Below are 72,089 nucleotides of genomic sequence, written 5' to 3'. Positions count from 1 at the left end.
CAAGGTACAGCTTGGGCCATGGCTTCAGAGAGTGCAAGTCCCAGGCCTTGGCAGTTTCCACATGGTGTTTGTCCTGTTGGTGTGCAGAAAACAAGAATTAAGGTTTGGTAACCTCCACCTTGATTTCAGAGGATGTATGAAACACCCGAATGTCAAGGCAGAGGTGTGCTCCAGGGGCAGAGCCCTTGTGGAGAACTTCTGCTAGGGCAGTGCAGAAGGGAAATATGTGGTTGGAGCCCCCACACAGAGTCCCGACTGGGCACTGACTGCCTAATAGAGCTGTGAGAAGAGGGCCAACATCCTCCAGACCCCAGAATGGCAGATCCATCAACAGCTTGCACTGTGTGCCTGGAAAAGTCACAGATACTCAAGACCAGCCAGTGAAAGCAGCCAGGGGAACAGTTGTACCCTCCAAAGCCACAGAGGCAGAGCTGCACAAGGTTGTGGGAGCCCACCACTTATATCAGTGTGACCTGGATGTGAGACATGGAGTCAAAGGAGATCGTTTTGGAGCTTTAAGATTTGACTGCCCTGCTGCATTTCAAACTTGCATGGGGCATTTGGCCCCTTTGGCCCCTTTGTTTTGGCCAGTTTCTCCCATTTGAAACATATAATTACCCAATGCCTGTACTCCAGTTGTATCTAGGAAGTAAATTAACTTGCTTTTGATTTTACAGGGTCATAGGGAGAAGGATTTGCCTCGTCTCAAATGAGACTTTGGACTGTGGACTTCTGATTTAATGCTGAAATGAGTTAGGAGTTTGGGGGACTATTGGGAAGGCATGATTGGCTTTGAAGTGTGAGGACATAAGATTTGGGAAGGGTCAGGGGTGGAATGACATGGTTTGGCTGAGTCCTCACCCAAATCTCATCTTGAATTTTAGCTCCCATAAATCACACGTGTCATGGTAGGGAACACATGAGAGGTAATTGAATCATGGGGGTGAGTTTTTCCCATGCTCTTCTCTTGACAGTGAATAAGTCTCATGAGATCTGATGGTTATATAAAGGGCAGTTCCCCTGCACTTGTTCTCTTGCCTCCTACCATGTAAGATATAGCTTTTCTCCTTCACCTTCCACCATGATTGTAAAGCTTCCCCAGCCATGTGGAACTGTGAGTCCATTAAACTTCTTTTTCCTTATAAATTACTGAGTCTTGGGTATTTCTTCAGAGCAGTGTTAAAATGAACTAATACAATAAATATCAACAAAACTTTAGACTAAAAAAGGAAAGGTAAAATAAATAAAACAAGAGATGAAAAATGAGAAATTGTAAATGACACCTAAAACTGACTGAAATTGCATCATAAAGAAATAAAAGAAAGGCTGAGCAGACCAATCGTGAGTAAAAAGATTGAACGGGTAATAAAAAGTCTCCCATCAAAGACACACTCGGGACCTGATGGTTTCACTGCTGTATTCTACCAAACATTGGAAGAAAAATGAATACCAATTCTTTTAAATTAATTTCAAGACATTTTAGAGAAGGGAATTCTTTCAAACTCATTCCACCAGTCCAGCATCACCCTAACAAAACTGGAGAAGACACAAAATGATTAAAAAAACAAAAACCCCCACAAATTTTCAGAACAATATCCATGAAGAAAAAAGTTCCCAAAATCCTCGATTAAATACTCGCAAACAGAATTCAACAGCATATTAAAACGATCTTTTAACAGGATCAAGTAAAATTCATCCCAGTATATGAGAGTGGTAACTAAAGAGAGTCTCTTCAATAAATGGTCCTGAGAAAATTGAATACCCACATGCAGAAGAATGAGACTAGACACCCACCTCTCACCCCATACAAAATTAATTAAAATGGGTTAAAGAGTTAAATGGAAGACTCGAAATGAGAAATCTACTAGAAGAAATCACAAGGGACACACCTCATGACAATTTTCTGGGCAAGGATTTTTTCGATATAAAAGCACAGGCAACAAAAGCAAAAACAGATACATGAGATAACATCAAACTAAAAAGCTTCTGCACAATGAGAGAAACAACAGAATGAAGAGATGACCTACAGAATGGGAAAAAAAGATATGCAAACCATGAATCTGACAGGGGATGAGACATACATACCATAAGGGGTTTATATCCAAAATATGTATGAAACCCAATCAGCTCTATAGAAAAAAAAATAATCTGATATTATTAAGCGCAATAGATGTTATTGATGATGCAGAGGAAACTGAACACTCACGTATTTTTGGTAAGAATGTAAATTATTAAAACCTCTAGTGACTTACACTTGTATATGTACTTCAGAACTATTCATAATAGCAAAAATATGGAGACAATCTAAGTGTCCATAAACAGACGATTGGAAAAAGAAAATGTGAGATATATAGATATCTATCTGTCACATATTTAGGTGATAGCTACATCAGAAGCCCAGACCTTACCATTACACAATATATCCATGTGAGAAAACCTGCACATAGACTTCCTGAATCTATAATTTGGAAAATAAAATTTTAAAAATAAAAGAGATAAGGAACCTGGAAGACTTTTCTTAAAAGAAGACATACAAATGATCAACAGATATATGAAAAAAATGTTCAACATCATTAATAATTAGGGAAATGAACATTACAATTACAATATTACAATAAGATATCAGGTCACACCTGTCAGAATGGCTATTATCAAAAACATAAATAATAACAACTGTTGGCAAGGATGTGGAGAAAAAGGAACCTTTGCATGCTGTTGGTGGGAATTAAATTAATATTGTCATTAAGGAAAACTGTATGGACTTTTTTTCACAAACTATAAAATAGAATTACCATATGATTCCACAATCCCACTTACGGTTTTCACCCAAAATATTTGAAATAATTATGTTGAAGATATATCTGCACTTCCATATTCATTGTATTCGCAATAACCAAATTATAAAATCAATTTAAATGTCCACCCACAGATGAATAGATGAAGAAAATGTGATATGTGGTACATGATAAAATATTATTCAGTCTTAGAAAATGAAGAAATTTTCTTATTGTGACAACATGGATGGAACTGGAGAACATGATGCTACATCAAATAAGCCAGGCACAGATAGACCAATACCATATGTTCTCACTTTATGTGGAATCTAAAACACTCAACTCAAAGCAGCAGAGAGTAGAATGGTGGTTACTAGAGGCTGGAGAGTGGGGAAAATGTGGAAATTGTGGTGAAGAGATACAAAGCCACAATTATATATATATGTGTACACATTTATATATATATACACAATATATATCCATTATATGTACACATATATATTATTTATATATATAACTAGCCAGGAAAAATGTATATATATGGAAGTATATATAATATAATATATATTATGTATATGTACTATATATATTATATAGCCTTTATCCTCATCACTTTCAGCTAATCCAGGTAGAAAGCTAGTTTAAAATCATGGGAGAGAGATCACTATGGCTGCTGCAAACCTGGAAGAAGTGTATATACTCATATATATTACATATATTGCACAGCAAGGTGAATTTAATAAATAATAATGCATTGTACAATTAAAAATCTCTGAGATTAAATTTCAAATTATCTCACCAGAAAAACGATAACTGTTTGAAGTGATGGACATATTAGTTAGCTTGATTTAATTATTCCACATTGTATTCATGAATCATAACATCACTTTGTATCCCATAAATATACAAAGCTATAATTTGTCAATTTACCATTAAAAACATATAACAGCTAATAATGTACAACAAATGTAAATATGTATTAAAATTGAATAGAACTAAATATACATAAATGCAAATGAGTCCATGAAATATAAATATGGTTGATGTTATCAATGTTAATTTCTTGATTGTGATATTGTAATAGAGTTTTTCAGTATGTTACTACTGGGAGAAACTTTGTAAAGTGTACAAAGGATCTCTGTACTAGTTCTTTAACTGCATGTGAATCTTGATTTTCTCTAAATGTGAAGTATTAAAAAATATCCACTTAAAGCTTTCAGTGTACATCTTTATAGTCCAGTTCTCATACCTCTCAATCTTAATGAATTTTCTGAATTGAGTGCTTATAATTTCATATATTTATGCTTCTTCTACATGAGAATGTACATATTAACAATGCATGGTGTTGATTCATATATTTTACAACTTTAATTAAGTGAAAATGCAGTATGATGTAGTCTTCATATTCAATTTTGCTAAGCATGTTTGATATATTTGTGCATTTATATTTGCTATTTAATTATAGATTAATTTATTTATATGTACATTTAATTTACATATTCAGTCTGTTTCTGATTTTTGAAATATTACAAATAATGTTGCAATAAAAAGTTGAGATTTTCTCCATGCAGAGGTCAATTACAGTCAAAGTGTCAATAATTTTATGTGTGAGGTTATAGTTAACTTTCAATAATGCTTATACCTATTTTAGTCTTGGAATTTTCAGTATAGAAGTAATATCTGTCATTATATTTCTTGAGTATTTTTGTATCTACTGTCCTGTGGAACACTGACGTCTTACACGTTTATTCAACAGAAAAGTAGAGACTGGCTCCTGTGTGTACATCTAAAATTGAATTTCATTTCAAGGCATGAAACTGTGATACTTTGATTTCAGAGTCAGCCAGGGTAGTACCAGGACTACTAAATTGCCAGAATTTAATACTGCAGTTGTTAAACCTTCTGTTATAGAAGATCAGATTTAATCATTTTGGGTAAGCCTCGTCTTTCTCAAGAGACTGGCATGCAGGAAATATCAACTCACTCAAGTGAAGAGATAGCGATTGAGGTAAAGTACCTAGAGAACTATTCTTATAAAAGTGCACACTACATTAAGTATAGCTCTGGCTATAAACAATCCAGAAATTAGAAAGCAGATTGAAGAAGGTGCAGGCCTGACTACATTCTCTTGTATTATTAGGTAAGCTGAAGTTGCGTTAATGCCATTTAATACTAATTCTTAATAACCGTACACATAATGTACTGAAAGGGCAGCCTTTATCCTCATCACTTTCAGCTCACCCAGGTAGAAAACTTGTTTAAAATCATGGGAGAGAGATTAGCATTGCTGCTGCAAACCTGACACCGGCTCCAGGGGAAGTGCATGAGTACAGGTATCCTGCTCTCTTTTATTTAAGGGGTGCTTACTTCCTCAAAGGAAGGTACACATTCTCCTGGAATATCAAACTTCTCACTGGATAGGATGGCGAGAGATTATAGTTAAATAAAAGCTCAAATTCAGAATTAGATGTTCAAATTAAATTTAGCTAGAATTTATCTTTATCTTGAAAACCATTAGGATTTCCTTAATGTAGAAATTAATGTAGCTAATAAATTCCTTAATTTCACATTTAGTAGTACCCTCAGATGTTTGAAGGCTCAGGAAAATAACCTACCCAAATATTCATATCTTCATTTAGCATCCAGAAAATAAAGCTCTTTCACATCTAAATAGAACTAAATAAATTTCCTAAACCAGTTTTCATAGAATGTGTAAGAGAATTTAGCCATGTGACTTTGTTAATATACATTTTGGAAATAATGTTGAATTTGGCAGGTTAGGGTTTGATATGCTATCATAACAAACAAACTCTGACACTCAATTGCTTAAATCTACAAGTTTGTTTACTACATATACAAATTTCTCACAGGGTGCAGAATTCCTTTCCGAATCATTAATCAGGCTCTCTTTGTCTTGGCTCCACCTTTTTAATATTTGCCATCCAGGGTCAGACAGAACTGGAGGGATGTGCACAGGATCTTAACTACTGCACTACTTCAGCCTGGAAGTAATGCATGGCATTACAGTCAACAGCTATAGGTTGCAGTTAGTCATGCAGCTTTGCCTCAATGCAAGGGAGAGAAAAGATGTGGTCTTTCCATGTGTCTATGATGGAGAGAAGAGCTGAATATCATAAAGGCAATATGTACCTCAACCATTTCCTGGACGTCAATTATTTTGTTTGCTTTTTCCCCCTACCCAGAGTCAGAGCACACCCTCTTCAAAGAAGACATTACAGAACTTGATCCAATCCATTGTGTCCAATTCATAGTTTAAGATACCCAGGGCCCTTGCTGTGGCCTCCCATCATATCTCAATTAACAACTTCTGCTGTATTCAATTATTAGCTGAAAAGATATGTCCCCTAAATACACACATACAGACATACACATACATATGAATGTTATAAGTGGAACAGATAACAAATTAAGGTCTTTCTTTTGAATTGAAGAAATAAAGAAAACACAAACAGGTGCATGCATGTAAAAGAAAACATAAACAGTTGCGTGCATGTATGAATTTTGCAATCTCATGGAGCAGAGGCTTAGAAGGCTTTCTACCCTGAGGGCGGCTAACCCTGGTTATGATTTACCTTTGAGATTCTTTTAGTCTTACTCTCTTTCCCTTCTGGGAGCATGTTTCCCTCAGGGAGGTTCTATTTCCTTCCCTTTGTTTTCCTTGGCAAAATTTGTTGTGGATGTTGGTGAATCTGATTCTTAGCCACCTTACTTTAGTAAATGGGGTCTAATTTTGTTTTGATTCTTGAGCAAAGTGATATTGAAATTCCTTGGGTAATACATTTCTATCAAATGAATGGTAGTCTTCTTATCTATTTGACTCCATTAAATTCCATGTACAAGTGTATACATAAAATTTATTTTTAGACTAAATTAGCTGTTTATTAGTTTTCTCATCTCATTTCCATTTTTTCATATTTTAGCATTGCCTATTTTGCAACTATATGGAGCAAGAAATGGGAAGAAGATATGTCTTTAATATGAGCTTTGCCCTGAGTCATTTTACCCACCACAGAGGTTCTGATAAACACCATATTCTTCACTTAGCTTTTTGGTTCCATTTCAATCTAATGAAATGTCTTAATTGGGTTTTTAATCACTCAAAGTCTTTAACAACATCCCATCTGTAGTCATTGGGGCCCAGGATGGTCAATGTCAGCATCCTTCACGACTCTGAAATTCTAGTACATGTTGTATACATTACGTACTTTGTACATTTTTTTTAAATGACAGAAAGCTAGATCTGACAGTGGCAATTCATTAGGACACAACAAATCACCAACTACTAGGGATATAATAGAAACCTTTTATCACCATGTGAATGACTGGAATAGGTAAAACTAATGGTCCTAACACAGGGAAATGATCAATGCTTGAGGTGACAGATACTCCAATTATCCTGATTTGATGATTAAACATTGCATACTTATATCAAAATGCCACATGTATCCCATAAACATGTACAGCTATTATGTATCTGTAATAATTAAAAATTTAAAAATAAAGATCCCTTGGAAAGCCAATGTTTGTTATTAGAATACATTTGAATATTTATTTAATAACAAGTTAAATTAAGATTTTAATTTCCCAATGAAATACAAAATACAAAATTATAAATAATCTATTCAAAATTAAACTTGAAATGTATTTCAGGGGTTGACAACAGGTAAAATAAACTCTTCCCCTGAACAAAATTCAACTTCTATTTTTGTAATTATTTGTATTTAAATTGCCTGCAGTACAGGCTTGCATATCATGATAGTGTTGTTTTGTTTCCCTGCACTGACTGGATGCTGCTTGAATTCTGGTAATGGCATTCAAATAGTTCACAGATTGATAATTTTTCTTGTATATATGACAAGCAACAGACAGTGATTTCTGTGAACCGCTTATCAACCTAATATAGAAGAAAAGCTTAACTATGTATATATCCATGTGATTCCTCTGTGCATATTTGAATTTTAAAAATTCAGAATTATTCAAACTATTTTATCTTTGTTAGTATGTGTCATCAGCTACTTAGACCCTTGTGATATGGCCCTGAAGGAAAAATGCTTTCTCGTCGATTTACTCACTCACAGAAACTAACGTCATCTCTAACTCTGTTTACTTGCTATTACTGTAAAAGAAGGTCAATAAACAACATTTGAGATCTTTACTTTCTTTGTTAGTGAGCTGAAATATAATCAGTGCAACCAATACAATTTTCTGTTCCCCAAAATATATAAAAGCTCAAATTGCAAAGAAGTATATTTGTCACTAACAATTGATTTAATAGCTCAAAATATACATACTTTAAACAGAAACCAAGTTGTCTTTTAACAATTGATTTAATAGCTCAAAATATATATACTTTAAACAGAAACCAAGTTGTCAATAGACATTTTTACCTTATATGTGTTTGACGTTCTTATTTTTTTGACCAATTTACCAATAATAGCATTGCAAACTACCATTATTTTTCAACATAAATAAGAATTTTTGCTGAAAAAATTTGTGGATAATATGAAAATTTAAGCAATTCTCAGTAAAATATATTTTTAAAAGGGCTTGAGGACAAATAATTAACTAAGTAATAATCAGTTTGATTTTCCCTAAAAGTTTTAGCAAAAGGAATCACAGTCTCCCTTGGTTTTTCTCCAGCGTATCTTCTCTTAGCAGGTCACACATGTGTGTGCAACAGAGAGCCAGCATATGCGGCTACTGCTTTGAGATCCTCGTCACTAAATAACCTCTCTGTGAAGGACCTCTTCAAGTAGAACTACAAACCACTGCTCAATGAAATAAAAAAGAACACAAACAAATGGAAAAACTTTTCATGCTCATGGATAGGACGAATCAATATCGTGAAAATGGTCATACTGCCCAAAGTAATTTATAGATTCAATGCTATCCCCATCAAGCTACCACGGACTTTCTTCATACAATTGGAAAACACTACTTTAAATTTCATATGGAACCAAAAAAGAGCCCGCATAGCCAAGACTCCTAAGCAAAAAGAACAAAGCTGGAGGCATCATGCTACCTGACTTCAAACTATACTACAAGACTATAGTAACCACAAAAACATGGTACTGGTACCAAAACAGATATATAGACCAATGGAACAGAACAGAAGCCTCAGAAATAACACCACACATCTACAACCATCTGGTCTTTGACAAACCTGACAAAAAACAAGCAATAGGGAAAGGATTCCCTATTTAATAAATGGTGTTAGGAAAACTGGCTAACCATATGCAGCAAGCTAAAACTGGATCCCTTCCTTACACCTTGTACAAAAATTAGCTCAAGATGGATTAAAGACTTAAATGTGAGACCTAAAACGATAACAATTCTAGAAGAAAACCTAGGCAATACCATTCAGGACATAGGCATGGGCAAAGACTTCAAGGCTAAAACACCAAATGCAATGGCAATAAAAGCCAAAATTGACAAATGGGATCTAATTAAACTAAAGAGCTTCTGGACAGCAAAAGAAGCTATCATCAGAGTGAACAGGCAACCTACAGAATGGGAGAAAATGTTTGCAATCTATCCATCTGACAAAAGGCTAATATCCAGAATCTACAATGAACTTAAAACAAATTTACAAGAGAAAAAAAAACCCCATCAAAAAGTGGGTGAAGGATATGAACAGACACTTCTCAAAAGACATTCATGCAGTCAACAAACGTGAAACAATACTCATCATCACTGGTCATTAGAGAAATGCAAATCAAAATCACAGTGAGATACCATCTCACGCCAGTTAGAATGGCAATGATTAAAGTCAGGAAACAACAGATGCTGGAGAGGATGTGGAGAAACAGGAACACTTTCACACTGTTGGTGGGAGTGTAAACTAGTTCAACCATTGTTGAAGACAGTGTGGCGATTCCTCAAGGATCTGGAACTAGAGATACTATTTGACCCAGCAATCCCATTACTGGGTATATACCCAAAGGATTATAAATCCTTCTACTATAAAGACACATGCACACGTATGTTTATTGCGGCACTGTTCACAATAGCAAAGACTTGGAACCAACCCAAACGCCTATCAATGATAGACTGGATAAATGTGGCACATATACACCATGGAATACTATGCAGCCATAAAAAAAGGATGAATTCATGTCCTTTGAAGGGACATGGATGAAGTTGGAAAACCATCATTCTCAGCAAACTAACACAAGAACAGAAAACCAAATAGTCCTTGTTCTCACTCATAAGTGGGACTTGAACAATGAGAACACATGGACACAGGGAGGGGAACATCACACACCGGTACCTGTTGGGGAATAAGGGGTAGGGGAGGGATAGCATTAGGAGAAATACCTAATGTAGATGATGGGTTGATGGGTGCAGCAATCCACCATGGCACGTGTATACCTATGTAACAAACCTGCATGTTCTGCACATGTATCCCAGAATGTAAAGTGTAATAGTCATAATTTTTTTAAAAAAACCTCTCTGTGAAGAAGCTAGAATGAGATTGAAGAAACTATTTGGCAAAGACAAGTTCTAAAAGAGAAGTCCTCCATATACGATTACAATAAATTGAGTTTAATATCTGCATTAAAAGAATTGGTACCATGTACTCAAATCTTCCCCAGTTGATTAGTATGCTGAATTGACATTGATGGGAACCAGATGACTCAACTGAGCAAAGCTTGAGCGGTACTAAAATGTGAAACCCTGGCAATATGACTCTGAGGTTTTGTCCTATGCACGATTTAACGTTTCATCACAATAATAATTTGAGACGCTTTTATAGATTAGTGATTATAATATGATGGAATTTAGCTTACTTTTTCAAACACTGCTTAAAGAGAAAAATCAAAAGGTTTTGTGGATAATTTAATACATTGTCTAATTTTGTTAGAAACTTCAGGTGTGTCATGGAAGGAATTCTGCATCTCCTCAAAGTTCATATGCTGAAGTTTTAAATCCCAGTATTTCAGAGCCTCTGTCTCCTAGTACCTCAGAATGTGACTGTGTTTGGAGAAAAGGCCTTTAAAGAGGTGGGCAGGGTGAAGTGAGATGATAAGAGTTGGGTTCTAATCCAAGAGGACCGGTGTCCTTAGTAAAAGAGAAGAAACACTAGGAATGCCGGTGCACAGAGGAAAGGCCAAGTGAGGACAGAGAGAGAAGGCGGCCATCTGCAAGTCAGGGAGAGAGGCCTCAGGAGAACCCAATCTTGCTGGAACGCTGATCTTGGACTTCCAGTGTGCAGAACTATGACAAAATAAATTACTCTCGTTTAAGTCACCAGTTTGTGATATTTTGTTACGGCAGCCCTAGCAAACCAGTGCAAGAGGACTCACGTTTTCCTTAAACACCTAAAAATTCGCTTTGTTTGTCATTTCATTTACTATATGTAAACATGATTTCAGAATCTCAGACTTCCTCAGAATGTTTAATTCCTTTCTACAAAACATGTGACTCTTTTAATTATAGTATATTTTTCTATACTTACTGAAGCAACCTTTTTTTTTTTATTATTCCCAATTTAGTTTCCACATTTCAAAGCTGGTTATATCCAGCAAGTCATACTTTTATGTATAAAAAATACCTTGCCAGTAACCTTCTCCAAGGTTATCTTCAGGTTTCTTAATGAATGGGAGGATTTCAATTCTTTTCTTTGTTGTGCTTCATAGATTTCAATTAATTGAAATAGTGGCTTTCACAGAAATACTAGCATCTCTTTCTCTCTCTCTCTCTTTTTTTTTTTTTTTTTTTTTTGGTAAAAATGAGTATAATTTTAAAATACATACATGTTAAATATTTTAATGTTTGATCTCTTTGAAATTATCATTATCAGGAACACAATTAAAATGAAGACACCCAAATGTAGAAGTATTTTATATTTTGCATCCCTTACTGGAGAGGATTTAAAGAAAGACAGCACAGTCACAAGGCATTATTTCAGAGAACTGATTTTTTTTTTAAAAGGCTTATATATGATAGGCTACAAATTATCTCCTGGCCAGAAAGTGAAAAGCAGTCAAGGTTGGTTATTATAGTTTTAATCATAAACCCCTCCAATGTTCAATATTTTGAAATTAGTTAAAAGAAGAATTATTATTATTGTCTTTGAAAATAGCTGTTATTGGAAATGTATGTGTATGTATATATATTATAGATATAATTCTGATGTTTCTGTATCCCTTAACCTAATCCTATGCATTTCACTACAAACTCCATATTCGAGCTCCTACTCAAAAGCGTGCTTTCTTTTCTTATGAAATTTCTCAGTGAGGCTATGAAGAACGCTGGGACTTTTTATGATGTTGCTGTTGCTGTTAATACTTGTGTCATTTTATTCCTCTAGAAGACTGCAACTGTGTGCCTGTTGAGAGACTTGACTCTGTAATTTCAGCAATCCCTGAAGAATAAAGTAATCTAAACTTCGAAGTACAAGTTTTGAAATATTTCTGAGGCCAGTTCTTTCTGTATGGAAAGAATAAACACACCAAATATTCTTCCACTTGGTGAGATAAAAGAGAAATTCAGGCTAATCACAGGAATACCACCTTGATATAATAATAGTGATAATTATAATCTTTATCTGGCGTATAGGGAGAAGTATTTTCTTATTGTAAAAATCATTTCAAATAACTTTAATGATTATTCATAGTAAATTCTTAAATAATACTCTGCAATATTGTAGAAATGTAATATATTTTAATTTTTTTGCATTCTTAAAATATTCTTTCATATATTCATATATTTCAGCCACAGATGTTTCACATCTGCATATATAAATGATAGAGCTACATTTTACTATAACTGTATCTTTTGAGCAGAGTTTCACTCTTGTCACCCAGGCTGGAGTGCAGTGGCAAGATCTCCGCTCGCTGCAACCTCTGCCTCCCAGGTTCACGTGATTCTCCTGCCTCAGCCTCCTGAGTAGCTGAGATTACAAGTGTAAGCCGCCATGCCTGGCTAATTTTTGTATTTTCAGTAGAGACAGGGTTTCACCACGTTGGCCAGGTTGGTCTCGAACTCCTGACCTCAGGTGATCTGCCCGCCTTGGCCTCCCAAAGTGCTGGGATTACAGGTGTGAGCTACCATGCTGGGCTGAAAATCACCCCATTTCTAAGAACTACCTTCCTATTTACTTTGATTTAGCTTATTCTTAAAAATGTTTTTATCATATACTCAATAAAATACACACTAGTAAAAATAAAAAATCAACTTTTCAGAAAATAAAAAAGTTAAGTATATTTGATATTCACACTTTTTTCTTTCTAAGTAATTTATCTCTTTTATGAATTTCAAAAATCCTGTGAGATTTATAGTGTTCCCAAATTACCATATAAACAGGATTTTTATCAGTGTTTTGAATATGCCTTAAACATGGTTTATTTCTTTAAGTTTCTAAGTGATAATGTATAAAATGCAAACTAAATCTAAGACAAGAATGATCATATTTCCTAACTGTATGGTTATAAAAATGCAAGAGTTTTATCAAAATCTGATTCATAGGAACCAATCCTAAGAAAAACCTAAGTAAAGCCAATAAGCATTTAGAAATTACCTAGTGGATATCCAGCAGCATGCTGAACTTGCTATTGAATTCAGAAAGAGTGTAGGTGTAGATTCTCCACTTAAACTATTAATAATCTAAGCTATATATCTAATTAATTGTTTAGAAGATATGTAAAATGATATATATCAGCATATAACATACTAAATACGTGCATTTTATATATTAATATATACTCATATTTTATACATTCTTCAGTCTAAAGCAAATGATTTATTGCATTTCTTTACATGTGTCATCAGAGGTAAAAATAATGACTTTTCTGTAAATGCATAAGGAATGAGGTAACTGGAACTGAATAGGTACTTATGAAATAGTTATCACATCTGTAAAACGTTTTTAGTATAATTATGGGTACCCATATCACAACTGAACAACTAAATTGCAAGGGCTGAGATTGTGGGGCTATGTTTTAACATCGTCTTTTGAACCATGCTTTGGTTTTATCAGACATTGACTGTGTTTCAGAGAAGGAATAAAAGACAGGAAAAAAAAAAAAAAAAAGACAAGACAGAAATTGGAAATGAAGGTTGGAAGCAGAGTTCCAGGAAGAAAGGAAGATAATCAAATTGAAGTCTGCCACAGTCAACAAATTAAAACAAAGATGACTGGAATTGAATAGAAATACGGTTGATAAAAAAGTAAAGATAGAAAAGGGGCATGACACTTGATTTGGTTATCCTCTGTCTCTCCATATCTGCACTCCACTTTATATTTCTTTCTCTGCCCTCTACTTTATTCTGGGAGACTGATTCCTACAGACGGTAAGACCTAGGCCTTTATGCTTTCTGGCTTTCAGTTGAGTGGTATCAACGGGGCACAAACAAAAGTAGGAAGGCAAGAAGAGATGTATAACTCCCTGCCTTCCCATTATTTCACTGTGGACTGGAAGAAAGTTTGTTTTCTCACTTATGGCTTTAGCTTTTTTTAGGTAGCTTTACCCCTGGAATTACAACAATTACTGGTTTCCAGTAGCACTGTTCTCTCCCAAATCATCTACAGATCTAGGGTTACTAATGACTCCTTGCTTTTGCTAGTTTCTGGAAGCTGTACCATCCCCTCTTAATTTCCTTAATCTTTTCCATACCTTTGTAAACAGGCCTTTATTATTTTTTAAATTACCCATTTATATGTACCATGTCTTTTTCTACCCAAATTATGTGACAATTAGTACTAGGGTGGCCTTATGAAAAAACCCATGAAACTAGATTATGGAATAAAAATGTTCACCTAATGACTCCTCAAAAAATCTCCACGTTGAAAGAAATGGGATTTAACAAAATATGGCATAGAGTGTTGTGTCACAATCACACACATTATCACTGACGCCGCCATGGGCTTGAATGCAAATGGAGTTAAAGACATTGGGAGATAAGAATAAATGACACTCAATGGTTACGGTAAAAAGATTGGTTATTGATTGTGTTCTGCGCTGAATAATGTTGATCATACTACAATGACACAATCATTGAGCAATGATAGAAAACTTTGAGCAAGGATAGAAAGAGCAATAATAGAAAACTCTGAATTTATATCTCAAGATACAGGTCAACCTGCAGCTGGCTACCTCTTTGGCAAATACAGATTCAGGGCATACATGGCTGAAGATTGATCATAAGAATTGATTGTAAGAGTTGCAGCGTTGGAAGCAAATAAATACTTCATAAAGCACTGGTTGAGAAGAAACGGAGAATCTTTTAGGAACAACACATGTAAGGAAATGAGGAGGCACAACAGACAAAGGGAGAAACTGAAATGTGATACATGGCTACAGATGTTTCAGTTGACCTTATGGGGAACTGTGAAGCTAGGATGATCTTTCAGAGAGTCTTTAATTGACAGAAAGGAACCAGGCTTTCTACCCCTCTATCCACCACCCCGTGGATGTAGGCCTTCCCTGAGAGGGATCATTTCTCAGTTAATATATTACTGGATGAAAAACCATTCCCAAATTTTGAAGCCTAAATAAACAGTAATTATTTTTTCATCATTCTCTGTATTACCTTGTGATTCTTCTCTTGGTCTCTCTTGAAATCACTCACGTGGTTGCACTGAGTTGGTCATTTCACTGTGGCCAGAATTCAGCCACATTTCTGCCATTTTCCTCTTCATGTTTAGGTTGAGCCCTAAACAGATTTTTTTGTTTGTTTGTTTTTAAACTAAAAGGCCACTTAAAGCCTAGTCTTAGAAATCACTGACTCTCTTCTACCACATACTATGGGTCAAAGAAAATCAAAGAGTCAGTTCAGTCCAAGAGGAGAGAAAATACATTTCACTCTTTTACAACAGGAGTAGCAAATTCTCATTGCAAAAGGCAGGCAGGATGGGGAATGCAGTTGTAGCCATCTTTAGAAACAAACCACTGCAGGCTGCAACCTGTGTGAGGCAACTCTCTTTGGTTCATGAGAATTCTTGAAGAGAGACTCATTAGTGAGCCATAGCAGACAGTTTCCTGCATTGAGGTCAGTGAGTACCTCGATCTTGAAAAGATCTAGGCAGTGTACCAGAACTTCCACTACCTTGACTGCACCTCATTTCTTCCAAGTTCTTAACTGGTTGGATCCCAGCAACTCCCAGATGGAAAAGTGCAAAGCATGATCTTCTTGGAAGAGAGTTGACACTCTTACATCTTGACACCATTTTTGGCATAAGTGTGGAGAACATATGGGAATACATTCTTAGGGTGTTAGACCAAAGAAGGCAGAATATAAGATTTAATATTTCTGGATTTATCACTATGAATACACGCATAGTGTTAGAAGGTTGATAAGTTAACTTAAAGGATATTAACAGTCTGCTATGTGATTTAAGTGAAGTCTGTATGCAAGGCTTGTCAAAACATAGATTGCTAGGTCCCACTTTCGGAATTTCTAACTAATACAACATGGGCCAGAACTTTGGGCCTAGCTTAGGTGGATCCTCTGCTCAGTGTGTTCAAGGACTCATCTTTTGAGACGTGGTCCTCATTTTGAACTTGGGATGCTTTTTCAAGTCTGTCCTGGTGATTGAAAGAATTTAACTCTTTGAGGTTGTAACACTGAGACCCTCAGTTACTAGATGCTACCTCTTTATATATGTAGTTTTGAACATCACTGTTTGGTTCTCTTCTTTGAGGCTAGAATGAGAATCTCTTTAATGTTTTAATGTCATTTAAGAGCTCACCTTATTAGGCCAGAATTACCCAGGATAATCTTATTTTATATTAACTTAATGTAAATATATTAATTATTAAACTGAAGCAGCCCTATCCAATACAAGGACATCTACACCAGGGACTGGGAATCTTGACAATCATCTTAGAATTCTGCACATCAGAGATGGAAACTGAATATTTCCATTTCTACAAGGTTCCTCTTTACACTGGTGCTGTAGGCCTGGATGGCATACCTAGGAAAACATCAAACAGAGTAGACGAGTTTTGGATACCGTAACTTCCTTGGCATAATGTATAAGAAGGGGTTTGAAGGTTCAAGGAGGTGAGGCTGTTGGAGAAGGTATGTTGTTTATAGCCTTCTCAACCAATACCTACTCATACTTTAACCCATAATGACCTAGAAGGTTATCTCTTCACCGAAGAATTTAGCAATATTTTTGTAAGAGGGACACTTTGTACTTGAACATTTCTGCTGCGGCTGACTTCTTCACTACAGAGTTCATAGTTGGAGATGCAAGAATTAGACGTGTGGTAATGCCTAATTGATCACAAAGACCCTAGGATTGAAGAATAAGGGGTCTAATGAGATGACACATGACATATATAAGTAAAACAGTTCTAGGTCAAGTCATAGCGAGTAATCTTGGCCTGTTTCCCAGTTCACAGACACAAACTAATTCAAAAGACAGTACATTAACCGGTTGAGGGAAGAATATAAATCACTTAACAAATGTCCCAAATACGTTCTGCGACTTTTCCCCCAAACTTTCCCACAGAGACTCTTAATCATTTGTGTGGAAATGAAACAGTTCCTCTTCAAAGTTTCCCTTCTTATTAAAGAATAAATCATAAGTGTTAGAAATAACAGTTTCTTTTAAAGACCAACTTTCTTCATGCCTCCTTGCTTTATGCTAATAACTCATTTTTAAGTCCTATCCTATGTAGCTATTAGATATAAGAGAATGAGTACATTCTATGTCCTTGTACTTTAACCAAGATATTTGTTCTGGACATGCTCAGGCATGTCCCACCTCACAGCATATGCCCCTTCCTTATTTGGAAATGTTATTATTTCTCTAAACCTTTTCATAAGCAGTTTCCTCTTTTCCTTTGTTCTCCTTTGCCTTTACTTATTTCGGAAAGTTTTAAGTTATTAGTCAGTCAGGTTTAGCTTAGCATGTGTGGTCTGGCTCCAACCAATGGAGACAGGACACAGTAGCAGGGACAAGCTGCATAAGGAATAAAAATTGCTTCTCTCCTTTGTTCAGGTGTGCTCTCACCATTGTTCTATCTGTGAGGAGCCCCCTTTCTGCAGAAAGTAAAATTGACTTGCTGAGAAAACTTTTTGCCTGAATGCTGATTTTTACTGGTGCTACCGAGGAATAAGCATTTTACTTACAACAATTTCTCAAGGAAAATGTAAATTGCGGAAATGAAAATACCCAGAGCTTCCACAGACATATAAAATACTCAATTTAAACCAGTGCTAATAATATGTAAATAAAATCATATTAAAGACATTTTGTGCTGAGGAAGGTTGGGTCATAAATGTAGCTATAGCCCTGGTTGCTTTCCTAGTATGTTCAATGTGCATAGGAATCCTGACTTTGCTTTTTATCCCAGGCTATATGCATAGTGGGAATGGACACATGTTATCTGCGAAACTCTGCTTTTGAGTTCCTCACTCATGAAGACTATTATTCAAGAAGGTCCAAGAAGGCCCTAAAACTAATTACCCAACTCTTAACTTGGCAAAACTATACATTTAAAGGAATACCACAACCCAAAGAAATAGAAGAAATTAGCACTACCATCAAACACTTGAAAAATTCAGGATGGTGACTTTTTTCTATATACCAAGTTAGTGCACCTGGTTGGCTATGTCAAGATGTGGGGCCGGGCGTGGTGGCTCAAGCCTGTAATCCCAGCACTTTGGAAGGCCGAGACGGGCGGATCATGATGTCAGGAGATCGAGACCATCCTGGCTAACACAGTGAAACCCTGTCTCTACTAAAAATACAAAAAATTAGCCGGGAGTGGTGGCGGGTGCCTGTAGTCCCAGCTACACGGGAGGCTGAGGCAGGAGAATGGCATGGACCCAGGAGGCGGAGCTTGCAGTGAGCCGAGATCGGGCCACTGCACTCCAGCCTGGGCGACAGAGCGAGACTCCGTCTCAAAAAAAAAAAAAAAAAAAAAACACGATGTGGATCAATTTTGGATAAAGTATTAATATTAAGGTTTTGTCATCAATTGCTGATGCTTTTCCAGATGTTCTATTTTAATTGAAGTGAATCAGTGTCTGCTCTGGCACTTGGCATATAATTATTGACCTAGAATGTTTTTGTTTGTTTGTTTTTGTTTGGTATTTTCTTCAACTAAGAAAACTACAACCAATTTGCCTTCATTTCATAGAAACAGCAGAATGTTTAGGTTTTCTTATATCAAGAATACAATATTCCTCTTATCTCTCTCATCACAGTCTGGAGAGATCTTGATGAGCTTGACATCATACAAAGCCTAGTAATGGCTCATACGCTTGACAGATTAAACCAACTGGATTGTCGAACAGCATAAAGCAAATGCACAAGAAGTTATAATGGCATGTGTGCCAGAGGGTGGGAAATAACATTGAAAGTTCAGATGTCTGTTAAATCCATAAATATTCTAGGGTTTCCCTGGCCTTTGGTATACCCAGGTCTTTCGAGGAGGAGACAATTTGCTGGAGTTTACGCTGTCCACAAAAGGCACAATGATTGGTAGGCTTTTGGATTATTGAGGTAATATGAGTTACATTTGTGTGTGCTGTCACCACATATTTACTGGGTATCTCCTACATTTTCCAGTTTTGAATGTGCCTAGTGCTAAGGCATGCTTCATGCCAGGTCCCAGTTGCAGAGATCTAGATGCTGTTGCGTTAGATATTAGGAACTATCAGAACTATGATATTGGAAGAGTCTGTGTCAAATTGGATTCTTTGATGAAACCTCTCAAGAGACCCAGAGCAGAGAAAATTAATAGAGATTTTGGGTAAAAACATTTTTTCATCGACCAATAACTATTTTCTATATCAGAGAAAGCAGGCTTATTTTTGGAGTTCAGTAAAGAAGGAAGGTCTGACAGCGGCAACCAAGTGACAATTCTTCAGTTTCCATCATGAACTGGTTGTTATCTGGCACACTAAATCATAAATTAAGCTGCGCTCAGCAACATTCCATTTTAAAACACACCATCTTCACTTAAAACAATAAGCCCCCAAGTATAAGTGATAACATGTAAGCATGCAAAACAGATTCCCATGTAACTTGTTTTACAGCCTCTCTGCTCGTCCTCTAGCCAAATCTATGGCCCCAAAGGTTATTCTCCATATTTAGTTAACAGAGAATGAAGCTGTACATATCTTCCTGGTATGCTTGTTTCCACCAGAAGTGGTCCCTATTAAGGGGTAGCCTAAAAACACAAATAAGAAAAATTTCCAACAGTGGATAGCACTGTTGGAAAACACATTTGATTTTTCAAATTTTGATGGAAAAAGAGATGGCCAGAGGTTATAATTATTGGACTGGCCAGCTCTTCATAGGCTCAGTAAAGGCCCCAAAGGAGCATCCACAAAAAAGGTGTTCTCAATAAACATGGTACTAAGTGAAATCTTCCTGTGGATGAAAATCAGCCACCTTCCTAAGTTAATGTGGGCTTGTTCAATGGGCCCATGTACACAGATGTTAAGGACATCAGATATGAGATATTAGTGGACTTAACAAATTTTATTTTACATTATCAAGACCAGTTGGGTCGCTGAACCTACCGAGAGGTCAAAATTTCAAGAGCAAAGGTCAATGCTAATATATGTTTAAATAAATAAATAAATATTTCAGAGTCCAGGAGAAATATGGACATAATTATTGATATATTAAGAATGAGAGCCAAACTACTAACAATAACAAAGACATGGAATCAACCTAGGTACCCATCAGTGGTGGATTGGATAAAGAAAATGTGGTACATATACACCATGGAGTACTACACACCATAAAAAATCAAATAATAACATCCTTTGCAGCAATAAGGATGCAGTTGAGGGCCACTATCCTAAGTGCATAAACTCAGGAACATAAAACCAATTACTGCATGTTTTAACTTATAAGTGGGCATTAAACGTTGAGTACATGTGGACACAAAGAAAGGAACAATAGACACTGAGGACTACATGAGGATGGAGGCCGGGAGGAGGGCTAGGGTTGAAAAACTAACTGTTGGGTACTATGCTCATGACCTAGGTGACAGGATCAATCATATTCCAAAAGCCAGTATCACTCAATATATTCACATAACAAAGCTGTACATGCATCCTGAATCTAAAATAAAATTTGAAATTACAAAGGAAAAAAAAGGGAGAAAAGAATGAGGGCTAAATTGTCTCTTCCTATGTTTAGCTCATAATACCAATGAATAATAAAGAAGAATATCATTATGTTAGCCAAGGTAATTGATTTCAATTACCAAAGGCAGTTTTGATTGCTGCTACTGAATGAATGCAATTCAAGAGACATACTGGAGTGCCTCTTAGATTTATCATATTCCATAAAAATAGAAAATGGGAAATTAGAAAAAGATGGGAATGCTATCAACTTAGATCAGTTAGTTTGGGTTTATCCAATTAATCTTTAAAAAGAAAGAAAAAAAGAAAACAGCTGAGGTACTAGAAAATGTTTGAAGGAAAATAGATTGGGTGTTATTCAATTCAGCCTTCTTAACATCTACAGATGGAGAGATGGTGGCAGCTCTTATATAATAATTAAATATATGTCATCCTCTCATTTTTCAAATATGTTATGTAAAGAGCCCTAGGAGTACATTTAGTAATTACGAAAAGGATTTATATGTCTTTGGTACTTAAAGTGTTTGTGAGATGTTCAAACTCACAAAATTATAGTTGATGATTTAAATTAGAATTGGGTAATTTATTTTACTATTGTGATTTTACTCTGAGCTATGTGAGAAAAATGTCTTATTTGTAAAAACTGCAAATTGTTCAAATGAATTGCACTTATATTAATAATTTTAATATACTAGATTCACAAGGCTGTTAAGTCATTTGGAATATTTTGCTGCTTAAACTTTAAATCTTGCCCACTTTGGCTTTGAAGAGATTTAAATGACTGTCAAAAAGATTGCATTCAAAAGTACTTTTTAAAATGATTAATGAAATTGCATTAACTAAGTCCTAAATGTTTTTGAGAACTTAGTCTGTTCAACTAAAGTTGATAGAACATTAATCAGATTTTCCTAGGAAATGCTCTAGAATTACACATAGAATATTTTAATTTGTATGTCAAATGAAAATAAGTTTAAAAATATTTATTGCAATAAATTGACATTAACTTTAAATCTAGGACACTACCGGTGGACTTTTTGTGTGGAAAAATCCCTGGATGTTAAGATATAAACATTAATTCTTCAGATACTCACTGTATTTTTTAAATGCAGAAAGAAATTAGAAACTCATGACTATATCCTAAAAGACATCATGATACAAAGTTGACTACAGTTAAACATTTATGCCACCCAGTCTTCTTGTTCTCTTGACATGTAACCCAGTGTCTTTGACCTTTCTTCAGATGACTTAATCTATCCTTTTATCTAGGTCTCAACCTAAAAGTCATCTTCTAGAGTGGCTTTCCCTGAACCCTTGACTGAAATAATCTCTGTATCATGATCATTTCCCCCTGTATAAGAACACTAACCCCTGGGTAATCTTCTCTGTTTGTTTTTTCATTTATTGTATGTCTCTCTCTATTGGAAGATACATTTTGTGAGAGTTAGGTCCTTGTCTGCCTGTTTCAGAGCTATATTTCTAAAAGTTAGCCCCGTGATCTTGGATTATGGTATATGCATAGTTAACACTTGTTAAATGAGGTTAACTTTCCCATTCCTTTTCCCCTTTACTGGTATCAATCCTCTGACTCTAAAGTCTGCAATGTCAGCCAGAAAGATATGCTGTGTCAGGTTCTAAAATATAAATATAAGTTGAGGTTATTAAGTAATACAATTTTATAAACCAGGTAGCTCAACTTTAGTTCAAAAAAGTTTTTTAAAGAACCATTCAGGACATTAGAATATAGATATAAATAAGCTTAACAATCTCCTAGGCATCATGATGTTTAAAATCTCTATATTGATCTCATTTCAAACTATCAAGCATCTATTTGTTTATATTTTTGTGGTTCTACCAATGCACTTAATACAAGAATTGTATTATTTAATCTATAAAACATAGGTAATGAAATAAAACTTTGCTCTGGCACTCATTGTACAATGCACAATGAAATAAGGAGATACAATTTTTATTCTTCAAAAATGCCATTTGGTTTTTACATGTGCATTGTAACAAAGAAGTTCATGCTCTTCCAATGCTTTATTCATTTTTAAAATCTTATTTAGTGACGCGCCATACACAAGTTTCTATCAGTAAATGAGATGTAATTGCTTTAATTATGGTCATTTTTAACTGTCATTTTTTATTTAAAGGATGAATAATTATCAACAACCTTTAAATAAAGGATTATACAATTATATTAAAAACCCTGATTCCTGAAAAAGTACAAAATCCAAGTCAAATATAATTGTCTTTGATAGTAAAATACAGGAAAGCATAAAGAAATAACTTTGATAAGGACCAAGTGCTTTGTCCCTTGTCCACTGAAATCCTTATATTGGGAGTGTCTACAAGTACTTTCTCATATAAACCTTGTGAAGTACGTTTACTTCATTCCATAGCATCAACCACTCACATCTCAAGTTTTAACAAGATGGTTGTGTTTGTTATTGTAAAGACTACACTATGAATACGAAATAACACTTTCAAATAATACATCATTACATAGGAGAATGTTGGAAGTAATGAAGTGAAAGCACTATCCCTTCTTCCCTTAGGAATTTTAGCTACTTTGTAAAAGAACATAGGCAGCAAAGTCGGATTTAGTTATAAGATAGAGTTATCCCTTCATTACTCCACAGGTTCCTGGTAAAGTCTGTTGGGGTACAAATTTTAATCCTGAAGAGAAATTGAGGTTATCAATGAACTCATCCTTCCTACTCTTCTTACCCAATTTATATGTTAGGGTCTGTCCAGGTGAACCCATAAACCCATAAAATTCTTATAGTTTGTGGTTAATATATTTGTAGTCTGTTCACATCTTTTGGATTACGAGAGGTGTGTGTGTGTGTGTGTTTGTATGTGTGTGACAGAGAGAGAGAGACAGAGAGAGGTGTCTGATTATATGAGATGTGAAGAAATGGAGAAGCAAAGACCAAGTCAGAAAAGTCCTTATCATTTTCCTCTTTCAGTCCCTAAAGAAGGTAGCCTAGAAGATTTCAGGCGTCCATCTTTTCTTTTTTTAAAAAAAATTTATCTCCTTTATTCTTTTTTTTCTTTTTTATTATACTTTAAGTTCTAGGGTACATATGCACAAAGTGCACGTTTGTTACATACGTATGCATGTGCCATGTTGGTGTGCTGCACCCATTAACTCGTCATTTACATTAGGTATATCTCCTAATGCTATCCCTCCCCCGAACCCACAACAGGCCCCAGTGTGTGATGTTCCCCTTCCTGAGTCCAAGTGTTCCCATTGTTCATTTCCCACCTATGAGTGAGAACATGTGGTGTTTGGTTTTCTGTTCTTGAGATAATTTGCTGAGAATGATGGTTTCCAGCTGCATCCATCTCCCTACAAGAGACAAGAACTCATCCGTTTTTATGCTGCATAGTATTCCATGGTGTCAGATATAAAGCATAGGTGTGGTCTTGCTCCAAAATAGCCAACTAGAGACAGCCAGAAAGAACACTTCCCACAGAGGGACAAGGACATCAAGAAGACTGGCACACTCCTAGCAGATCTTCAGAGGGAAGGCATTAAGAGCAGACAGAAGAAAAACACAGACGCTGGGCTGAAGCTGAAGGAATCTGGGAATCTCGCACAAGGATATTATGCTACCACGTTCCTAACTCCCAGCGACTCCTGTGGAGGGAGCGAGTTGAACAGGCAAGGCACAACCTTCTCTCATCATGGGCCTCCAGAATCCCAGCAAGAGGAAACCCCCTGACTACCATGAACACTTGAGTTGGCAGGGAAAGTTACTTATAGAAGTGGTAGGGGAAGACCCTCTGCTGGTGCAGAGTCCAGGAGGTTTGGTGTAGGAGCATCTGTAGCGCAGCACAGCCAGGGATGCCCAACCCCCAAGCTTGACTTGCTCCCATAGATGACTTTGGCCCTAGGAGAATTGTTGGACCTGAACCCTACAGGGTGGTCTTGCCCATGAGACTGGGCAAGTACAGCCTGAGCACCTCGTTGTCTAATGGGCTCTCCTGGGGCCCCAATAGGGCTGGACCTGCTTGAAGTGTAGCCCCCAATACTTCCTGGGGGCCCATATATAGCTCCTGCATTGGTGGACTGCACATGACTGGCAGAGTGCTCCAGCAGACATGTGCCTATGGACCCACACCAGCCTGCCTGTGCCCTGCCCGCCACTGCAGCCTTCCCCATGGCACTTTGCCTGCAAACACTTGCCCAAAGACACCCCCTACATTGCTTTGTTGGACAATGTGTTCATGGGTGCTTGCCTTCCCCACCAGTGCCAATTGTGCTTGTGTACCATGCTGTGCCACTACAACTGATGTGAGTACATCCCACTGCCTCTTCCCCCACCACACTACCACTGTAGTCAGAGCATTGGCAGGAACAGAGCTCACCAGCCACACCCCCACCAGCACCCTGTTCCTGCACCAACACAGCCACCAGTATGAAATTAAGCACAGAAAACAGTGGACCTGACCCCAGCCCTGAGTGGCCAGTACTGCCTTCATAAATGCACACAAAGGATAAACACTGTCTTGAGCCCACAAGTGCCCACCCCCACGCTAACATCCTCACTGGTGTGAACACATGTACAGTAGCTGGCAGGGGCCCCCTCATCCTATTGAGGTATACTTCCACCACCGCTGCTATGAATGCCCACATAGGGGCCAGCACTCTGGCACCTGCTAGCACCCTGCCTCAGCCATTGAGTGTGTACCCTGCCACACTGCCACTGCCACTGCTGCTGGCATATGTGAACAAGGATGGATCCAATTGCCACTGCCCTACAAAGTGTTTTGGCTGGCACCACCCCTCATAGGGGTGTTACCAAGGGTCTGGGGGCACCTCAGCCCCTTCAGTACAGCAGGTTCCTAACCTTGAGGAGCCAGAGAATAAAGCCGGGTCCTGATGCCAGTCCCCCAGAGTCAGAGCACATAGTCTAGAGGTCCTGAGATGAACCTTGGATGCCTAAAATTTCCCAGTAATGAAGTCAGTCACTGGCCACAATCAAACCCCCAAGGTCATCAAACAGGATAAAAAAAAAAAAGACCTATCCAAGGGACAGAAACTTCAAAAGAATGAAGGAACATCAACCCACAAAGATCAGAAAGAACCGGCACAAGAACCCTAACAACTCAAAAAGCCAGAGTGTCTCCTTTCTTCCAACAGACTGCACCAATTCTCTAACAAGGGTTCTTAACCAGGGTGGGATGGCTGCCAAGACAGGAATAGAATTCAGAACACAAATAGGAAAGAACATCATCAATTTCAGAAGAACGTTAAAACCAAATCTAAGGAAGCTAAGAATCACAATAAAACAATAAATGAGCAGACAGACAAGGTAACTATTATAGAATAAAACATAACCAACCTGATAGAGCTGAAAAACACTCTAGAAGAATTTCATAATACAATCACAAATATTAACAGCATACTAGACCAAGCAAAGCAAAGAATCTCAGAACTCGAAGACTAGTTTTATGAAATAAGACAGACAAAAATAAAGAGAAAAGGATGAAAAGGAACAAACAGAACATCTGAGAAATATGAAGTTATGTAAAGAGACTGAAACTGTGAGTCATTGGTGTCCCTGAAAGAGAAGGGAAGAATGAAAGGAACTTGGAAAACATATTTGAGGATAATATCCATAAGAACTTTTCCAATTTAGCCAGAGAAGACTAAATTCAAATTCAGGAAATGCAGAGAACCCCGGAAAAATACTTCACAAGAAGATCATCCACAAGACACATAATTATCAGGTTCTCCAAAGTTGAAATTAATGAAATGATTTTAAAGGTAACTGGAGAGCAAGGACAGGTTACATACAAAAGGAAGCCCATCAGACTAACTGCAGCCCTGTCAGCAGAAACCCTATGAGCCAGAAGAGATTAGGGGTCTATATTCAGCATACTTAAAGAAAAGAAATTTCAGCTAGGAATTTCATATCCAGCCTAATCAAGCTACATAAGTGAAAGAGAAATAAAATTCTATTCAGACAAGCAAATGCTAAGGGAATTTATTACCACAAGATTTGCTTTACAAGAGGTACTTAAGGGAATGCTAAACATGGAAATAAAAGACCATTATCTGTCACCACAAAAACACACTTAAGTACATAGTACTCTGACATTATAAAGCAACTGGACAATCATGTCTACAAAACAACCAGCTAACAATACAATGACAGGATCAAATTATCACATATAAATACTAATCTTGAATGTAAACAGGCTATATGCCCCACTTAATAGGCACTGAGGCAAACTGGATAAAGAAATAAGACCCAGTTGTACACTGTCTTCAAGAGCCATCTCATATGCCATGACACCTATATGCTCAAAATAAAGGGATGGAGAAAAATGCACCAAGCAAACAGAAAACAGAAAAAAAGTAGAGGTACTAACTTCAGGTAAAAAGACTTTAAACCACCAAGATAAAAAAAGATAAAGAAAAGCATTACATAATGGTAAAGGGTTCAATTTAACAAGAAGACCTAACTTTCTGTATTTAGGATAGTTATCCTAAATACATATGCAGCCAACACACAAGATCCAGATTCATAAAGGAAATTCTTAGAGACCTTCAACGAGACTGAGACTCTCACACAATAATAGTGGGAGACTTCAACACCACGCTGACAGTATTAGACAAATCATGGAAGCAGAAAATTAACAAAGAGATTTAGGACCAGAACTCAACACTGGGCCGAATGAATCTGATAGACATCTACAGATCTCTTTACCCAGAACAACAGAGTATTCGTTCTTTTCATCTGCACATAGCACATACTCTAAAATTGGCCACACAATCTGACATAAAACAATCTTCAGGAAATGAAAAATATTAGAAATAATACCACCGCTCTCTCAGCCCACAGTGCAATCAACATAGAATACAAGAAGAAGAAATCACTCAAAACAATACAATTACATGGAAATTAAACAACCTGGTCCTGAATGACTGTTGGGTAAAATAATGAAATAAAGGCAAAAATCAAGAAGTCTTTTGAAACTAATGAGAACAAAGATACAACAAACCAGAATCTCTGAGACACAGTCAAGATGGTGTTAAGAGGGAACTTTACAGCACTAAATGCTCACATCAAAAGAAAAAGACAAATCTCAAATAACAACCTAACATAATAAGTGAAAGAACTACAGAAGAAAGAGCAAACCAATCCCAAATCTAGCAGAAGAAAAGAAAAACAAAATCAGAGCTAATTGAAGGAGACTGAGACATGAAAAACAACTCAAAAGATCAAGAAAACCAGGAGCTGTTTTTTTTTTTAAAGTAACAAGATAGACCATTAGCTAAACTCTAACAAAAAAAGGGAGAAGATCCAAATAAACACAATCAGATATGACAACAGGGTTATTATCACTGACCACACAAAAAATACAAATAACCATTAGAAGTTATTATAAACAGTTCTATGCACAAACTAGAAAATCTAGAAGAAATGGATTAATTTCTGGACACATATACCCTCCCAAAAGTGAACCAGGGAATAAATGGAATCCCTCAAGAGATCAATAATGGTCTTCAAAATTGAATAAAAAGTGAATAGCTTAGTGATGAAAAGAAAAAAAAAAAAAGGCCCAGGACCAGATGAATGATTCCCAGCCAAATTCCACCATATGTAAAAGAAGAGCTGGCATCATTTCTACTGAAACCATTTCAAAAAATTGAGAAGGGTGAACGTCTTCCTAACCCGTTTTATGAGGCCAGCATCATCCTGATACCAAAGCCTGCCAGACATACAACAAGAAACTAAAACTTCAGGCCAATATCTTTGAGGATCATCTATGAAAAAATCCTTGACAAAATAATAATAAACCAAAACCTGCAGCACATCAAAAAGCTAATCCACAACCATCAAGTAGGCTTTATCCCTAGATGCAAGATTGGTTCAACATATGCAAATCAATAATTGTGATTCATCACATAAACAGAACGAAAGACAAAAACCACATGATTATCTCAATAGATGCAGAAAGGCTTCTGATAAAATTCAACATCACTCCTTGTTGAAAACTCTCAACAATTTAGGTATGAAAAGAACACGCAACAAAATAATAAGATCCATCTGTGACAAACCCATAGCCAACATCATACTGAATGGACAAAAGTTGGAAGCATTCCCCTTATAAACCAGCACAAGACAAGGATGCCCTCTCACACCACCCCTATTCAACATAGTATTAGAAGTCCTGGCCAGAGCAATCAGACAAGAGAAATAAGTGAAGGGCATCCAAATAAGAAGAGAGGAAGTCAAACTATCCCTGTTAGCAGACAACATGATTCTTTACCTAGGAAACCACATAGTCTTGGCTCACAAGTTCCTAAAGCTGATAAATTCAGCAAAGTTTCAGAATACAAAATCAATGTACAAAAATCACTAGCATTGCTATACCTCAACAATAGCCAAGCTGAAAGCCAAATCAGTAATGCAAACCCTTTCACAACTGTCATGGAAAGAATAAAATACATAGGAATACCAGGGAGGTGAAAGACCTCTACAAGAAGAACTACAAAACACTGCTTAAAGAAATCAGAGATGACACAAACGAATGGAAAAAATATTCCACGCTGATGGGATAAGAAGAATCATATTGTTAAAATGGCCACACTGCCCAAAGCAATTTAGAGATTCAATGCTATTCCTATCAAACTGCCAGTGATGTTCTTCATAGAACTAGAAAAAAACTATTTTACAATTCATATGGTAACAAAAAAGAGCCCAAACAGCCAAGGCAATCCTAAGCAAAAAGAACAAAGCTGGAGGCGTCATGATACCCTAATTTAAACTATACTACAAGGCCACAAAAGTATGGTATTGGTATAAAAACAGACACAAAGACAAATAGAACAGAACAAAGAGCCCAGAAATGAATCTGCATGCCTACAACCAGGAGATATTTGACAAAGCTGACAGAGAGATGCAATGAGGAAAGGACTCCCTATTCAATAAATAGTGCTGGGATAACTGGCTAGCCATAAGCAGAAGATTTAAACAGGACCCCATCCTTACACCATATTCAGAAATCAACATGAGATGAATTAAAGACTTGAATGTAAAACCCAAAACTATGAAAACCTTTGAAAAATTTGCCAAAAAAAAAAAATATAGGTGATACTATTCTGGACATAGAAACTGTCAAGGATTTCATGATGAAGATGCCTTAAGCAATTGCAATGAAAGCAAAAATTAACAAATGGGATTGAATTAAACTAAAGATCATCTTCACAGCAAAGAAACTATCAACAGAGTAAGCAGACAGCCTACAGAATAAGAGAAAATATTTGCAAACTATGCATCTGACAAAGGTCTAATATTCAGCATGTATAGGAAACTTACACAAATTTACAAGAAAACAAACAACCTCATTAAAATATGGGCAAATGACATGAACTGACACTTCTCAAAAGAAGGCATACAAATGGCCAACAACCATATGAAAAGAGGCTCAATATCATTGATTATTAGAAATCAAAACCACAAGGAGATATCATCTCACACCAGTCAGAATGACTATTCTTAAAAAGTCAAAAAGTAACAGATGCCAGTGAGGTTTAGGAGAAAAAGGAACACTTATACACTGTCGATGGGAGTGTAGATTTGTTCAACCATTGTGGAAAGCAGGGTGGCAGTCCCTCAAAGAACTAAAAGCAGAACCACCATATTGCACATTACTGTGTATACACATAAAGGAATATAAATTGTTCTACCGTAAAGACAGACATGTGCATATGTTCATTGCAGCACTATTCACAATAGCAACTCCATGGAATCATCCTAAATGCCCCTCAGTGGTAGACTGGATAAAGAAAATGCGGTGCATATACACCATGGAATACTATGCAGTCATAAAAAACAAGATCATGTCCTTTGCAGGATCATGATGGAGGTGGAGGCCATTATACTTAGCAAACTAATGTAGGAACAAAAACCAAGTACTGCATGTTCTCAGTTATCAGTGTGAGCTAAATTATGCAAACACATGGACATAAAGAGTGGGGGAACAACAGACACTGAGTCCCACCAGAGACTGAAGAGCAGGAAAATGAAGAGGAACAGAAAAAACAACTATTGAGTACTGTACTTAATACCTGGGAGACAAATTAATCTGCACATGAAAAGCCCAGGACCAGAAGGCTTCTACTGACGAGTTTTACCAAGCATTTAAAGAAGAATTAATGTCCATCCTTCGTAAACTCTTCCAAAAATAGAAATGTTAGTACACTTCCCAACTCATTCTATGAGGATAGTATTACCCTTATACCAAAATTAGACAGACATCACAAGAAAACAAAACTACAAGCCAGTGTGACTTATGAAGACAGACTAAAAAATCTTCAGCAGAGTACTGGCAATCCATTTCCAGTAACTGTCCCTCAATTTGGACCTCTACTTCACATGCACACAAAATTTAACTCAATAAAGACCTAAAATTTAACGGCTAAATCTATAAAATTCTTAAATAAAAACTGAGTGCAAGAAAAGCACAGGTGTGCACAAAGCAATCAGATGAATCACTCCAAGAGCTATCCATAATATGATTAGAGATAATTCCATTTATTAGGAATAGAGGAAACACCTTCCATGACTATGATTATGGATATCTGCCTTTGTTTTTCTCCAGGGCTAGTTGAAACTGCAAAATATTTTAAAGTAATATACCTCTTTTTTAACTTTCAGTACTAAACATAATGGGACTAAAAATGTCAAAATGCCTTTTTTGTTAATGAATGAAGAACAAGAGTGAATGTGTAACTTCTGTATTTCTATGGTAAAATATAGTTGAGTTAATAATTTTCATGAAAAGAGGATTCATTATAAAATCATTGGATTAGTGTCAAAGTCTTTTCTTCAAGTATTTCGTATAGTTGTTTTTATTTCTGTTGTTCTACATTTCCCTCCATACAAGAACATAGATTTACAACATTAGATTTAAAAAATTTTAAATACAATGGGATATTGAAGCATTATTTGTGTCAAATGCACATTAACTGCTACAAGTCAGTAACATCTCTGTCTATGGAGAAAGATTTTCTGGCTTTTAGAAATGTCAGATGTCATCAAAATATATTGCCAGGTAAAAGTTTGAGTGGAGTGGAGAAAACTTTTTGTTGTGTTTAGGGTTGAAACATTTTTGAGTCTTGCATATACATTAGGCTTTTGCTTTATTGGTAAGAAAGACTATCAACTGGTAATATTACATGACTTTCCATATAGACTTGAATGGGCCTCTGCTATACTTCTTAAAATATCTTAACCTAGGGAGAGAGAAAAATGTGACTAATTTCAAAACCATCCTGCTGTTAACTTTTCAAGATTTGGAGGCTGGGAAGGAACCCCAAATTCTTTAAGCACTTGACAGAACTTTAATCTTTATCTATAATAGTTTTCACTTTATTTTTAAAGGAGACAAAGAAAAGAAGATACAATTATCACAATTTGAAAAAGAAAAGGTTTACTCATGGCTTTTCTTAATTTTTGAGTATGTTTAGTTACATAGATGAAGTAAATATTTCAATTTAAGACTCAGCCAGGCACCACTGGGTATTTTACTGAAATAACAACAATGTAAAACTAAATGCTAAATTGCAACGCTCTCAAAGGTTAAAGTCAGAAAATGATGTAAACTTTGCAATACTCCTGGAGGAGCTGCTGCAAGCTGGAGTCAATAGTGATAAATTTCTGTAAATTTCTGGGCAGGTTGAAGATTTCAGATATTGGAAATTACTGCAGGATGAGTTCTTAAGGTCATGTTTTATTTAATGTTATGTGTTTTTAGTGCTTCATTTTATTTTGTTTGTACCTGAACTATTTTTTTTTCTTTGCTTACTTTGTGTGTGCAAGTTTTACTTCTGATAAAAAAAAGCCATAGTGTCGATTTTCAGTTATTATACTATTTACCTTTACTACCTATGGAAATATACAAAGACCACCCAGATGAGAAAAACAAGGTCATTTATTCTTTACTTGCTATAGCAAGGGAGTTGGACATTGTCACTCGTGTTTGACAGAGACTCAGAGGCAAGCAGAGGAGTGGGAATGTTTTATAGCGGAGAAAGCGAAGGCCTGGGTGTGCCCTGTTGGTCTGGAGAAGCTGCACGTGGGATTAACTAGAACCAGAACATCCCATGTGATTCGTTAAAAGTGCATGTTTGGCTTTCTCTGGCCCTATTTGAAAGCAGGGAGAAAAATTAAGGAAGCTGTCAGTTACTAATCAATTCCTGGCCATTTCTGACCCATTGTTACAGAAGTTACTATTCAGCTTCCTGGATTGTCACTGGAGATAGCATTCTGGCTCCCTGCAAGTCTGCCTTAAAGCTGCCTTCATGAGTTCTTTATTGCAGATAAGAGCTTGGTTTCCTGGGCAGCTTGCTCAAGGTTGTGGGTCAAAGCTGCATTTCTATACATGGCCTGCCCATTGTCTGTTTCTATATTCAATCCTTCAACCTTCATGTTTTGTTTCCAACCCGAAAGACCCTCTGTTCTCTGATCATAGGTGATTCCTACAGACTCACCTCTACCACTGCCTTTCTTACTCATCTTACCTGAGGTGTGATGGCCTTCCTTACCTTAGGCTTTTACATTTTCTGTTTCTTCTTTATGAAATCCCCCTCAGCAAAACATTTATATGACTCTTTTGCACTCTGTTATCTGGTCTCTGCTCAAATATGACTACTTCAGTGAGATTTTCCTTTATCGGCCTACACAAACCACACGAAAACAAAATCATTCTGCTCAATTTACATGTTTTCTCCTGTATAAATAATCATGACTGCACTCCAGCTGTTCAATTTCATTTGTTTGTTTATTATTTCTCCCTTACTAGAATGTAGACTACATGGCCTCATGTATACTGCCTGTTTTGTTCACTGCTATATCTCTTCTTCTTTGAACAGTAAATTAAGCAGAGTAATTGGCCATGTGTTAGTTAAACACAGCTAAGTATCTGTGGTCCGTGATTTAATAAATGTAAGCAATAATTTTTCATCCACCACATGAATTATGAAACCTTACTTCATTTTTGTTTTTCTACTCCCCCTTTCCTATATCTGCTCAGTATTTTAATTTGTTTTATTATCTTTAGTTTATCAAGATATATTCATTTCAGAATTATCCTTAATTTAATTGTAAAATCAGAAACGAATACTGCCAATTAAAAACATTCATGGATTAAAAAAATGAAAAAAACAATTTTTTGCCAGTCTCATTTAGCTCATGTCCCCCAACATCAAACCACATTGCTTCCAAATTGGTAACCATTGCTGTCTTCTATTGAATATGTTTTCAGATGATTCTATATTAATCATGGTAAATGAATGCTAGTTCCTATAACGAGCAAGCTTATTAATGGAAAATACCAGGAACTTGATATATTAAAGGTTTATTAAAATTAAAAGTAGGATTAAAATTAGTTGTTTCTCTAGAAGTCGCCTTTTAGAAATAAATTTCTCTAGAAGTCACCTTTCAGAAAATCAGGAATCCAGTTTCCTTTATATTAAGCAATGGAAAATTCAATATCATGGTATCTGCACAAGGAGGAGATTGAAAATGAGCAAGAGCTATGCACTGGTCCATAAGTGGTACACATCAATATGGTTGATTTTTTTACGATTTAATGAAGTACACCAAAACTAACATGAAGGGATGTTGCAAAATACAGTCATTTATTCAGGCAAAATAAGTAGAAGAGAGGACCTTCTAAGGATAATAGTTGAAGTCAATTAAATAGAAAGCATATAAACAAAAATCCACTTCAAATTAGTTTTTGAAAAAAATAAATAATATTAATAATACTAACTTTAGTCAGATTAATCAGTAAAACGATAGAAGATATAAATTATTACTATCACAAAAAGTAGATATTACAGCAGATCTTACATGTATTAGAAGTATAATAAGGGCTATTATAAACAAATGTATAGCAATAAATCAAAAAACTTAGGTGGCATTGGCAAATTCCTTGAAAAACACAGTATCCAAAAACTAACACAAAATGATACAGAAAACCTGAATTGCAGTATATATGAAATACCAACTGGTTTATTTTATTTTATTTTATTTTATTTTTGTTTATTAAACTCAAGTACTGCCAATTTTAAAGTATCTCTTTAAGAAAACTACACAGAAATATTTTTCTCCTCTATGAAGCCTGAATTATCCTGATGCCAAAATAAGATATATATATTGAAAGAAAATAAACAGAACATGAATAAATGTCATAAATATCAATGGAAAAATTCTTAACAAACATTAGCCAATAAAATTTATCAATATATTTAGAAAGAATTGTAATAATTTGTTAGAGATTATAGTAAGAGTGAAAATGTATACGTCAAAAATGAAATAAACTCTTTTGTTTTGAACATGTGGATATGCACATATAAAGTCTTAGAAAATTTACAAAAAGAATCTGCTAGAACAAGTGAAGACTTTAGGTTGTGGAATACAAAGTCAATAAACAAAAAATCTTGCATTTCTATAAACTTAAAGATCATAAGAAAATATAACAAAATACTATTTTCAATAGTTTATAAATACAAAATACTTGAGCAAGATTTGGACACTGAAAATTTTGAAACAATGGTAATAGAAATTGAAAAAATTAAAAATGAACAGAGATATGTCAGTTTATGGATTCAGAGACAGTATTAATTAAGTTGTTAATTACTTGGAAAGTAATCTGGAGATAGAATGAAATTCTAATTAAATTATCTGAAGGTCTTTCTTACATTAATAAGATGTTTCCAAAAGTTATATCACAATGTAAAATATCTAGAATTATATAAGGGAATCCTTAAAATTTAAGAATAAATTTGGATGACATGCACTACATTATTGCAAGTTCAAATTTAATATAAATATAGCACATAAATATAAATATAGCAATCAAGAAAGTGTAATACCAGCCTAAGGATACATAAGGATCAGTGAAACAAAATAGAGCATATAGACATAGACCCACAAATATGTACATGTTGACTTTCAACAAAGATGCCACGTTAACTCAGTAGGGGAAAGCCTCATCTGATCCACAAATGGTTCTAGTGAAATTGGATAACCACATTTAAAAAATGAGCCTCAGTCTGCACACCATACCATAAATAAATTAAAAATGGAGCATGAATCATTTAGTAATATAAATCCTAAAGTTCTAAAATCTATAGAAGAAAACAGGATAAAATCTTCACAATAGTTCTGATAGAGCATAAAAATAAACATATCTTTAAAAAGGAGTAAAATGGACTGCATCAGAATTTGAAATTTGAAATGTCAGGTGTTGAAATATCTGTTCTTCAAAAGATTACATTGTTAAAATTAAAACAAAAGTTGTGTTTCCGTGTGTGTGTGTGTGTGTGTGTGTGTGTGTGTGTATTGGTATGGTTATATGGCTGTGTACCTTTGGCAAAATTCATTTAACAGTACTTTTCAAATGGATGCTTTTATTACATGTAAATTACACACCAATAAGCTTCAGTTTAAACATTAATATGTAATAATGATGTTTTCAGGCAAGCAAATATGAGAAATTTTGCTGCCAGTTATCCTGTACTGAGTAAATTTCTAAAGGGAATTTTATCAAGCAGAAGAAAAATTATCCCAGAGCAACTAAAATATTGGAAGAAATGAAGGGAACTGGACAAATTAAAAATGTGGATGTGGAAAAGCAGATAAACACAAATGATATACAATTATAATAATAATGCTTTGGGTTTATAAAATACCCAAGAATGAAACATTCTGAAAACCAAAAAGCAAAACAGTGGATATGAGGAATTGTAGCTAAAGTGTTCTAAAGTCCTAGCAACATTAAAAAATTGGTAGAAGTTATAGTCCATAAAAGTGTTCACTTTTTTTTAATTTTATTTTTTGAATGGCGTCTCGCTCTTTTGCCCAGGCTGGAGTGCAATGGTGCAATCTCGGCTCACTGCAACCGCACTTCCCGGGGTTCTCCTTTCTCAGCTTCCCGAGTAGCTGGGATTACAGGTGCTCACCACCACACCTGGCTATTTTTTTTTTTTTGTATTTTTAGTAGAGCAGGGGTTTCACCATGTTGGCCAGGCTAGTCTGGAATTATCCTTAATTTCATTGTAAAATCAGAAAAAAAGTAAAATACTGCCAATTAAAAATATTCATGGATTAAAAAAATGAAAAAAACACTTTTTACCAGTCTCATTTAGCTCATGCCCCCCAACATCAAACCACACATTGCTTCCAAATTGGTAACCATTGCTATCTTATGACTACCGGTGATCTGCCTACCTCAGTCTCCCAAAGTGGTGGGATTACAAGAATGAGCCACCATGCCTGGCCAAAAGTGTTCACTTCTAGAACAGTCTACAATGTTGTAATCATTGAGGTTTTCACTAAAAAGACTATGAAAGCAATTATGAGTGTATAATTAGCAAGTGAGTGGATGGGCAAAGGAGAATAATGAAAAATGGAAAAATTCAAGGGAAGGTAAGTCAGTCTTTAAAAAAACCATAAAAGCAGTGGGTCAAATAGAAAACAAATAGTTTTATGATATAAACCCAGATACAGCAGTGATTAAATTAATGTAAATATACTAAAATGTTTTTTACTTGGTGGCACACATGAGGGTACAGAATGGTTGAATGGAAAAGGGTAAAGAATGTATTTCCTAAAACACTAACCTAAAGGAAGTTTCTGTAGCTATACTACTTTCAGAAATTAGTATAGTAATAGTGTACTAGTAGACTACAAGCAAAATAAAATAAATAAAGTAAGGCATTATAGGAAATAAAATGTTATTTTTTTATTAAAAAAGAGCTAATCCTAAATATGTATGCTGTCAATAATATATACATTAAAAATAATGTAGAAAGCAGAAATAAGCAAATCCACAATAGTGGGAATATTTAATATATCTCTCTAATTAGCTGGTAGAACATAGCAAAAGTACCATAAACAAAATAAAAAGTCAATACGGGTATAAGACTTGTAAAACATAACAGGCAAAAAGCAAACCTTCCTAATATATACAGAGTTCTTATCAATCAATAATGAAAGAACCATTTGCCCAGTGGAAAAAAAATGGTCAAAGATACGAATACACAGTTCAAAGTAAAGAAGCTACAGATTGCACTTAGAAAAACTCTCCAAATAAATGTGTCTAGTGGCAAAGATTTCAGAATATGTATAACACACTATGACTGCAAAGGTGTAAAGAGGTGCAAGTTGTCATAAAATGCTGAGGGGGATGTAAATATGTAAAACTCTCAATGAAAACAAAGTGTTGAATTCTATCAAAATTCTAAATGTACATACTCTTAAATTCTACTCCTCAGAATTTTGCACACTGATATGTTAGTGTTCTTGAAAAATGATTGTCTGCATACAGGGTTACTTATAACAGCATTGTCTGAAATGCAAAACACTAAAGCTTATCTAATTGATTATCAATGTGAAACTACATATACAATATTTACATATATGTTGTATATAATATATATACATTTTATATTCATATGCTAACAGATTAGTTATATATACTTATTTATATATACTTATTTATAAATATCTATAAATACCTTACCCAAAATACCTAATAATTATGCCAGAATAAAGGATCTTAGTAATAGGATTAGGAGAGAGATGTTTCATTTGCCTTTTAGGTAATAGGGCATGAGGGGAACATTTCACTGTACTCATTTTTACTTGTTGTGAAGGTCAAATAACATGGATACAAACATTCCAGAGGAAAAAAACTGAGGTGGAACTCATTTCCCTGAATTGATTATTCTGTTAATGTGCCAACTGTTTAAGTTAAAAAAATTGGATTGGAATGAAAAACTGTTTAATTAGTAATATTATTTTATTGAGGCAGTGATATTGTACCTCTTCAATTTCTGTTTCAGAGGAAAAACAGATATAGATGTAGCATCATTTAAGTCTATCAAAAAATATCTGAAGGTAGGAGCTATCTACTCCATCAAATTCTGGACAATAAATATCTGCATTAAGTAGCTTTATTGAAACAAACAATTCTTTTTTCTAGCCACTTCTAATGGCACTCTCGTCATCATGTTTGTTTCAGTAGGTTCTAGCAAACTATATGTGATAAGCCTAACCTATTTATGCAATCTGAGCTTCCCACAGGATTCACACTCTCTGCTATCTCATATCCAACCTACCTTATTTATTTAAGCCATCTACATGGATATTGCAGGCAGCTGAATTTTAAGAATACCTGTTCCGAAGCATTAAGGATAAGAGAGGGATCTCGAAGGAAGTCAATCAGTGTGATGGCTTAGTTAACTCAGTTAATCTTTACATATCAAGTTTAAGCCTGAAAACAAGTGCTTTAAGCAACTTTATTAAATTAGACTAAAATTGGACTTCTCTATGTGTGAATCAATATGCAATTTCTTAGATAGTTTTGAACATACTTTCTAAACCTAATATTAGAGATTAAAACAGCAATTAGAAATAATTATTTAACTATGAAAAACACAGGCACTAGATATTATACGTATAATACAAAGACAAAGAAGCTGTAAACATGTTTTCAGCAAATAACATAACCTTATGTTTGGTACCTTTAATATGGACAGATGTCATATAATTAGATAAGAGGAATATTAAATTCCAGTTCCAGAGGGGAAATACACATGCTTAAAAATCAGAAAATGTGTAATTAAAAGACTCACTAAAATAACGGATAAAATGTCAACCACTCCCATATGAATTAACCAAGATTATAACTTGGCAATACTTACTACTCGTTAAACTGGGAGGAGGTGAATGTGAAAATGGTACTCTTTGTCTCAGTCATCAAAAAGTGATGGGTAAGGTCCTAAGTGGTCTGTTCCCATTCCCTATTCTTTTTCTATTTTCCATTGTCTCCTATCACTGTCCTCATTATTCCCTTTGCATCAACCTGCCTGACCTCTGTCTCCTTGAACAGGCCTTTCACAAATACCTGTAGATCTTTAACTATTCTCCTTTCTTCTGTCTAAATGTATTTGCCCTATGGATTGCTCACCTGACTCATATATGAAGCTCATATTAGAAATAGTTTCCTTAACCACCAAATGTTAAAGAACTCCCTCATATAAATGTCTGTTCCCATATTTGGCATCTGTCTTTATTTATTTTTTGATTTACTTTTTGACTGTCTTCCCCACCTTAATATTCATGAATATAGATGTGTGTGTGTGTGTGTGTGTGTGTGTGTGTGTTTTCATTACTGCAGGTTCCAAGAACAATCTGTGGCACAAACTGTTTTGTAAATACATGTTGAATGAATCAATGAACAATTAATCTCTCCCTCAATTTGGCAATCTATCCTAAAAAGTGATTAAAATGTAGCCCAATATATACTGAAAAACAATATTCATTGCAATATTTTCAGTCATAGCGAATTATTGAAATGATCCAATATCCTATAATGTACAAATTTTTAGTCAACTTTTAACACAGAAATATGAACAGATATTACACAGTGAGGTGTTTTAATAATGTTGGAAAATACGCATTGCATAATGTTACCTATATTGTACAAAAGGTATGACTGCAATTGCAAAAGTAAACAAGAAAATAAATTGGGAAGAAATCCATACAAATATGCACAGAATCATGGAGAAATGGTTGCCAAGTTTTTCTTTAAACTCTTCTAATTAAAAAAAAGTTTTAAAAAAAATTATTACTAAGCAAACACCATTAATGAAAGTAGTCTGAGGATAAAAAAATAAGTTGTTTTTGGTTTTTTTTTTTAGAAAATGAAAGTGATAAAGTCACTTAAAATCTCTGCAAGCTTCAATTTTCTACACCCTTTTGGAATTATTTTATAACTAAAGACTTTATTTTTTATGCCAAATGCACAACACGTAAATTTGTTCTTTTAGTTATGAGAGAAACAAAGCTCTGAACTGTGGATGGAAGAGCCTAATTCGAGAACACTGTCATGCCAAACTTTATCAGAGGAATTAAATAAAAGTCTTAGGATCTTTAAATCACTGTGTCTCCAAGTGTTTTCAGTAGACATGTAATTCATAAGATGACTTACTAGGAACATTCCAAAACATCATATACCAAATACTGTTTATGTCTCATGTATGTGTGTGCATGTACGTCTCATGCATGTGTGTACACATACACACACAAATACATATCTGAAGTTTAAAAATTTCTTCCACTTCATTTAAAAGGATGCAACTGCTATGGAAAACAGTATGGAGGCCTCTCAAAATATTAAAAATAGAACTACCATATAATCTGACAATCTTATTTCAGGATGTATATAAAAATATTGAAATCAGAATTTCAAAGAGACATCTTCACTCTCATGTTTGTTGCAGCATTATTCATAATATCCAATATGTGAAAGCAACCCCAATGTCCATTGACAGATTAATGGGTGAAGAAAATGCATATAAATACATTTACATAAATGTACATAAATAGATGACTATTATTCAGCCTTTAATAATAGTAAATCCTACCATGTACTAATATGGATAGACCTGTAAAACTAATTGTGTTACGTATACTAAGTTAGTAACAGATGAATACTGCATGATTCCACTTATATGAGGTATAAAAATAATGAAACCTATAGAAGTAGGAAATAGAATGATGTATGCCAGGATCTGGGGAGAGGGGGAAATAGGGAATTGTTGTTCCGTGGATATAAAGTTACCATTATACAGGATGGAGAAGTTCTAGAGATAGACTGTACAACACAGTTCCTACAGTTAATATGGTACTGTGCACATAAACATTTTTGAAGAGGGTAGATCTCTAAATTAAGCCTCCTTGCATTGCTATAAAGAGATACCTGAGACTAGGTAATTTATAAGAAGAGAGGTTTAATTAGCTCACAAATCTGCCGGCTGTACAGGAAGTAGAATGCTTGTATAAGCTTCTCAGGGAGGCTCTGGGAGTTTTACGCAAGGCAGAAGGTGAAGCAGGAACTTGTGCCCCACATGGCGAAAGCAGGAATGAGAGAGAGAGAGAAAGTGGTGGAGAGACGGATCACATACTTCTAAATGATCAGATCTTCTGAGAACTCAGATAACTCACTTATCACCACGAAGATGACCCAAGCCATCTGCCCCTGTGATTCAAAACCTTCCACCAGGCTCCACCTCCAACATTGGGGATTACAATTCAACATGAGATTTGGGCGGGGATAAATGCCTAAACTATATAATTCTGCTCCTGGCCCCTCCCAAATCTCCTGTCTTTCTCACATTGCAAAATACAGTTATGCCTTCCCAATAGTTTTCCAAATTCCAACTCAATCCAACATTAACTCAGAAGTTCAAAGGCTCATCTGGGAAAAGGCAAGTCCCTTCCACCTAAGAACCCGTAAAAAGAAAAACAAGTTATTTACTTCCAAGATGCAATGGGGATACAACATTGGATAAATATTCTCATTCCAAAAAAAGAAATCAGCCAAACAAAAGGTACTACAGATTCCATGGAGGTTCAAAACCCAATAGGTAGTCATTAAATCTTAAAGCTCCAAAATAATTTCCTATGGCTCCATGTCCCACATCCAGTGTACACTGTCACTAGGGGTAGACTCCTAAGGCTACGGCAGCTCCACCCCTGTGTCTTTGCAGGGTTCAGCACTAATGGCTGCTCTCACAGGTTGTTGAGTGCTTACAGCTTGTCTAGGTGCAAAGTGCAAGCTGCCAGTGAATCTATCATTCTGTGATCAGGAGGCCAATGACCTCCTTCTCAAAGCTCCACTAGGCAAAGCCATGTTGGGGGTCTGCATGGGGACTCCAATCCCACATTTTTCCTCTTCACTGCCCTACTAGAGGTTCCCTGTTAGGATTCTGTCCCTGCCTCAGGCTTGTGCCTGAGCACCCAGACTTTCCCCTACATCCTCTGAAATGCAGGCAGGGGCTCCCAAGCCTCATTAACTTTTGCATTTTGTATGCCTGCAAGCTTAACACCACATGGAAGCCACCCCTTTTTTTAAAGGAGGAAACTCACATTTACTGAGGCAATCAGTAAGCAGTGTACTACAGTTTTTCCTTCCTGTATATCTTCCATAAAAACTATTTTAATTGCTATTTAATATGGTTTGGATTTGTGGCCATGCCCAAATCTCATGTTGAATTGTAATACCCAAAGATGGAGGAGGGGCCTGATGGGAGGTGTTTGGATCATAGGGAGTGAACATCCCCCTTGCTGTTCTTGTGATAGTGAGTGACTTGAGATCTCATTGCTTAAAAGTGTGTAGCATCTCCTGTTTCTCCCTCTTCCTCTTGCTCCAGCCATGTAAGAGGTACCACTTTTCCTCTTTACCTTCTGCCACGATTATAAGTTTCCTAAGATCTCCCCAGCCATGCTTCCTATGGAGTCATAAGTCAATTAAACCTCCTTTCTTTATAAATGACCCACTCTCAGGTAGTTCTTTATAGCAATGTGAGAACAGACTAATACATTATTATTTTTGATAGATAAAATTTGCATATATTAATGGAGTACAATGCGATGTGTTGGTATATGTAAACATTGTGGAATAATTAAATCAAATTAATTAACATATCTATCACCTCACTTTAAAACAGGCAAGAGAATAATTACTATTACCTGGAATTTTATGATTTTTAAAACTGTTAATTGTTTGTGTAAAGATCTTCGTGCAGTGTCAGAAAATAGCATTATATATATTTTGTTCTTATTGTTTGAGTTTAACCTAGACTTTTTACTAAATTGCTTATTCTTTCAGGTTTTTCCTAACTTCTCTTCATCACAGCTAATCATGGCTAATAGATAAATTATGATGGTACTTACTTGTTCTTGGCGTAACGGGGCTCTGGTGTCTATGCTGGTCCTGGCATGTGCACCTTCTCTCATCCTCTGACTCATGGACAATCGGTCACCTGTGGACTCAATCCTGCAACTGGTGGCCTCTTGGTACCATATGTTTCTCTGAGCCACATCTGCTATGGGACTGCAGCCTAGGCTGACCTCAAAGCAACCTCTGTCACATTCTTGCCACCCAGTGCCCATCATCCATACTTCTAAAAGGCAGAGAATAAAATTTATTTTGAATTTGCTATTCCTTTTATGCACACAATTCAGCAAATACTTGACCACGTTGGCAGAGCTCTGGAGCAGGGAGATTGGAACACACATTTCCACCAGCCTTCCTTTACATCCCACAATGTAGTGGTTCAGAAGAGAAGGTTTCTTTCCTTACCTTCTACTCTGTGGCCTCTCCACTTTATCTAAAGCTTAATGGTTGGGATGTGAGAGGGTGTGAAGAGAGAGAAGCTGTCTTACTAATAAAAATTACACATAAGAAATAATGATGGACACAATATATCTATTGTTCTTATGCTCATATCATATAGATAAAGTCACTGCTCACTCCTCCTTTACCATGCCCAGCTGAAGTTGATATGTATCAGCCCTTTTCCACATGTTAGAATGAAATCATCAGTTCTTTCTCTATTCACACTGTGCCTCAGTTTATCCTTCTAACATTGAAAATTTTATGTATGAGTTACATTATGGAAAATAGAATGTCAATTCAAATATCAGTTATCAATGTTTAAATAAAATGTCTCCCATTTTCAATGAAGATTTTCCTATCTAGCTTTGCAAAATAAGGATGTACTTAAAATTCTGGTCAAACAGAAAAATTCACATTTCTGGCTCTGTAATAAATTGCATGTCTCATTAGGCGGTAACTTCCTTGGCAGTACTTTTCACCTTAAGTCTTGCATTTTCAGTTCCTTATATAGTCACAGATACATAGCACATATTTTAAAAATGCCAAATGAATGTTTGTTTAATGAATTGACAGTAGCTAATTCATATTCTTGAATTTAGTAAAAGCCATTTTTCCACACCAAATAATTGTTGGATGAATAAATTTTGTTAATACATTTAGAGGAATTGTCACTGTGTCCAAAAAATAACCATGAAGAGTGAAAAGATAGCCACTAGAATTGTTTGGCATTTGTCCCCCAACAAAAGGGGACCAAATCAACAAATAAACGGTTATAATTTGACTGGAGTAACCGAAGATGTATGCTGGAGAGGACCAGGAAAACAGAAAAGTAAGTGGAGGTTGTAAGCCCAGGATAGCACTATACAGAGGGGAGCAAGGCATCCTGCCTCTGCCACACTGTTTCCCCCAACAGGATCAGCTCAGAGGCAGGGGAGACATCTTACAGGATAAAGGTGAGCTGGAGGCCCTATGCAATCCCCGTTACCACCATAGACGCCAGCAGTTATTGCTACAGGAGGATCTCCTAGTTCTCAAAGGTCTTGAATTCAACGTGGACAGTTCCTGGGAGTTTGCCAGTTGTTTTGCCTGAGAACAGTAACTCCCTTGACACATCCACCTCACCCCTCCAACATAAGCTGCTATGGCCCAGTGCCAACTGAAGTACGTTTTGCTCTGGGAGCCGGTACCCACTGGCCCCCCTCTATCTCTGAGACCCCACTGTCAGCCCACTACTTTCATGCAGGTGCCTGCAGCCCCAACACCCTGGCTACCTAGAGCCTAGACATGAAGCAAGGACCAAAATCCCGAATCTGAATCCATGAAGAACATGATTTACCAGGAAAATAGGTGGGTCTGCACAATGGAGAAGCCCTGTGTGACCTCCCGCTCAGCATGTGCCAGCCACCTGAAGGACAGCAAGCCCAGAGGTGGCCACCATGCCCTCTTTACCCACCTGGTATGCATACTTGCACTCAGTCCAACGTCCAGCCTGACAGCAGCACCACCTTTCTGGAGAGCCTGCCACACAAGCTGCTGGTTTGCTGTACCCACATGCACCTGCCCTGAAAAACAACCTGGTGCTCCTTCCCCTAGAAAATCTACACCATTGCCATCATAAACTTCCACAGCTTATGCCACCAAAACAATGGCAGATATTGCAGATCCGGATCACAGCTAAAGCATCTGTATGGAAACCATGCTACCACATCTACCTGCAATCAAAGCCAATACAACATTGCAAACAGTTAACCAAATGGCAGGAGTAGGTTCTTATACATCAACAATAACTTTGTAAATACATTAAATTCTCCAATTAAAAGATACAAATTCACTGCAGAAATAAAAGGAAGACTCAACAAAATTCTGGCTACAAGAGACTTATCCAATTGTTAAAAAAAAAAGTAGAGTGAAAGTGAATGAATAAAAAATATGTTCCACACAAGTGGAAACCACAAGAAAGCACTAGTAGCCATACTTCGATAAAATAGACTATAATTCAAACAGTATAAAAAGAGACAACATTGTAAAAGTATATGCATCCAGCACTGCAAGACTCAAATAGCTAAAGCAAATATTATTTGATATAAAGGAAGAGATAAATTGTAATACAATAATATCAACACTCTTCTTTCAGCAATGATCAGATCATTGATACAGAAAATCAACAACAACAACAAAAAACTATTGAAATTGAACTTTAGACTAGAAGGACCTAGCAGACATTTAGAGAACAATCCACCCGACAGCAGCAGAATACACATTCTTCCTGACTACATATGGAACATTCTCCAGGATACATCATACCTTAGTCCACCACACAAGTCTTAACAAATTGAAGAAAACAGAGATCATATTAAGTGTGTTTTCAGATCACAATGGTATAAGATTAGAAATCAACAATAAGAGAGCTTTGGAAAGCTTACGAATACGAGGAAATGAAACAACATGCTCTTAAATAAACAATGAATCAATGAAAATCAAATGGAAAATTAAAAAAATTTTTGAGACAAATGAAAATGGAAACACGCCATACCAAAACCTATGGGATACAGCAAAAGCATTTCTAAGAGGGAAGTTCGTAATAATACAGTATGCCTACATCAACAAAGAAGAATTATATCTCACAAATAACCTAATCATGCACCTCAAGGGACTAGAAACATGAGAACGAACTGAACCCAAAAATTGGTAGAAGAAAGGAAATAATGAAGCTCAGAAGAAATGAACAATGTAAATACTAAAACAATTCAAAAGATCAACAAAACAAAGGGTTGATCTTTTGAAAAGATAACAAAATAAACAAACCTTTAGCTAGGCTAAGTAAAAAGAAAAAGTCCCTAACAAATAAAACCAGAGAAGAAAAAGGAATCATTAAACAGATATCACAGAAATACAAAGGATCATGAGACTATTATAAACAACTCTATACCAACAAATTTGAGAACATAGAAAAAAATAGATAAATTCCTAGACACATACAACCTATCAAGGTTAAATTATAAAGAAACAAAATCTGACCAGAGCAATAACAAATGAGAAAATCGAATCAGTAATAAAAAGTATTCTTTTAAAACAAAACAAAACGAAAAAAGCCTAGGATCTGATTATTTCACTCCTGAATTTTATCATACATTTAAGGAAAACCTAACACCATTCAAACTGTTTCAGAAAATTGAAGAGAAGGAGATATTTTCATACTAATTTTATAAAGCCAGCATTGCCTTTATTTCAAAATCAGACAAGTACACAACAAAAAAAGGAAACTGCTGGCCAATATTTCTGGTAAATCCAGATACAAAACACCTCAACAGTATACTAGCAAACCAAATAAAATAGGACATTACAAAGATCATTCATTATGATCCAGTGAAATTCATCCCTGAGATGGAAGCATAGTTCAATGTGTATAAATTAATAAACATGATATACTACATTAACAATAAAAGTTTAAAAAATTACTTCAATACATACAGGAAAAGCATTTGACAAGAATATGTAAGAAACCTCAATGTAATAAAGACCATGTATGACAGAACCATAGCTAAAATCACATGGAATGAGGAAAAGCTGAAAGCTTTTACTCTAACATCAGGACCAAGACAAGAATGCTCACTTCTGCCATTTTTATTCAACACAGTGCTGGAAGTTTTAGCTAGAAAAACTGGACAAGAGAAAGAAAGAAAAGGCATCCAAATTGGAGAGGGGGAAATCACAATGTTTCTATTTGCAGTGACATGATTCAACATACAGAAAACTCTAAAGAACACTTCCTCAAAAGAACTGCTATAACTAATACACAAATTCAGTAAAGAAGCAGAACACAAAATCAGCATACACAAATTAGTAGCATTAAAAACAACGACTTTTAATTTTTGTGGGTACATAGTAGGTGTATATATTTGTGGTGTACATGAGATGTTTTGATACAAGCATGCAATGCATTTTAGTCACATCATGGAAAATGGTGTATCCATCCCCTCAAGAATGTATCCTTTGTGTTACAAACAACCTAATTATATATTTTTAGTTATTTTAAACTGTGCAATTAAATTGTTGACTATAGTAACATTTTTATAAGCTAATAGTGAACTAGCTGAAAAAATATAAAACAAATCTATATCCAGTAGACACAAAACAAAAAGGGATACTTGTGAATAAACTTGACCAAGTAGGTGAAAGAGCTCTATACTAAAAGCCATAAAATATTAGTGAAAAAAACTGAAGGCACAAATAAATGGAAAGATAGCCCATTTGCATGGATTGCAAGAATTAATATTGTTAAAAATTACCTTATTACTAATCTACAAATTTAATGCAAATTATATCATAATACCAATGACATTCTTCTGAGAAATAGAAAAAAATCTTAAAATTCAGTTGTAGTAATAAAGAAGCATGATACTGGCACAAAAACAGACACATAGACCAATGGAACAGAATAGAGAGCTCGGAAGTAAATTCATACACCAACAGCCATCTAACATTTGACAAAAGAATCAAGAACACTCAGTGAGGAAAAGACAGTCTTTTCAATAAATGTTCTTGCAGAAATTGGCTATGTACATGCGGAAGAATAAGACTAGATTTGTACCTCTAACCATATACAAAAAATAAATTTAAAATGGATTAAAAACTTAAATGTAAAGCCTGAAACTATGAAACTACCATAAGTAAACAGATGAAATGCTTTATGGCATTGGGCTGGGCTAGTGTTTTTAAAATAAGACCTCAAAAGCATAAGCAACAAAAGCAAAAATAGACAAACGGGATTGCATCAAAAAAGCTTTTGCACAGCAGAAGAAACAACAGATTGAAGAAAGAACCTTCAGAATAGGAGAAAACATTTGAAACTACACATCTGACAAGGGGTTAATATCCAGAATATGTAAGAAACTCAAGCAACTCAGCAGCATAAAACACAAATAACCTGACTTTAAAAATGAGCAAAATACCTTAAGAGATATTTCTCAGAAGAAGACATACAATGACCAATGGGTACATGAATAAATGCTCAACATCACTAATCACCAGGGAAATGCAAATCAAAACCACAATAAGATACCACTGAATTCTAACTCGAATGGCTATTATCAATAAGACAAAAGAAAACAAGTATTGTTGAGGATGGGGAAAACAGGCAACACTTAAACACTGTCAGTGACATTATAAATTAGTATAGCCACTATGGAAAACTGTATGAAGCTTCCTTAAATCATTAAAAATAGAACTACAATATGCTCTAGCGATCTCACTAGTAGATATATATTTAAATAAATAAAATCAGTATATCGATGAATTATCTGCATTTCCATATCTTTTGCAGTACTGTTTTCAATAGTCCAAGTGTCTTACAACAGATAAATGAATAAAGAACATGTGGGGTGTGTGTGTGTATATGTATATATGTACATATGTATATATCTCACATTTCTTTATATACATATATATGGTGTGTACATACACACACATAATGGTATACTATTTGGCCATAAAAAATGAAATCCTGTCATTTGTGACAACATGGATGTATGTGGAGAATGTTATGTTAAGTGAAATGCCAGACACAGAAACACAAATACTGCATGATCTCATTCATGTTTGGAATCTAAAAATAAAAAGAGTTGATATTATAGAAGTGGATAGCGGAATAGTGGTGGTCATTGGGTGCAAAGTTACAATTAGATAGAATGGACAAGCTCTGGTGTTCTACAGCATAGTAATGTGATGATGTTTAACAGTAAGGTATGAGTATTATAGAACAGCCAGAAAAGAGGTTTTTAAATGTTCTCACCAGAAAGAAGTAATAAATGTATGCAGTGATGAATCTACTGACTACCTTGATTTGCTCATCACAGAGATGATCAACATAAATGTTTCCTCAAATTGTATCACATAAATATGTACAATTACAAAGTGTCAATATAAATAAATAAATGACTAAATAAATAAATAGCATCACAGTTCATGAGGACATGGTTTATGTATGAACACATAGTAGAAATTTGGGATTAATAATACTCTCATGATTTATTGGAAATAAGCATATTAGTCAGGGTTCTCTAGAGAGAAAACTAATAGGATAGATAAATATAAAAGGGAGTTTATTAAGGAGTATTGACTCACATGATTAAATTTGAGGTACCACAATAGGCTGTCTGCAAGTTGAGGGGTAAGGAAGCCAGTCCAAGTGCCAAAGCTGAAGAATTTGGGAGTCAGATGCTCGAGGGCAGGAAGCAGTCAGCACAGGAGAAAGAAGTAGGCCAAAAGACTAAACGTGTCTAGTCCTTTCATGTTCTTCTGCCTGCTTTTATTCTGGCTGCTTTGGCAGCTGATTGGATGGTGCCACCCAGATTGAGGCTGGGTCTGCCTTTCCCAGTCCACTGACTCAAATGTTAATCTCCTTTGGCAACAAACACCCTCACAGACACTCCCAGGAACAATACTTTGCATCCTTCAATTCAATCAAGCTGACACTCAGTATTCACCATCACAATGCCCTTTCTATTTTTAGAATTTGGGGAACATAAGATATCAAGCATTGTAGCCCCCTTTTCTTTGGGCTTTACTTATTGCAAAACAGTTCCCATTGCAAATGACACCGATACACAAGTTTTTGTATGAGATTCATCTCTTCATACTTGGAAATTATGAATAATTTTTGGAGGAAAAAGAAAACACTTATAGCTTGACAAGTCATGTGTACCATTTCTGAAATTTCCCCTAAGTTGATAGAACAAGTAAATAACTTGTACACTATCAGGTTTAAAGTTCTTTGCCAAAATATATATATATATGATGAAAGGAGTTTGCTTCTGTGTCCATATCAAGGATTGTTTTAGAAGTGTTTCTTAAGGAGAATAGAAACATTTATGGCTTTAAATTTTTAGATTCTTGAGAATTTACTGAGCCTCAGCCATCAGTTTTATATCTTACAGAAGTAGTTGTTCATATTTTTCAAATTGATCAAATCACTTTGAAGAAACTCAAACCATTCTACTGGTGCGACTAAAGCTAATAGTGATGGTCGAGGTCACTGGAAATTGAAAAATGCAAGTCCAAAAGAGGAAACAGTGACAAAAAGCTATCACCTATTTGTGACATTAGAGTGAAACTGAAAAGGGCATTAAAGGGAAGCATATTCTGTTGCTATTTTAAAATATACTTAGGATTTTATAATTCCAAATGGATACATATAAAAATACATGTTTTTCAAGCTCAACCACAGCATCGAAAAGAAAAATTTAATAGATAAAGTCATCTATATGTCAGAAAAACAAATAGTTTTAGAAAATTGAAGGAGTAGCAAAATAAAGACCCATAATAGAAGGGCATCCATCAAGTATATGATATGGAGAGAAATCCATTCCACTGACTTTCCAATTTTGTTCTTTATCAAGCTTATCCTCAGGCTTACCTTGGTATAATACAGTATATCTTTCTCAGTATAGCCTATAGTTAAGAATACAAAGAGGTAAATCAGAAGCCGTAAAAACATTCTGTGTTGGTACAAAAGGAGAGATGTCAGGAATTTCAGCTCCTAACATAGAAGATAAAAGGTGCTTACATCCTGATAAAAGACAAATATTTAGGGAACTAAAATTGTCCATTTCAAACCATTAGACCTGAAACCAATTTTACTTATAAACTTTACTTGTAAATGTTGTGTCAATATGGCTAGAACAACACACAAAACCTAGCGTGTGGTCTGTCAACCAATATACTATGATTTAGGAAATGTAAAGAGAGAAAAATGCTCTAATGACAAAAATATATCACTTTATACACAGACAAATTTGTATAAGTAAGATGAAAATTTTATGCTTTATTTGCCTAAGCAACAGATTTTCTCTCACTTACTAAGTGTACTTTCCTTTAGATATCTTATATATTTTGTCATGAGAGGGTGACAATATAAAAATGCAATGCCACTAGTAATTTGTTAAAATGGTAAAGACCATTTATTTTAGGTTTGTCTGAACATTTTAACCTTTTTCTTAATACAATATAATATTGAATATATTATTTAAGAATACACTATTGGCTGGGCGTGGTGTCTCATGCCTGTAATCCAAACAATTTGGGAGGTCGAGGTGGGTGAATCACAAGGTCAGGAGTTCGAGACCAGCCTGGCCAATATGGTGAAACCGCATCTTAACTAAAAGTACAAAAAATTGGCTGCGCGTGGTGGCAGGTGCCTATAATCCCAGGTACTCAGGAGGCTGAGGCAGGAGAATTGCTTGAACTCGGGAGGCAGAGCCTGTGGTGAGCCAAGATTGTGCCACTGCACTCCAGTCTGGACAATAGTGCGAGACTCTATCCCTCCTGCCCCCCCCCCAAAAAAAAATACACCATTAATAGTAATACGTATTGGTAAAATTAGTTTATGCACATCTCTATAACATTTTCCGTGTGTGTGTGTGTGTGTGTGTGTGTGTGTGTGTGTGAGTGAGAGGTAACGTTTTCATGTCTTAATGGTTTGTGGCATAATATGTTATATTCAAGAAATTGCAACAGACAAGTAAATGACTAAAGACACACCTGGCACTACAAAAATACCCTGGAAATAATAAGTTCTTCGTTTAGGAAAGTAATTTTTAAGCTCATTTATGTTTATATATTTTGTATATATACATATATATAGTAATAACATAATACTAACTATGAGAAATTTTAAGGTGTAGCAGACCAGGCTTATTCACCATTTAGTTCTATGTGTGTGCATTTGCATCATACCAGTGCAATGATAGAGCATAGGTTATGTAATAGGACTCTAGAGTTCCAATGTGAACTTTGCCGTATGCTACCTGTGTAGAGTGAATTACCAAATCTCTCTGTGCCATAGTTTTCCTATCTATAAATTGGGTTAATAACACTGTCTGTCTCACAGGGTTGCTGTTAGGATTAAATGAGCGGATATATGAAATGTGCTTAGGTGATTGGTGAACATATTCTATTAGCTATAGTAATAACGATAAAAATAATTACATACATTAATTTTAATGATGTTGGCTATTACTATTGATTTTAAATTTAAAAGACAAGCTGATTGATAATTTATTTTATCATTAAATATATATAATTGATGTGGAAGAACCAACTAAAGTTTTCTAATAGTAAACACATATGGAATTCCATAGAAATACTTTTTTTCAATCAAACTGTCATATCCATATGCTTATTTGCCATCTTCTTTTCTCATTCGAAACTGTATGATGAAGTTATCTCCAGGTCACTAAAGTATATAGTAGAAAACATTTATTTACGCTGTTCTTTTTCTTGGTCTTTCTCCATAAATGAGGTTATCTACAATGGTAGCCTTCATTACCATCTATATTTTGATCATTTCCAGAACTACAAATGCAGCTAAGAATATGATTGAATAGACAGATAGATAGATAGATACATACATACATACATAGATGATAGATAGATAGATAGATTTATAGATAGATGGATAGATGATTTTAAAAGCATCTTTAAGCTAATATGTCCCAAATTGAACTGATCATCTTCCACTCACAATGTGCTCTTCCTATTTGGTTCAGATGTAAGCGGCGTCATGTTTCTGCTATGTCCCGAAACTCAAACAACATTTTTGCCTACTCATCTCTCTTGTGGCCCAAGTCTCTCATCAGGTCCTCCTGGCTGTGCCTCCTAGAGAAGTTTCAATTATCCCCCTTCCTTCTACACTGATGTTGCTATAAGTTAGGGGATGATCACCTCTCATCTGCCTTGCTAAAGAATCTTATAACTATTTTTCTTACATTTATAAGATTAAAAACTACCGATAGATCTGTGTTTTTCTCAATATAATAATGACATTAAAAATATTGAGCAATTATAATATGATAGGCACCTTTAAATTACTTTACATATCTTTTTAATTATCAGGAAAAATCTTATGAGAAAGATAATGATTGTTGTATCAATTCATAGTGGAAAAAACTGAGACAAAAAATTTAAGTAATAACACTATTTCATATAGTTAGAAGGTGCTAGGCCAAATAAAAATTGCCTAATCATACTTGGAAGGCCACTATGTGTGCCCTTGATTCACCCCAATGTGTTGCTCCACTAATGTCCTTGCCTCTGGCAGGCCTCTCTTGTCCGCCCAACACTGGGCTAAATCTCATAGTATTCTCGACTTCAGAAAACACAGTATTCATCCAAATACTTATCACTATTATTTCCATATCTACTTGTCTCCCTATTACTATAGGCTTTGTAAGAGAGAGGACTGGGTATCTATGTTCATGTTTATCATTGCATGTGTCTGTCACATGTCAGGGAGGTCAATTAATAATTTTTGTTAAAATAGTGAATCACTTGAGGTTACCCATGTCTCTTTTCATGGTGGTTTACCAAATTTCTAGCATGCTTTTCTATAACCATAACACCTGTGTCGGTTAAAAACTGAGCCATTAAAAAACAGTAATTGTATGCACACTTGGTAGGTATGGGTGAATGGAATGATGAAACAATGATCTAACATAAAAGGGTTCTAAGTCTCTTTGTATAGATTTCATCGGGATGACCCCTTATCACAGGCCTGAGATTAATTCATGGGCATAATCTGTTGTTATCTTCAGTTTCTCCTTTTGGCTTTTGTTATTATCAGGCAAGATTTCTGTATTTGAAAATAGATATCTTTGCTTTGCAATAACTTTCACACACTTATTTTATTGCCACATCTGAAAAGAGAAATGGCACTCTCTGTTATTCCTGGGTGTTAACCTTTTCAGAATAAAATTGTTAGTTGTGAAGATTTTATGTATGTATCTTGATTTATTAATGATGGTTTCATGAGACATGCTCTACGGATTAAAATGTATATATGTGTGAAAGAAATACATGACATATTGGAAGAAGTCTATGCTATTTATATTGATAGGAAGGAAAAAAGCATATAAAGCTAATTTGTGTCAAGTGCTGGATATCAGTCTATGTGTTTTAATTTGCTCTTTAGAAAACCCTATACTGCAGGTAAGAAAATTGTGACTTAGACAGGAGGTGCTTTATGTAAGACCATGCGGGCAGTAACAAAAATTTTAATGTTCAACACATAGTGATAATCTATGCTATGAAGAACTGCAATAAAATATAAGGTCTAATGTTCACACTCAAAGATATAAACATTAGTTGAGAAGAAAAATGATATTCATTAAAATCAAAGGCAGGAATCAGAAGAGGTAAATTACAAAGGTTATAGAAGGAGAGTGTCTTAGTCCCTTAGTACAGCTATAACAAAATCCTTGTAACTGGGTTCTTTATACAAAACAGAAATTTATTTCTCAGTTCTGTAGCCTTGGAAGTTCAAGATCAAGGTGCCAGCAGGTGATGTTTGGTAATGGCTTGGTTTCTCTTTCCCAGATGGGGCCTTGTTGCTGCATCTTCTGGACTGGAGGAACTCCATGTTCTTACATGACAGAAGGGCAAAAGGGGTGAATACTGTGTGAAATCTTTTTATTTTAATTTTTAGCTCTTATTTTAAGTTCAGGGGTACATGCGCAGGTTTGTTACATAAGTAAACCTGTATCTTGGGGGTTGGTTGTACAGATTATTTCATCACCTAGGTATCAAGCCTAGTACCCATTAGTTATTTTTTTCTGATCCTCTCCCTCCTCCCATCTTCTCCCTTTTGAAAAGCCCCAGTATGGTTCACCTCTATCTCTCCATGTGTTCTCATCATTTAGCACACACTTATAGGTGAGAACATGTGGTATTTTGTTTTCTGTTCTTGCATTAGTTTGCTAAGGATGATGGCCTACAGTTCCAACCACGATCCTGCAAAGGACATGATCTCATTCTTTTTTATGGCTCCATAGTATTCCGTGGTGTACTTGTACCACATTTTATTTATCCACTCTACCATTGTTGGGCATTTAGTTTGATTCCATATCTTTGCTATTGTGAATAGTGAAGAACATATGCATACATATATCTTTATAATAGAATTATTTGTGTTCTTTTGGGTATATACCCAGTGATGGGATTGTTGGGTCAAATGGTAGTTCTGTCTTTAGGTTTTGAGGACTCACCACACTGTCTTTCACAATGGCTGAACTAATTTACTCTTCCACAAATGGTGCATAAGTGCTCTTTACTATCCACAGCCTAGCCAGCATCTGTTAGTTTTTTACTTTTTATAATAACCATTCTGACTGGTATGAGATGGTATCGCATTGAAGTTTTGATTTGCATTTCTCTAATGATCAGTGATGTTGAGCTATTTTTCATATGATTGCCTGACACATGTATGTTTTCTTTTGAAAAATGTCTGTTCATGTCTTTGCCCACTTTTTAATGAGGTTGTGATATGGTTTGGCTGTGTCCCCACCCAAGTTTCATCTTGTAGTTCCCATAATCCCCATGTGTTGTGGGAGGGACCCAGTGGGAGGTAATTGAATCATGGAGGCAGTTACCTTCCTGCTGTTCTAGTAATAGTGTGAGTTCTCACAGGATTTAATGGTTTTATAAGGAGATTTCCCCTACTTCACTCTGCACTTCTCCTTCCTATTATCATGTGAAGAAGGACATGTTTGCTTCCCCTTCCACCATGATTGTAAATTTCCTGAGGTCTCCCCAGCCATGCTGAACTGTGAATCAATTAAACCTATTTCCTTTATAACTTGCCGAGTCTTGGGTATGTCTTTATTAACAGCGTGACAATGGACTAATAAAGGTTTTCTCTTGTAAATTTGTTTAAGTTCCTTATGGATGCTGGATATTAGACCTCTGTCAGATGGATAGTTTGCAAAATTTTTCTCCCATTCTGTAAAATGTCTTTTTACTCTGCTGATAGTTTCTTTTCTGTGTAGAAGCTTTCATTCAACTAGCTCCCATTTCAATTTCTCAATTTTTGCTTTCATTGCAGTTGCTTTTGGCATCTTTGTTATGACATTTTTGCCATGCCTATGTCCTGAATGGTATTGCCTGGTTGTCTTCCAGGGTTTTTGTAGTTTTGTATTTAAGTTTTCAATTCATTTTGAGTTAATTTTTGTGTATGGTGTAAGGAAAAGGTCCTGTTGAAATCTTCTGCATATGACTAGCCAGTTATCTCACCAACATTTATTGAATAGGGAATTCTTCCCTTATTGCTTGTTTTTGTCAGGTTTGTCAAAGATCAGGTAGTTATAGGTATGTAGCCTTATTTCTGGGTTCTCTATTCAGTTCCATTGGTCTATGCGTCTGTTTTTGTACCAGCACTGTGCTGTTTTGGTTACTGTAGCCCCATGCTGTAGTTTGAAGTCAGGTAGTGTGATGCCTCCAGCTTTATTCTTTTTGTTTAGGATTGGCTTGCCTATTTGGGCTCTTTTATGGTCCCATATGAATTTTAACACAGTTTTCTCTAGTTCTGTGAAGAATGTCATTAATAGTTTCATAGGAATAGCATTGAATCCGTAAATTGTTTTGGGCAGTGTGGCCATTTTCATGACATTGATTCTTCCTATCGATTAGAATGGATTTTTTTTCTATTTGTTAGTGTCATCTCTGATTTCTTTGATCAGTGGTTTGTAGTTCTCCTTAAAGAAGTCATCCACCTTCCTTGTTAGCTATATTCCTAGGTAATTTATACTATTTTTGGCAATTGTGACGGGTAGTTTGTTCTTGATTTTACTCTCAGTTTGACTGTTGTTCTATAGATATGCTAGTGATTTTTACACATTGATTTTGTATCCTGAGACTTGCTGAAGTTGTTTATCAGCTTAACAAGTTTTGGGCTGAGACTATGGGGTTTTCTAGATATTGGATCACGTCATCTGCAAACAGGGGTAGTTTGACTTCCTCTCTTCCCATTTGGATGCGCTTTATTTCTTTCTCTTGCCTAATTGCCCTATCCAGAATTCCAATGTTATATTGAATAGGAGTGGTGAGAGAGGGCATCTTTGTCTTGTGATGGTTTTCAAAGGGAATGCTTCCATCTTTTGCCCATTCAGTATGATGTTGGCTGTGGGTTTGTTACAGATGGTTGTTATAATTTTGATGGATGTTCTTTCAATACCTAGTTTACTGAGAGTTTTTAAGATGAATGCATGTTGAATTTTATCAAAAGCCTTTTTCTGTATCTATTGATATAATCTTATGGTTTTTGCCTTTAGTTCTGTTTGTGTGATGAACCATTTGGTATGCTGAATGAAACTTGCATCCCAGGGATGAAGCCTACTTGATTGTGGTGAATAAGCTTTTTGATGTGCTGTTAAGTTTAGTTTGTCAGTATTTTGTTGAGGATTTTCACATCGATATTCATCAAGGATATTGGCCTGAAGTGTTCTAATTTTTGTATCACTGCCAGGTTTGGGGATTAGGATGATCCTGGTCTCATAGAATGAGTTAGGGAGAAGTCCCTCTTTTTCAATTTTTTTGGAATAGTTTCAGTAGAAATGATACCAGCTCTTCTTTATACTTCTAGTACAATTCAGCTGTGAATCCATGTGATGCTGGGCTTTCTTTGGTCTGTAGGCTATTTATTACTGCCTCAATAACAAAACTTGTTGGTGATATGTTTAGGGACCCGATTTCTTTCTACTTCAGTCTTGGCAGGGTATATTTGTACAAGAATTAATCCATTTTTCTATAGATTTTCTAGTTTATGTGCATAGAGGTGTGCAAAATCTCTACTGTTTGTCTGTTTTTCTGTGGGGTTGATGGTAATATCTGCCTTGTTGTTTCTGATTGTGTTTATTTGAACCTTCTCTCTTTTCTTCTTTATTTGTCTAACTAGTGGTCTATCTTATTAATATTTTTCACAAAAACAGCTCCTAGATTTGATGATCTTTTGAATTTTTTTTCTATCTTTATCTCCTTCAGTTCAGCTCGGATTTGGGTCACTTCCTATCTTCTGCTATCTTTGGGATTTGTTTTATCTTGGTTCTCTAGTTCTTTTAGTTGTAATGTTGTGTGATTAATTTTAGATTTTTCTGATTTTTTAAAATGGGTCATTTAGTGCTATAAATTTCCTTAACACTACCTTAGCTGTGTCCCAGAGATTCTGGTCCATTGTATCTTTGTTAGTTTCAAAGAACTTCTTGATTTCTGCCTCAATTTCATTATTTACCCAAAAGTCATTCAAAAACAGGTTATTCAATTTCCATGTAATTGTACGATTTTGAGTGAACTTTTTAGTCTTGATTTCAAACTTGTTTGTGTTGTGGTCCGAGAAAGTGTTTCTTATGATTTCAGTTCTTTTGCATTTGCTGAGGAGTGTTTTAGCTTCAATTATATGATGGATTTTAGAATAAGAGTCATGTAGCAATGAGAATAATATGTGTTTTTTAGTGGCGAATTCTGTAGATATCCATAAAGTCAATTTGATTCAGTGCTGAGTTCAGGTCCTGAATATCTTTGTTAATTGGCTGTCTCAATAATATGCCTAATATTGTTAGTAGGATGTTAAAGTCTCCTATTATTACTGTGAGGGAATCTAAATTTCTTTGACGGTCTCTACAAACTTGCTTTATAAATCTGTGTGCTCCTGTGTTGGGTGCATATAAATGTAAGATAGTTAGATCTTCTTGTAGAAATAAACCCTTTACCATTATGTAATGGCTTTTTTTGTTGAAGCCTTCTTTATACAATCCTGAATTCCACTCACTAAGGCTCTGCCTTCATAACTTAATCACCTTCTAAAGACACTGCTTCTTAATACTGTCATATTGACTTTAAATTTCAACACATGATATTTGGAAAGAATATTATTCAAACCATAGCAGAAAGAGAAGTTTAAATGTAGGTAGTGAGGAAACTCCTTTTCAAAAACAATAAAGCCTGAAGTATTCTTAGTTGAAAACAATCAATGAATAGATTGTGATTACTTATCTTTATTTTAAGAAAGGGTTGTAATGATAGTCTAGGAAGCATGCTTGTAAGTTTGAGGTTTTCTTAACTGGACAGTATTTTTTTTTCCTTCAGCTTTTATTTTAAGTTCCTGAGTACATGCGAACTATGTGCAGGTTCATTACATAGGTAAATGTGTGCCAAGATGGTTTGCTGCAAAGATCAGCCATCGCCTATGTATTAAGCCCGGCATCCATTAACTATTCTTCCTGATGCTCTCCCTCCTCCCTCTCATCTCTGTTCAACAGGTCTCAATGTGTGTTGCTCCCCCAAATTTTTCTATTTGTTATCATTGTTCAGCTCACACTTATAAGTGAGAACATGCAGTTTTTGGTTTTCTGTTCCTGTACTAGTTAGCTGAGGATATCAGCTTCCAGCTTTATCCGTGTCCCTGTAAAGAACATGATGTTGCTCCTTTTTATGTCTGCATAGTATTCCATGATGTATATGTACCACGTTTTCTTTACCCAGTCTATTATTGATAGGCATTTAGGTTGATTCCATGTCTTTGCTATTATGAATAGTGCTGTGGTGAACAAACACATTTGTGGATCTTTATAAGAGAATTATTTATATTCCTTTGGGTATATACCCAGTAATGAGTTTGTTGGGTAAAATGGTATTTCTGATTCTAGATCTTTGAGGAATTGTCACACTGTCTTCCACAATGGTTGAACTAAATTATACTCCTACCAGCAGATTAAAAGCTTTCCTTTTTCTCTGCAAATTCACCAGCATATGTTGTTTCTTGACTTTTTCATAATTGTCATTCAGATTGGAGTGAGATGATATCTCATTGTGGTTTTGATTTGTATTTCTCTAATGATCAATGATGTTGATCTTCTTTTTTTTAATGTTTACAGGCCACATGAATATCTTCTTTTGAGAAGTGTCTGTTCATGTCCTTTGCCCATTTTTTAATGGAGTTTTTTATTTCTTGTAAATTTGTTTAAGTTCCTCGTAGACTCTGGATAGTAGAGCTTTGTCAGATAGATTGCAAAAATGTTCTCTCAATCTGTAGGTTGTCTGTTCAATCAGATGATAGTTTATTTTGCTGTGCAGAAGATCTTTAGTTTAATTAGATCCCATTTGTCAATTTTGGCTTTTGATGTTTTTGTCATGAAATCTTTGACCATGCCTATGTCCTGAAAGGTATTGCCTAGATTTTATTCTAGGGTTTTTATAGTTTGCATTTTTACATTTAAGTCTTGAATCTATCTCGGGTTAATTTTTGTATAAGGTGTAAAGAAGGGGTACAGCTTCAGTTTTCTACATTTGGTTAGCCAGTTCTCCCAGCACCATTTATTAAATATGGAACTCTTTCTCCATTGCTTGTTTGTGTCAGGTTTGTAAAAGATCACATGGTTGTAGGTTTGCAGTCTTATCTCTGAGTTCTCTATTCTGTTGCATTTGTCTATGTGTCTGTATTTGTACCACTACCATGCTGTTTGGGTTATGGTAGTTTTGTAGTATAGTTTGATGTCAGATAGCCTAATGTCTCCAGTTTTGTTCTTTTTGCTCAGGGTTGTCTTGGCTATACAAGCTTTTTGTCCCATATGAATTTAAAAGTAGTTTTTTCTAATTCTGTGAAAAACATAAGTGGTAGTTTAACAGAAATAGCAATGAATCTATAAATTGCTTTGGGGAGTATGGCCATTTTCATGATACTGAGTCCTCCTGTTCATAAGCATGGAATGTTTTTCCATTTGTTTGTATCCTCTCTGATTTCCTCGAGTAGTGGTTTATAGTTATCCTTGAAGATGTCTATTAATTCCCTTGTTAGCTATATTCCTATTTTATTTTCTTTTTAGAAATTGCGAATGAGGGTTCATTCATGATTTGGTTTACTGCTTGCCAAATGTTGGTGTATAGAAATGTTAGCAATTTTTGCACATTTATTTTGTACCCTGAGACTTTGTTGAAGTTGCTTATCAGCTTAAGAAGCTTTGAACATGAGAAGCTTTGTGGTTTTCTAGATATAGGATTATGCCATCTGCAAAATAAACAAACAAACAAAAATTGACTTCCCTTTTTCCTATTTGAATACCCTTTATTTCTTTCTCTTCAGTGATTGCCCTGGCCAGAAACTTACTGGGCTTTTCTGAATTTCTGAATTTGAATGTTGGCCTATCTTGCTAGGTTGTGAAATTCTTCTTGATAATGTCCTGAGTTACATTTTCCAACTTGGTTTTATTCTTGTCCCTTTCAGGTACTCCAATTAGTAAGAGGTTCAGTCTTTATATATAATTTCATGTTTCTTGGAGGTTCTGTTCATTCATTTTTATTCTTTTTTTCTCTATTCTTGTCTGCCTGTCTTATTTCAGAAAGATACTCTTCATGGTCTGAGATTATTTTCTCTGCTTGATGTGTTTGGCTATTGATATTTGTAATTGCATTATGAAATTTTCATGTTGTGTTTTCATCTCCATCAGGTCATTTATGTCCTGTATAAACTGGCTATTCTGGTTATAAGCTCCTGTGAGGTTTTAATCATGATTCTTAGCTTTTTTGAATCACATTAGAATATGCTCCTTTAGCTCAGAGATACTCATTATCACCCACCTTTCATAGCCCACTTCTGTCAATTCAGCCATCTCAGCCTCCGCCCTGTTCTTTGCCCTTGTTGGAGAGGTGTTGGAATCATTTGGAGGAGAAGAGGCACTCTGAATTTTTGAGTGTTCAGTGTTTTAGCATTTATTCTTTCTCTTGTTTTGGGGCTTATCTACCTCTGATATTTGAGGTTGCTACCTTGGAATGAGGTTTTTGAGGGTTCTTTGTTGTTGACGTTGTTGTTGCTTTCTGTTTGTTTTTCTTTTAACAGTCAGCTCTCTCTTCCATGGGGCTGTCTGGTTTGTTGGGTGTCTATTTCAGACCCTAATCACCTTCGTCCCTCCCAAATCCAGAGGTTTCATCACACAAGGTTGTAAAACAGAAAAGATAGATGTCTGTTTCTTCCTCTGGCAGCTCTGTCTCAGAGCGGCACTGACATGATGTGGGCCCCAAAGCCCCTGTAGGAAGTCTCTGGTGACACCTATTGGGAAGTCTCACTCAGTCAGGAGAAATAGGATCAGTGACCCACTTAAAGAGGCAGTCTGGCTGCTACTTGGCAGAGCAGGTGCACTGTGCTGTGTAGAATCCAACTAGAATGGAAAATATTCAACAGCATAAGGGTAGAGGTTAACTTGCAGATTTTGGTCTGGTAGCAATGTAAATAATTTTTGTACAGTGGGAAAATAATTATCAGAAGTTGATAGATTATGTATTCAAGTAGAGTAAAGTAACTCCTTATGTTAGTCAATTTTCATAGTGCTCTAAGGAAACACCTGAGACTGAGTAATTCATAAATAAAAGAGGTTTAATTGACTCACAGTTTCACATTGCTAGGGAGGCCTCAGGAAACTTACAATCATGGTGGAAAGCAAAGGAGAAGCAAGCACCTTCTTCAGAAGGTGGCAGGAAAGGGAAGTGCTGAGTGAAGGGGGGAAGAACCTTTTATAAAACCATCAGATATCATGAGAACCCACTCATTATCACAAGAACAGTATGGGGTAACTGCCCTTCTGATTTAATTACCTACACCTGGTCCTGCCCTTGACATGTGGGGATTTATGGGTATTACAGTTCAAGGTGATATTTGGGTGGGGACAAAAAGCAAAACATCATTCCACACCTGGTCCTTTGAAAACTCATGTCCTCATATTTCAAAACATAATCATGCCCTTCCAAAAGTCCCCCAAAGTATTAACTCATTCCAGCATTAACCAGCAGTCCAAGGCCAAAGTATCATCTGAGACAAGGAAAGTCCCTTCAGCCTATGAGCCTGTAAAATCAAAATCATGTTAGTTGCTTCTCAGATACAATGGGGGTACAGTCATTGTATACACCCATTCCAAATATGAAGAATTGGCCCAGAGGAGCTAAAGGCTTTATGCAAGTCCAAAATTCAAATAGAGCAGTCATTAAACCTAAAAGTTGCAAAATGATCTCCTTTGACTCCATGTCTTACATCAAGGTCATGCTGATGCAATAGGTGGGCTCCCACAGTCTTGGGAAGCTATGTCCCTGTGATTCTGCAGGGTACAGCCCCCTCCTGGCTGCTTTTACAGGCTAGCATTGAGTGTCTGCAGCTTTTTCAGGTGCACGGTAAAGTCATCTCTGGATCTACTACCCTTAGGTCTGGAGGACAGTGGCACTCCTCTCATGGCTCCATTAGGCAGGACCCCAGTGGAGACTCTGTGTGGGGGCTCTAACGCCACATTTCCCTCCCACGTGGCCTAGGAGAGGTTCTCCCTGAGGGCCCCATTCCTGCAGCAAAAGTCTGCCTGGACATCCAGGTGTTTCCATACATCCTCTGAAATCTAGTGGAGGATTCCAAATGTCAATTCTTGATTTCTATATACCTGCAGGTTCAACACCATGTGATAGTTGCCAAAGTTTGTGACTTGCACACTCTGAATCCACAATCCCAGCTGTACCTTCATGCCTTTTAACCATGGCTGGAGTGGCTAGGACGCAGGGCATCAAGTCCCTAGGCCACACACAGCATGGGGTGCCCAGACACAGAACACGAAACCATTTTTTCCCCCTAGGCCTCCAGGCCTGTGATGGGAGGGGCTACTGTAAAGGTCTCTGACATGCCCTAGATATATTTTCCCTATAGTCTTGGTGATTAACATTTGGCTTCTAATTACTTATGGAAAGTTCTGGGGCTGGTTTGAATTTCTCCTCAAAAAAATTTTTTGTTTTTTTTAATCACTTTGTCAGGCTGCAGATTTTCCAAATTTTATGCTCTAATTCTCTTTTAAATATAAGTTCCAGTTTCACAGTATATCTTTGTAAATGGATAAAATTCAATACTTTTAAGAGCACCAAAGTCAGCTTATGCTTGGCTGCTTAGAAATTTCTTCTGTCAGATACCCTAAATCATCTCTCTCAAGTTCAGTGTTCCATAGATATCTACAACGGAGGCAAAATGCCACCAGTCTGTTTGCTAAAGCATAGCAAGGGTCACCTTTATTCCAGTTTCCAACAAGCTCCTCATCTCCATCTGAGACCACCTCAGCTTAGACTTCATTGTCTATATGACTAGCAGCATTTTGGTAAAGGCCATTCAACAAGTCTCTAGGAAGTTTCAAAATTTCCCACACCTTTCTATCTTCTGAGTCCTCCAAACTGCATGTCTTCCACCATGATTGTAAGTTTCCTGAGGCCTCCTCAACCATGCAGAACTTATAAAGAAGAGAGGTTTAATTGATTCACAGTTCTGCATGGTTGAGGAGGCCTCAGGAAACTTACAATCATTTCAGGACAGAGAATGAGAGCAAGTAGGGGAAATGCCAGACACTTATAAAACAATCAGATCGTGTGAGACTCACTCATTACTATAAGAACACCATGGGAGAAATCATTCCCATGATCCAATTATCTCTACCTGGTCCTACCCTTGACATGTGGAGATTATTATAATTTAAGGTGAGATTATGGTGAGGACACAGAGCCAAACCATATCAAGCAGGCACCTTCTTTACAGGAGGCAGGAAGAAGAAATGCAGACAGATCAGAAGAACCTCTCATAAAACCATCAGATCTTGTGAGAACTCACTCACTATTATGAGAACAGCATGGGGAAAGCTGGCTCCATGATTCAATTACCTACACCTGGTTCCCCTTTGACAAATGGGGATCATGCGGATTACAATTCAAGATGATAGTTGGGTGGGGACAAAAAGTCAAGTCATATCACCCCTAAAAAAGTAACTTGCTAAAAAGACCCCCTAAATATTATGTCATATAACCCGGTGGGACACTATCTAGTTTTGTATACAACCTAGAAAATTTATCCTAAGACTTACTTTTTAACTTGTATGTGCACGTGCACATACACCAACATTTGCGGGAGAATCATGATTTTAAGCATTTCCAAATTATAATTTAACACGAAATATGGCTATTTATAATAATATTAAGTGACAAAAAGCAGAAGGAAAGAAATCTAAGAAGCCAGAAGAAAATTTAATGATTATTATTTTATAAGTGTGGGGACCAAGCTTATGAGAGATTAGATAAAGGAAAACCACATATTGAAATCAGTCTCCCGTATTCCAGAGAAGACCCTCATTTAACAGTTAGTTTCATAGCTTAACTATGAAGTTCCTGGGTCTAAAACATACATTTTTTTTTTTTTAACTTTCCTCTTTGTTCTCCACGTTGCCAGCAGGATTCTGACTATAGAGACCAATGGTAGGAAGCTTCAGGATTGGGAGAGAAAACGGTAAACATGTCTCTTTCTTTTCTAATGAACTCTTTGACCTTTCTGATTGCAATTCTAGGTTTTCCCTGGGGATTGCAGCTCCAAATCCAACTGAACCACTGCCTCTGTCTCTCTGGCCTAAGTGTAAAAGAGGCTCTCTCTTTTTTTTCCTAGTGTCTGGGATGCTTCATTGTCTCCTTAGATTTCCAACTATTTTATTAGCTTTGCAAATAATCACCTGCATTAATTTACCATAATTGTAAACAATACTCAAGTGGGGTAATTTTCTTATTGGACATCGGATATATACACTTAATGGTCTATTTGATTTCCATTTTATTGGGTAAAGTCAGATTTTTTTCAGGGTTATTCCAACCAACAAACCTACTGTTGAATTTTGATTGGCCTTAAATATTAAATGAGAAGCCAGTGAACATATTTGATTTAATTGGGGCTTCAGAGTGTTAGAACAGATGACAATATGCAGAAACTTACAGAATAATGAGATCAAATATTGAAATTAACAGACCTGGGATAAAGGAGTTGGCAAAGAAAAGGGAAAGCAATTAAAATGACAACAGGTGAAGTAAAAAGGGCAATTTTGCAGGCAAACAGAATTTGATGCAAAATTCTGGCTAATTAAATCCTTCCAAATATAAACATATTAATTAAACTTGCATACAAATAATTTATTTATTTGCTATGTAGAAATAGTACTACCTAAATTCTAGTTTTTTAAAAAATTAATATTATTTGTAATGCACGTAGTATAACTATTGACACATGGTGTAGGCCAAAATTTTGGGTTAGTTTGGTGGTTAGTACTGCTGCTACTACAACAAATGCCACTGTTATGTGTAATGTGAAATACATTTTGTAGAAGAATCAGTAGTTTTGATAACTAAATATATAGGAGAAAGATGAGAGAAAAGAGTCAAATAGTTCTTGAAAAAGTTAAACCAACTTTATTGGGCTAGTCATGCAGCTAATTTTAGAAATAGGGAAACCCCAAGCAAACAAAGAAAATATACTTCTATCTGGCAAAACATGATGTGACTTAAAAAACTATGTCTTCATTATTATAGTTTCTAGGATATCACAACTGAAATATAAAGGGGAGAATTGTATGTTTATTATATTTTCTGTCTCATTTCTCCTCCAAATCTTTGGTCCACTAGTTACTTCTGAATAACGAATGTGTCAGGAAGATTGTAGTGCAGTTTAAGTAGCATCACAAAACTAAAAGCTGGTAAGGGGTGAATAATTAATATGTAATCAAAGATGTGAAATTACATCATATAAGCAAAAGTTGAAGAATACAGTAGACATCCAGAATATAAATCTAGACCAGAATTTCTCAAGTTCAGCATTTTTGACATTTTGAGCTACATAAACTTTATTTGAGAGTTGGAGGTAGTTTTCCTGTGCACTACAGGATGTGTAGCAGCATTCCTGACCTCTACCTACTAGATGCCCGTAGTAACACCCTCCTTCTTCTCCAATGTGACAAAAAAATGTCAGACATTTTGTTACCTATGCCATAGGGTCCAGAATTGCCTCCAGCTGAAAACCACTGGTTATGTTGACATTTTAAATATATTTTTCTTAATATAAATATGTTGTCTTCTTGCTAAGAATCCCATGTTTTACAAGCAGCCATTATTTCTTCTGAAAACCATTCCTTCTTCTCCCTCTACCATCTGCATTTGCTTCTCCAACTATGGAGTCCTGAGGGACTTGAAATTTTTAATATATTACATCTTATTCTTCTCACTTGATTGGTTCAGGTATGTACATCTGACCCAAGCTGGACCAATCCTAATTTTTTTTTTCCTTCTGAATCCAGTTGACTTTTCTGAGGGTTAGCATTTTATTTAAAATAAACTAGTAAGATAGTCAGGAGTTTTAAACTTAGCATGAATAAATTTTTTAAAAGTCCAGGGTTTCTTAGGAGGTGAGAGTAGAGTGATGTCTGTACCTTACCATAAATTGTTATTTAAACTGAAGCTAGGTCTCTTTTTCCTTCTATCTCATAATAATTAAACTATGCTATTATTTTGTCATAAGATGTCCTATATAAGCTGCCAGTGAAATGACACATATTAAATAATTTATGACTCATATTAAATAACTTATGACACTACAATCTTATTCTAAAACATGATATTTAATTCTGAGTCATTGCTGTAATAAGGCAAGTTTGGTTCCATAACTGAAAAGGTACTTACATATGATTTCCAAAGATGGGGTTATCTGGACATATCATTCTAATAGCAGCCGGCAATGCTGGCTGGCCAACATTCTTAATGTAGATACCATGTTGTAAATCCAATGAGATTAACAAATTTGGTACTGTAAGCATGTGGTAGCCTAAAGAGAAAGGTCATTCTGAGAATTTTTAAATTATTGTTGAAATGCATGTCACATTTATTTGAAAGGTGACTTCTGACATCTGATGGTTGTCAAAGTAAAAATTGGACTGGATGAACTCAAACAAGTGATATGGTTAGGCTTTGTGTCCCCACCCAAATCTCATCTTGAATTGCAGTTTCCATAATCCCCCACATGTGGGAGGGACCTGGTGGAGATAATTGAGTCATGGGGGCAGTTTCTTCCCTCCTGTTCTCATGATAGTGAGTAAGTCTCATGAGATCTGATGTTTTTATAAAGGGCAGTTCTGCACACACTCTCTTGCCTGTCACCATGCAAGATGTGCCTTTGCTTCTCCTTCACCTTCCACTATGATTGTGAGGTCTCCCCAGTCATGTCGAAGTGTGAGCTTATTAAACCTCTTTTTCTTTATAAATCACTCAGTCTCAGGTATGTCTTCATTAGCAGCAAAAGAACAGACTAATACAACAGGCAAGGAAGACTTTATACAAAACTACTGCAATAGGGGAGACAACCTAAACTGAACTCTGCTGAAACAAAAGAAGAAAGATATTCTAATCTCTGTGTGAGCCTATAGAAGAGTACTGGAAGACATCAAGGGGTAGGCTGATCAATGATATGTCTGGCATGTTGAGTTATTTCGAAGTTTGTAAAGGTTTTTCCATGTGATTAGGCCATCTATATTTGCTAATTAGTGCCCATGAAAGTGGGAAAATGCCTACCTTCGTATAGAGACTAGAAGATAAACATGCTGTCTTTCTCAATGATTGCATTTCAAACAGATGGCTCTGAAATTCTTGAGAAAGATATTGCTGAGTTGTAAAACTGGCAAGGGGTTTCAGGGAGATTTATATGCATCTAAATTGGGCAGAGAAAGAATTTGCAATTACAAGTATTTGTAAATCCTCTAAGAGAAAGGAGATCAGGGACCTATAGTCATCAAGAAACCTGTCTGAAGTAAGTCAAAATAAAGAAAATATTACAGTCATCTTGTTCATGACTTTGGGAAACAAAAAAGGAATCCCAAGTTTCAATTGGTTATTTGCTTTTGTAAGTGTTCTAATGGTTCATTTAAATTTTAAAATTATATGATTTCTTTTGATATGTAGAGTATACAAACAAAATCCATTATTATATCATACATTTATTTTTAAAATATAAAGTTTGATTTATTTCTTAGAGTATAGTTCTATTGATATTCTTAATTACAATCCTTAGATATAGCAGTAAATGACTGTCTAGACTAAAATTAATTCTAGTGGTTAGACGAGGTCTTAAATCTTCAAGCATAGTTAGCATTATAATTGATAAGTGTGTTGATTATTAAAACACATATATATAAATAGCTTTGAAAATATTCTATAATGAAGAGTGGGGTGGGTTAGTAATTTAATTGCTACAGTAGTTACTTTTTGGTATCCACTGCAATATTTTCATAACCATATTAATTGGTCTTGTCACATACATGGGCCAATCCTCATTTGCTAGGTATTTATACTACTAAAACTTGGAAAAACAGAAAAATTTTTGAATGAAAGAAAACATTAAATCAATCTTTTAAAGTTATCTTAAGATACATTAAAAATAATTTAAAAAGTACTTGTTTAATTCCATGTTCTTTGATGTTTATTTATTCAACATTTTCCCCAATGAATTTATATTTTCTTTTATACTCTCTTTCTTATGGTAATTTCAGTAAAATGCTAATATATGTTATTATCACAAGTTTTTCTACTTTTAGTTCAGTTGCTTGACATGAGACAATTTTTATATTATATCTATTTGATATACCTGGAGAATGTTTTATTAGATCATAGGTAGTACATTCACCAAAAACAATGATTCAAAACTTACCATATTATCATCACAAGTCAATAATTAGTCACTTTATAGTCTTTGTATTAAGGCAATGCATTCTATGTTTGCTTAATATATGATTGGAAGATAAATTATTTTAGAGAAGCACTAATGTTTTTGATTTGTTGGTGACCTTTATATCTCCTACATTTATAGTGTTATAACTATTAAATGAACAAAGATGCATGTATTCTGAGAATAAGCCTCTTTAGGATCATTAGCAACGTTCGATAAACAGGGAATATTACTTTTGCAAATTGGCTTTTCATATCAGGAAGAAAGTGTTTCTGTTTTGTGTTTAACTACTTAGTCTCCAAAATGCAACAGTACGGCTAAAAGAATTTTTAAAAATCTAATAACATTATTTCTTCTTTCATATATTGTGTTAGTCCATTTTCACATTGCTGGTAAAGACATACCCAAGACTGGAAAGAAAAAGAGGTTTACTTTGACATACAGTTCCACATGACTAGGATGGCCTTAGATTCATGGCAGGAGGTGAAAGGCACTTCTTACATGGTGGCAAGAGAAGATGATAAAGAAGTAAAAGTGGAAACCCCTGAAAACCCCATCAGATCTTGTGAGACTTATTTGCTATCATGAGAATAGCTGGGAAAGACCAGACCCCATGACTCAGTTACATCCCCCTGGGCCCCTCCCACAACACATGGGAATTCTGGGAGATACAAATCAAGTTGAGATTTGGGTGGGGACACAGCCAAATCATATCATTTCAACACTGGCCACTCCAAATCTCATGTCCTCATATGTCAAAACCAATCATGCTTGCCCAACTCTCCCCCAAAGTCTTAACTCATTTCAGCATTAACCCAAAAGTCCACAGTCCAAAGTCTCAACTGAGACAAGGCAAGTTCCTTCCACCTATGATCGTGTAAAATCAAAAACAAGGTAGTTACTTCCTAGATATAATGAGAGTATGGGTATTTGGTAAATACAGCCATTCCAAATGGGAGAAATTGGCCAAAACAAAGGGGTAACAGGGCCCATGTAAGTCTGAAATCCAGTGGAACAGTCAAATTTTAAAGCTCCTAAGTTGTTTCCTTTGACTCCAGGTCTTGCATCCAGGTCATGCGGATAGAAAAGATGAGTTTCCATATTCTTGGGCAGCTCTGCCCTTGTGACTTTGCAGGGTACAGCCTCCTTCCCAGCTGCTTTCAAGGGCTGGCATTGAGTGTCTGTGGTTTTTCCAGGCACACAGTGCAAACTGTTGGTGGATTTACCATTTTGCAGTCTGGAGGATAGTGGCTGTGTTCTCACAGCTCCACTAGGCAGTGTCCCAGTAGGGAATCTGTGTTGGAGCGCTAACCCCAGATTTTCCTTCTGCACTGCCCTAGCAGAGGTTCTCCAGGAGGGCACCACACCTGCAGCAAAGATTTGCCTGGGCATCCAGACATTTCTATATATCTTCTGAAATCTAAGCAGAGGTTCCCAAACCTTATTTATTATTATTATTACTTTTTTGAGACTGAGTTTTACTCTTGTTCCCCAGATTGGAGTGCAATGGCTTGATCTCAGCTCACTGCAGCCTCTGCCTTCCAGGTTCAAGTAATTCTCCTTCTTTGGCCTCCTAAGTAGCTGGGATTACAGGCACCCACTACCATGGCCAGCTAATTTTTTTTTTTTTTTTTTGTATTTTTAGTAGAGACGAGATTTCACCATGTTGG

The sequence above is a fragment of the Chlorocebus sabaeus genome, chromosome 4, assembly GCF_047675955.1.
Source record: "Chlorocebus sabaeus isolate Y175 chromosome 4, mChlSab1.0.hap1, whole genome shotgun sequence".
NCBI lineage: Eukaryota > Metazoa > Chordata > Mammalia > Primates > Cercopithecidae > Chlorocebus > Chlorocebus sabaeus.
This window is presented reverse-complemented; position numbering follows the sequence as displayed.